General features: G+C 36.9%; 2 long non-coding RNA genes across 6 annotated transcripts; both read right to left on the bottom strand.

The window, feature by feature from the left end:
* Positions 1-27,296: 27,296 nt before the first annotated feature.
* LOC149197550 (uncharacterized) lies at positions 27,297-48,397 on the bottom strand. Of its 5 annotated transcripts, none has more exons than XR_016254771.1 (4): positions 48,176-48,388; positions 48,032-48,080; positions 47,800-47,872; positions 27,297-27,733 (listed from the first exon to the last, which is right to left on the bottom strand). It is a non-coding gene; the product is annotated as an uncharacterized LOC149197550 (long non-coding RNA). The 5 variants fall into 5 exon arrangements; XR_016254775.1 differs by having other exon boundaries at positions 27,298-27,733; positions 47,834-47,872; positions 47,992-48,080; positions 48,176-48,374; XR_016254773.1 differs by having other exon boundaries at positions 27,301-27,733; positions 47,992-48,080; positions 48,176-48,362.
* A 9,587-nt stretch (positions 48,398-57,984) lies between these two features.
* On the bottom strand, positions 57,985-59,286 carry LOC149197549 (uncharacterized). Its single transcript, XR_016254770.1, has 5 exons — positions 59,194-59,286; positions 58,749-58,802; positions 58,549-58,574; positions 58,273-58,395; positions 57,985-58,145 (listed from the first exon to the last, which is right to left on the bottom strand). It is a non-coding gene; the product is annotated as an uncharacterized LOC149197549 (long non-coding RNA).
* Between the last annotated feature and the right edge of the window lie 12,803 nt (positions 59,287-72,089).

Below are 72,089 nucleotides of genomic sequence, written 5' to 3'. Positions count from 1 at the left end.
TAGTCAACCATCAAGGAGAAAGAGCAATGGGATCCTTGGTTAGCCTGGTCAAATCCGATGATTCGAAACTTGCTACAAATAGCAACTGTCTGTTAAGTTCCAGTGGAGGATATCTTTGGTAATATGGGATAGCATGAGCAACATGTATTTGTGTCTCAAGATAGGGAGGATTTTATATCTAGTATACATTTAACCCTATTATCCAGCTCTAGTATAACCTTGCAAAGGTTGAAACAAGTGAGTTTGAACATGTTGACCATAAGGCATTTGAGGAATACCTTGATACAACAGATATTGTTTCCTTGTGGGGTTTTTCATCATCCCAGCATAAGGTGGTTTTGGTTGAGGTTGTGCTTGAGCCATACCATACACATTCTGAGCCATTTGAGTTTGAGGAATGACTTCCTCAAACTATTGTGATTGTAAGTTACCTTGAAGAGGCTAGGGTATACATGGCTTGACATGTGCTAGATACCCATGGAATGGGTTGAGTTAAAGGTACTACCCATAAATTTTGTCTCACATTCATTTAATTTTAAATAGTTTGATATATGGGTTATTGAAAAGAAATCTGAGAAGTAGGTGGAACAGGTTGAGAGACTAGAGATGAAGCCATGAATGATCCAGGTTGGATAGAATAGTAGGTTTCCAAACATACCAGCCATTACTGGATAGGGAGGATTCATTTGAGGCTGAGAAATAACCTGAGGAGATGGAAATGAACCTACAACAGGTTACCCCCTACTAAAAGAGGAGGATAATACGAAGGAAACTTCCACCCAAGAGGAGTGATCCCAATAGGAGATGAATTGGGTTATAGTAGATAACCATGTCCACTAACATAAGGACCAGTCTGCTGCTGAACTATAGGTGTAGATGGAGGAAGAGGATCAGACTGTGTAGCACTCATTAAGGAATTGCTAGATGGAATTCTAGATGTAGATGTCATGGGAGAGGTCAATAGAATAGATGTTGCACCAGAGAAGGTACCGGACAAAGATTGGTAATCACAAATGAAAGACGAGCCAACATACAAATATTCCTGTGGTTTTGTTACAAACATGGAAGAGGCTGAAACTTGGGTTGCCTCAGCCATGGTAGTAGATATAGGTTCGGAAACCATAGCAGACTCGGTCATGATTATCTATCCCAAAGAAGATTGCAAAGGGACACTCAAAGGTGAGTTGAAAGGAAAAGAATCATACAAAGGATGCTGAAATGGAGTATGAGGAGAAGGAAATGGATGGCCATGATAAAAATTAGCCTTTTCTCAAATGACAGAGGAGGGTTGAGGCTCTTCCTATGGAATCTCTTCGATACTCACAAGACTAGGTGGAAGGGGTTCATCTGGTTCTCCTTAGAGAAATTGGAGAATGAAAATATGCTTACTTGTGATCTGTCGCAAGCTCTTCTCTCCTCTTGGATTGTAAGCTCCAACCATAGCTCTGATCGCTAAAATTAGAACCTGCACAAAATATCAACACAAGCCAATGATCTGCGACATCTATGTGGCATTATCCAATCACTCTATTTAATGGATCAACATAACATTGAAATATATGAATGTAAACATAGCATAACACATATAGGAAAATGGTATGCTCTTTCTATTAATATGAAAGGAGAGAGTTTACATCCAAAAGTGGAAGCTAATCTTGTAGAGATCTCCCAAGTTGACTTGTCCTTCCTTGTCACAATGTACACCTCAAGGTCACCCTAGTGCATGGGAATGATAACTCTCTTATAATTAAAGCAACAACATACGGGTATGATTAGTCTCCAAAGGACAAGCTCTAGCTTTTAGATGGCAGAGAGGATGGTATTTTAGGAATTCTTATCCATTTACCAATCTAGGCTTGAGATCCACTCTTGATAAGAGGTTGAGCTCAAGGGATAAGAGGTGAAATCTCCAAGGTAGGATCAGATAGGATTCAAAGTTATTATCCAAGGTAAATGGTTCCAACAATTCCTAGAAGCTTCTAGAAGAGGAATCTTCGAGATTATTTTTATTTTTCCCGAATTTCTAGAATCAATGCTCCCTCAATAAGGGACAACCTTCTTTGATCAGAGTAGGTACATAACTGAGCAATTTTTTGTTGAATGCAAATCCCTAAAGGGCCAGGGTGCGTTGGGCCTTAAAAACACTAAAATGAATCAGTCAAGGTCAGAAACTTAGGGATTTTAGAGAGTTATGCTTAGGGATTTGTGTAGGGATGATGACAAGGTGTCCATGGATGTTGATTGATCTAGTTTGTAGGCCTATTAACTAGATGTGACAAAATGATATATAACAAATGAGTTCATGCTTATCTTGAAGTCTCATCTTAAAGTCTTAGTATTGTGGGTGTTGCATATTGAAATACTAGTCTTGGAGTCTCTTCCAAAGGAATCATTGGCTTCTTTTCTTTCTATAATTTTATTTGAAATTTCTAATACACACACACAAGTAATTTTTTAAGTCATTCATCAAATTGACGGTTTTGAAAAATTAGGTAAATGTCATTAGTGACATGCAAATTTTAAAATGATTAGTAATTGATGATTAAATAAACAAAATACAGATAAACGACTGTCAAATTTAATCCATGATATTTTTATTGTAAAAGATTAAAATTTATTCAATTATATATATAATATATATATATATATATATAACTAACATTTGAAAGAATATATATTCTATGTTTCTTAACTTAAATTTATTTATAGTATAATAAGTTTAAGTATTAGGGAGTTTACGCAGTGCATTATATTAGATATCATTTTTGGGATTCAACTGCGTTAAGTAAGTCATTCACGTATGACCATTTCCATGAGAGGTAGTCGTAACTGACTAATTTCTCATGATTTTTGAATAGTTCACTTAGCACTCATTGCATCGGGTGATGCTCGCAGGGGTAAAGAAGTGGGATTGAAACTAGTGAAATGAATCACATAGCGTCAATCATCACTTCCGGGGCTTGCACCCGGTAACCAGGACTTCCCGGGAGGTCACCCATCCCAGAACGCCTCTGGCTCAAGCGCGCTTAACTGTGGAGTTTTTCCCCACAATCAAGCCCACTTAGCTTGCTACCGCATTTGCAAAACCTTAGCAAGTATTGTGCCTCATGAACCATTCAAGAAGAGATCCCTTCACTCTTTTTGAATTTAAGTATTTCCCTGGAGGTCACCCATCCCAAAACGCCTCTGGCTCTAGTGCGCTTAACTGTGGAGTTTTTCCCCACAATCAAGCCCACTTAGCTTGCTACCCCATTTGCAAAACCTTAGCAAGTATTGTGCCTCATGAAGGATTCAAGAAGAGATCCCTTCACTCTTTTTGAAGGGATCTCTTCTTGAATGGTTCATGAGGCACAATACTTGCTAAGGTTTTGCAAATGGGGTGGCAAGCTAAATGGGCTTGATTGTGGGGAAAAACTCCACAGTTAAGCGCGCTTGAGCTAGAGGCGTTCTGGGATGGGTGACCTCCCGGGAAGTCCTGGTTACCGGGTGCAAGCCCCGGAAGTGATGATTGACGCTATGTGATTCATTTCACTAGTTTCAATCCCACTTCTTCACCCCTGTGAGCATCACCCGATGCAATGAGTGCTAAGTGAACTATTCAAAAATCATGAGAAATTAGTATGTTACTATTAGGTAAACTTGACTCGGGATAGAGTCAAAAGTTGACGAGGGTAAACAGTGATGGTTTTGGGGCACATGGTATTGTGCACCCATGGTATTATGCCCGTGGTATTATATGTAATGGAGCCTATAAAACACTGGAAGGACTTCATTGTAATAAAAAAAGGCCTGGAGGTGAGCGGTGAAGGCTCACTGGCCGGATTGGCCTGGGTTTTGGCCAAGGATAATGAAATTTCATTATGATTGGGTTTTTCCCCGGATTTGGGGTTTTCCCGGATAAACATGTGTGTTTATGTGTTTATGGTTATTGCTAGTTAATTTTATATTTATTCCTCTCAGTATTTATTTATGTTATGCAGTAAATTTCTTAACAGTTACGACTAGCTCTCATGGAAATGGTCATACGTGAATGACTTACTTAACGCAGTTAAATCCCAAAAATGATATCTAGTATAATAATTTATTTTTTACGTAAACATTAAATTAAAAATATTATATATATTTTTGAATAAATTCAAAAATAATATTTTTATAATTGAAATTATATTTTTATAATTGAGTATTTGAAATTTAAAAATGTTAGGTTTTCTAAATTTGTTTTTATTTCAATTCAAAATTAAAAAAAGACAATTGAAAATAGAATGTATCGATTTATACATGTGAATTTCAATAATATGTTTAGAAAGATGAATTATTTTATATATATGCTTTATATTTTTAAAACCAAAATTTGTTAAAATTGTTATAAGTTTACTGGTGTCACAAGGTAAGCATTTTGACATCTCTCTTTTACCTTGTGTGTATAGACTTTTAACTTGGTGTATAGAAACTTTAGTATAATAAATATAAAAAATAAAAGATCATTTAAGAAAATTAATTATGCAATTGGAGTTACGTGTAAGTTCTAGTAATTTTTGGTGAATTGGATATATCATCCACAACATTATCATGATTAAAGGGATTTTTTTAAGTGATCTATGTTATTTATATTTAAGTGTGGTAACAAAAAATGAGAAAGGGAATGCTTGCTCCAATATCATATTGGTGAAATAATACAGAAAATTGATTGTTTCATTCAATATTTTACTTTTTCTTTCCTTGGTAAGGCTAAGGGACTATTACAAATCCAATTATAAATACAAAACAAACAAAGATAATTGTGTGACGTTGAGAAAGACATTCTAGATTGGCTTTGGAAAAATAGATGAGGGGAGTAGACTTTGTATGAAGTTTGGATGCCATAAAAATTTGTTCTACACCTTTGGTGTTATATATTATAATTTCTATTCTAAATAATGTATCTAATTGGAGGTGTTGGAAGTAGTTCTTCCTTGTTTGTCATGCGTGTCATGTGATTTACAGGTCGTGATCATGAGTCTTGAGGTGTCAATATAGAAATAATTGTTTCCAATGTGTATGAGTTGTAGTTCTATCATGTCTAAGTGATAGATCCACTTTCTTAGGATCTAGATTCACCAAAGTTTTTGTTCTATACCCTATATATGTAACTATTGTGATCAATAAAGTAATGAAGTGTGGTTTTGTGTTATATGTGCAGTATTTTTCGACTCTCTCTCTATTTTTTCTAATACGGTATTATAGCTTGTTTCAATTCAATTTTTTGCTTCCATATCATGTATTTTAAGGGAAAAAGTGGGGCACGAATTATTTTCACAACTATTTAAAATTTGATCCAGGGCTCTCTGTTATTTTTTGGTCACATCGCATTTGTTGAAGAGCTAAGTGTATTCTCCTTGTTGTGGTTCTTCTTGCAGGCATCACAAAGCTTGTTTCCTGAGTCATTACAGGCCCAGGCTACCTAAGGTATCACCTTTGGATTCATCATAGAATTGTTGGCAGTCACCGTGTTCTTCAATTGATTATCATCTTCAACGAACAACACATTTACTACAATTTCATGGTCAAAAAGTTTCTGCGAGCAACTGTTGGATGTCTATTGTTCAAATATCTTGTCGAGTACCCTGTTGCACTACTTCAATAATGACTCCACTAACAGTACAAAAAGGGAAACAAGTAGGGCAGAGCCCAATAGTAAACGCAACAACATCCATTGATTTCACAAGGGATTAGAACTCACAACTTTGGCGGACATATCTCAAGTCAATTAATACAGCTACGAAATGCAACGTCCCATTGGGAGTAAGTGAAAATCTAATCTTGCAACAAAAAGATTTCTTGTTCACACAATAATTCAATAGAAATTTGAGTTATAATTGAAGTTCAGTCCTTATATGGTGGAATTATTGGAGAGTTTGTCTAATTATTTGGCAGCAGAGTGGCGCAGAAATTAAAATCTCTAAATTATTCTTTGAGTGGTTGTTATAGATGTAAAATTTATATATTTTAAGAGAAATTTTAATGGATCTATGAAGGAGGCTTTACTCATAAGTTTATAGTTTTGTTTCTAGATTTGTGAAGAATCACGGAATAATCTCGTTGAGCTAGTTTCATCTCAGGTGCTATAAACTTTACTTTTTTAACTATTATTCATTAAAAAATCTTAACTTGAAATTTTTTCTGATTACAAGCCTATCTCACTATATAATATTGTTTATAATATGATCTATAAGTTATTACAAAACAAAAATAAGAGAGTCATCTCAAAACATATTTCCCCTGAACAATATGGCTCATTATCTGATCAAAGAAGTCAGGATGTAGTGGTGGTTCGACTAGAAATAATTCAGTTCATAAAATCTCAAAATACAAATGCATGTCTTATGAAAATAAATGTGATCCAAGCATATGACAGGGTGGAATGGGACTACATTAGATTGATTATATACAAAATATGCTTCCATACTAGACATATGAGTTGGATTATGGCATGTGTATCCTTTGCCAACATGGAAATTCTTATTAATGGACAACCTACAACTTTCTTTAGGATATCAAAATTTCTATGACAAGGGTGTGCTCTCTCTCCACTCCTTTTCATTTTGGCTATTGATGATTTCAGTAGGTACATATGATAGATTTAGGAATATCATAGGCTGCAGAGTCACCCAAAATATCACTAACACCCATCATATGTTTGTTGACAACATCCTTACTATGGGGAGAGCAAATTTTGATGAAAGGAAAAATATCCACTATGCTACCACAAAATTTAGAAATGTCTTTGGGCTTACTATGAATGCTTCCAAATATGAACTCATAGCGACATAGGAAGACAATAAGGAATTCCAACATATCACTACTATGTTTAGTGTCAAGGTCAAAATTTTATCCACTGGATTCAAGTATTTGGGTTTTCACCTAAAACCCAATAAATATGAAATGTGGAACTGGACTTGTATTGTGGATAAACTTGGCAAGAAAATAGTGATGTGAGAGAAGAAATGGTTATCCCTTAGTGGCAAGTTAGTTATAATCAAGTCATTGTTGCAGGGTATAGCTGTGTACTGGATGCACATTTTTCATCTCCCTCTAACCATCATTCGAATAAATAAAGTGATTATTTCAAATTTCTTAGGAACAATGTTAGTTCACAAAAGAAGTATCACTTATGCGATCTTGAATCTATATCCAAACCACTGTCTAAGGGTGGTTGGGGTATTTGAGATACCAAACGTTTCAGCGAAGTGCTCCTTATCCAAAAGCTTGTGGAGGCATTTTGTTGCACTTGGTATGTGGAATAACATCATTTCAGAAAAACATCTTTAGAATATTTCCCTTGAATATTGGATCTCAGTGGGTGCTCTTTTCAATAATAATGCCTCTTTCATTTGGCGAAGCCTCATGAAATTTAAAATATGGTTTTGCAGTGACCTCTCCTAGGAGGTGGGCACTAGGGACGAATTTTGTATTGGATTATATAATATCAAAGGTTTTTCTGGTGGTCATAATCTCCCTGCACCCCTTATCAGTCTCCTCAATAAACTTGGTATTTTCACGCTGGCACATATTGGAGACCTTGCAACTCCATCTTCTCAAGAACTACTTGGCTCCACTCTACAAATCTCATACTACCAAGGGTTTATGAGGAATAGTGGGATACATGCCAATTAAAACTTATTCATGCCATACTCTATCTCTCAAATAAGCCAAACAAATTATCATGGGCAAGGAGTGTTTTTGGTGACAACATCTCAGCAAAACATTCATACTTTTTTATTTGCTCACAGGTTCGAAAAAGCCTTTTATAATTTTTTACCACATATGTGGAAGTGGCATATTCCTTCAAGGATGAAATGTTTTTATTGGCTTCTTGTCCAAAATTGTATTATAACATGGGGCAATCTCTTGAAGAGAGCTTTTTAGGGCCCTAGTCAATGCCCTTTGTGTGGTTCCAAATGTGAGGAGGTGATTCATCTTTTTTTTCATTGTCCATTTGAAAAAGTGGTATGGGATGAGGTCTCTATAATACTTCAACTCAACCCTGAGGTGAAGAGATCCTCCATTGAACTATGTTTTACAAATTGTAGTTCTAGGAAGAAAGAATACAAGGCCATTCCTATTTATATCTTTTGGGGTACCTGGTGTAGTAGGAACAAGTTTATTTTTGAGAAAATCTTTCTAGATGTGAGATCCATCGTCTTGTGTATTATGGAATTTTTTTCGGAGAAATGCATGGGGAGACCATTCACTTACACTTGAAAAGTTACGTGAAGGGAGATATATTTCTCTTGCAATATGGCTCTCTTTCATGACGCTGCCTCCATGGGGCATTGTGGAAGTGGAGTATACTTTATCATCAATCCCTCCCTCGCTTATCATTTCTTCTAGTATGGAGGTCCTAGCATGAACTATAGAGAAGAGGTAGTTGCATTATGGGGGGCAATGAAATGTGAATCATGGTTTTCTCTTTATGCTATTCACATTGTTGGCGACTCTCGCTCTATTATTGAATGGATACAGGGGAGGAATTCATTGGTTGTTCCATCCTTACATCATTAGCTACAACAAATTAGTACATTGAAATGATCCTTTCATCACATTTCCTTTAGCCATATCTACAGAGAACATAATGGCATGGTAAATTCCATATCTAAGAGGGGTATGTATTCATTTCCTGGGGTCATCCAATAAAGTACATCAAACAATGGTTATATCTATTCTAGAGCCTTCTATGTTTAAGCTTGATTGATCTTGACTCTATTAGGTTTGATTCTTGTTTGTACTGATGGATTTCATCACTACTTATTGGACCTCTATGCCCTTTCTTCTTCAGGAATTTATGTTTATATTATGTAACTTTTTGACAATTTTTATATCTCAACTTTCGGATATGTGGTAAAAGTGCTCCATTTTTCTAGTTTACTATGTCTCCTGAGATCCATTTTTTTGGACTAGTTACTCTATTTTGTGATGGGTCATTTACAGTTCTTTGTCTACTACATCTTATTAATTACCATGAAATTTCTTTTATATATAATGAAAGTTGCTCCATTTTTTCTTCGTGAAAAAGAAAAAGAAATGATCTATATAAAGAACCAAAAAGAACAAACCAACTATTGAACAAACTAATGTGACCCATCGTGCTCCAGGAGCATTAGTTATAGTTAGTTCTTAATAAGATCAAGCTAGTGTGACCTATCGTACAATGAGAGCATTAGTCCAGGTTATTATATGTAAGTTCAAGTTGTGGAATTGTCTATTAAAGACATTCTATACCCATAATGTTATCCTAGATAACTAATGAAGGTTGTAGAGGATCATGGATTCAACATATGGTGGCAATTCCATAGGATGGTTTCATATCAATACTGACATGTCGTGCTCCGAGAGGTCAATAAGCATAAATTCTACAAAGTACGTCAACGATGCTATGAATTTGTTGTGTCTTAAATGGATGAAGTGGGAAGATCAAAACTGTAGTGAAGAAAAGAGCAAAAACTATGATATTTCAAAATGGATGTGAGTGTTAGTGATGACCATATGAGACAAATGTGGCGAAGATTAATTTATTGTTGTAATGTGTGTTTTCAATATTTTTTACATGTAAGCATTAAGGGAGGGTGTTGCAAGCAATGCTTTCATGTATGCCATGTGCATCATATGATTTGTAGGTTGTGATCATGAGTCCCGAGGTGTCAATCTAGAAGTTGTTGTTTCCTATGTGTATGAGTTGTAGTTGTGTCATGTCTGAGTCACAGATCCACTTTATTAAGATCTAAATTCATCTAAGCCTGTAATATATATCCTATATATGTAACTAATATGATCAATATAATGAAATGTGGTTTTGTGTTGCCTCCTGTGAAATCTCTATCAACTATTTGAAGCTTTATCAACTCTCTCTGTTTTTTTCTAATAGGAAGCAACCAATGTTTCTAACAAATATCGTTATATTTGTTATTCTTATGTACCTTATTATTTCCTTGAATGAAATTTCTAACCTTATATTTATACTCAATAAAATACTATATTAATATTTTATTTTATTTTTTTTTTTTTTTTTTTTTTTTTTTAATTCTAGGAGATTGTTAAGTTAGCTACAAGAGGATGCGCTGCTGCTGCCGTGAGCCGCTGCCGTGAACCCCGCCTGCTCAAGCTGCGTGCTCCCGCCCAGCCCCCAGGCCTAGCCTGGTCGGGCTCCCTCGCCCTCGCCCTAGCTGAACCCTGCCCGGACCCCCTCGGGTCTCTCCTTCGCCGCTACCCTGAACCCCTGCTCTCCCAGCGGGCCTGCCATGGCAGGATCCGCCTCCCCTTCCCTTGGCCCTGAAAAGCACGAAGAAATTTTTGACTCTTTGCTCTCTGAATCTTTAGATCTGAGACCAAGGCCTTCTCAAACTAAGTTTATCAAAAAGCTGGATGAGATGCCAGAGGTGGACTTGCCCCCTGCTTTGCCAATGAAATCAGCAATAGCTCTCGCAGAAAGAGGTCTGGTTGGCCAGTTTACTGGACTTTGGCCATCACCAAGAACGGTTCAGAAATGGACGGAACGCAACTGGAGCCCAATGATACAGGGCAAGATCGCCATAAGATTTTGTGGCCGTGGCTTCTTCACCTTCCTGTTCGAATCAAAGGAGGACAAGAACCTCATCTTTCGCAATGGGCCCTATTTCATGGATACAAGAGGCTTATACCTGAACAAATGGACCCCGGAATTTGATCCGGAAATGGATATCCCAAACGCTGTTCCTGTCTGGGTTCGCCTCCCCCATCTCCCACTTCACTGCTGGGCGGACGAATCGGTAAGAGCTATAGGCAATGCTCTTGGAAAATACATTGATAGATCGGAACCAAAAGAAAACATGCACGCATGCGCAAGAATCTGTGTTGAAGTTGATCTCGGGAAAGGACTACCAGAAGCCATCAAAATCAAGGTAAACAAGTGGATGCACATTCAGCAGCTGGATTACGAACAACTCCCCTTCAAATGCAAGGTATGTCATGAGTATGGCCATTTTGCAAATAGGTGTAATAAGCTAAAATCAAAAGAAATAGATAGTAACGAGGAACCCCAAGAGGGACCATGGGAGCAAGTCAAAAGGAAGAAACCCTCTCAAAACCATGGCCTCAATTCCTCAGCCCACCCTGCTTCAGGCATTCCACCCCCGCCTCCGCCCCCTCCCATCTCAACCATCCCCTCGACCTCAAACTCCTTCGAATCCCTAACTGCCGAAAATCCCCCTTCGCCTCCTCATTCACCTCGCCCTGTCTCTCCTTGCACAAACCCCCCTCCCTCCCCTCCTCACACAGTGGAAAGAATTCTTACCCGAAACAAAGCCAAAGAAACCAACCAGCAATCAGATCCTCCGAGGAAAGTGGGCAGGAAAACGAACAAGGAGCTAAGGGATGAGACGGCAGCAAAAGAAATGGCCACAGGGACACAACAACCTATGGATTCGTATTTGGGACGGCCAAAAGGCAGCGGCGAGAAAACAAAGGAGAAGACAGGATCCCACCCTTCAGCGGGTAAATAATGAATTTGGTCTCCTGGAACTGTAGGGGGATGGGCACCCCTCTAAAATTAAAAGCCATCAAGGACCTTCTTAATCAGGAGCAGCCAGATATCCTTCTTATTCAGGAGACCAAACTCATTAATCAGGGCTTTCTCCAACAAACACAGCGATTCAAAAACTTCTCAGGACTATCCAATGACTCAGATGGAGCATCAGGAGGGATTGGAACACTATGGAATAAAACAAAGTGGGACATCTACAACTCTCACCAATGTACATGGTGGATCAGAACGGACCTGAAGAACAAAAGCTCACAGGAAGTCTATCACATCTATAACATCTACGCCCCTAACCACTACAGGGATAAAGCATGTTGTTGGAACTCCCTAGAAGAAGACATTTCCTCTATACAAGACAGCAGACTGATCCTTGGAGGAGATCTGAACCTAGTAAGGAATGTGCAGGAAAAATATGGAGGGAAGTATCATTCAGACCCCTCAAGAGACAAATTAGAAAATATAGTACAGCTATACAACCTAATTGACATCCCCCTGTCAAATGGAAAATATACCTGGTCTAACAAAAGGATAGGTGCTCAAAACATTAAGGAACGGCTTGACAGATTTCTAATTCAAGAAAGGGCAACCGAAAACTACTCAATTCGAAGTAAATTAATCCATGGATCAGCATCGGATCATAAACCGGTGGTTCTCTCTATGGACAAAGGCCCAAACCTCGGCCCTCTTCCCTTTAAGTACAACAAAAACTGGGATCTCAAAAAAGATTTCAGTCAACTTATCCAAACTCAATGGGCAAGAGAAGTGATCGGATCACCATATTATGTTTGGGAAACAAAGCTGAAGCAGCTTAGGACAGCGATAAAACAATGGGCCAGGGACCAAGCAATATTAGAAAAGAGGGAAAAAACAGACCTGCTAAACGAAATGGAGCGTTGGCACATTCAAATGGAACAAATTCAATACAAGGCAGAGGACATTGAAAAAGAAAAGAATCTCTACAAAGAGCTCTACAGGCAAAACCGCGCAGAGGAAGAGGAGCTCAGAATAAAATCTCGCTGCCTCTGGCTAAGGGCAGGAGATAAAAATACCTCCTTCTTTCATAATAGCATCAAGCTCAGAAGAGCATGTAACCAAATAGATAAAATCGAAGTAGCGGGGGTTGAGTTGAAAGGTCAAAACGAAATAAAAGGGGCTGCATTCAATCATTTCAAGAACCTTCTAACAGCAGACAATCATTATCATGACAGCGAGACCTTCCTCAACATTCTTGAAAGCAAAATCACAGAGGAGAACAATAAGGAGCTGGAACAAGAACCCTCAGAAGAAGAAATCAGAGAAGTCATCTTCAGCATGCAACAAGACAAAGCCCCGGGGCCGGACGGCTTTACAGTTGCATTCTACAGGCGGCACTGGGAAACTATAAAAAAGGATCTGGTAAGGATGGTAAAGAACGCCTTCAGAAACCAAAAAGTAGGGGAAAACACAAAGTCCACTCATATAGCTTTAATTCCTAAGGAGGCAAACCCCAAAACCTTTGATAGATTTCGTCCCATTTCGCTATGCAATGTCTCTTATAAGCTTATCACCAAAATTATTGCCAATAGAATAAAGAAATTTCTCCCTTTATTAGTTTCTGAGAACCAGGGTGGGTTTGTCCCAAATAGACAGATCATTGACAATGTCATCCTAGTCCAGGAAGCCATTCATAGCAGCCTCAATAGAGGAGAAAGGGGAATGATCATTAAATTAGACATGGCTAACGCTTTTGATCGAGTGGACCACTCTTTCCTTACAGCAGTCCTTCTTAAATTTGGCTTCTCCCCCCTCTTTGTAAACATCATCAAAGGATGTATCAGCAATCCATGGACCTCACCCTTGATCAATGGACGGCCAAGTAATTATTTTAGAAGTTCAAGGGGGCTAAGGCAAGGCTGCCCCCTCTCTCCCTTTCTTTACATCCTAATGGCTGAGACTCTGAGTGCTCATCTAGAGAATCTCCGAAGCAAAAAGGAAATCACGGGAATTCGCATTGAAAGGGGAACAAAAGAGCTCAATCACTCCCTCTTCGCGGACGACACTCTCTTGATTGGAGGTGCATCAAGCCTGATGGCCAGAAGATTTAAAGGAGCTCTGGATGCCTTCCTCCTAGCCTCGGGAGGAAAGCTAAACAACAGAAAATGTAAAATTTATACATGGAATGTCCCTCTTCAGATTCAACAAAGGATTTCACAAATTCTAGATATTCCCCTCCAAAGAAGTTGGAACTCCTTCTCTTACTTGGGCCTCCCTCTAGCTAAGGAGCACATTAAAGCGGAGGTCTGGTCTAAACATATTGAGAAAATGAGAGGCTTATTGCAGAGCTGGGGTGTTTCCTGGTTGAATCTTGCAGGTAGAACCATCCTTATCAAAGCGGTCCTATCCGGCCTTCCTATCTACCAATATGCAATAATAATGGCCCCTGCAAGCATCCATAAGCATATGGAAATCATCATGAGAAGCTTCCTCTGGCAAGGAGGAAAGCAGGACTCAAAGAAGTTCAGTCTTGTCAATTGGGATCAAGTCACCCTTCCGTATGACAAAGGAGGTCTGTCAGTTAAAATTCCGAGCCTATCCAATCAGGCAATGGGACTCAAGCTACTTTGGAAGATCATTTCAGGACAAGGAGCATGGTGGGTCGAAGTTATCAAGAGGAAATACCTTAATGGCCCAAACTCGAACATCCTCCAAGACTCAATCGTGGATAGGCCGTGCACCCCAATGTGGAGGTTGGTTAAAAAAGTTCTCCCTCACTTTAAAGAACAAGTATCTAAGAAACCGGGCAGCGGAAAAAATGTCAAAATATGGCAGGATAGAATCATGGGATCAAGTCCCAGAGAATCTCTGCAAGATCTAAGACCCCTCCAAATTTGGATGGAGAACCAAAACATATCCTCCTTATTTGACATTTCCACCTGGTCCCAAAATGCTTGGTCAGATTGGAAGGTCGTGAACCTGCCCTTGGACCTAAAAGATCAATGGCATAAACTAAAAATCTCTCTAGCAGGAGTTGCGCCAATGAATAAGGAGACGGAGGACAGTTATATATGGGACACCTGTGGGGGCAACTTCACAGTGCGAGAGGGCTACAAATCACTGCAAGATAAGACTCACAGTGCTAGCTGGAACCTCTGCAAGGCAGCCTGGAACAATGAGTGCATACCCAAGGTAAAGCATTTTAATTGGGCCCTTCTAAAAGGGAAAATTCTCACTGCAGAAAACCTGAGAAAAAGAGGAATACAAGGTCCCTCAATTTGCTGCTTTTGTCAAGTTGAGGAGGAATCCATTCCTCACACTTTCCTCCAATGCAATTTCGCACAAAACTGCTGGAAACAGCTCCTTAGTCCTTTAGAATCCAGAAGCAGGAATGGCCATGTAAATAACTTACAGAGAAACTGGAGAAAAGACTACCCTCTGAGCAAGAAAGGGAAAAGAAATCTTCTTCGAATTTGGAATTGTATCCCAGCAACTCTCTGCTGGAATATCTGGTTGGCAAGAAATCACTATATTTTTAACAATGAGCAGATTAAAATTGACAAGATAATTGCAAGGACCATAGCTGGGATTTCTGAGGCAATCAGCGCGAATCACATAACTCTCCCTGATCAGCAGGGATGGACAAAAGAGGAGATGGATTGGTACAAAAGATTCAACCTCAGCCACTCCCAAAATCTTCCCCCCCAAATCAAAATTAAACAGAAGGGGCAAAACTGGAAACTGAGGGGGGACAAAGAAGAAGTAAATAAATGGATCACAGCTCAGAATCGCCCCATTCTCCTCTTCGATGGAGCATCAAAGAGCAATCCCGGGAAAGCAGGCGCTGGAGGAATAATAAAAGATCAGAAGGGGATCACAGTAAGCTACTACGAATGGGGTCTCGGGCAAGCAACCAATAATGAAGCGGAAGCATACAGTTTACTTTTAGGCACGTCAATCCTACACAGGCTCGGTCTACAGGATGCTCTAATCCTTGGAGATTCCGCTATACTAATAGCAGCAATGAACAAAGGTAAAGAATTTGGCAAAGCCTCTCTCAATCGCATCAAGGCAAGGATAATGGACACCCTCAGCCACTTGGGAAATACTACCTTGAAGCACGTACTAAGGGAGCATAATGCTGAGGCGGATAAGCACGCAAATAATGCGGTCAATCTCCAGCAGGGTCAGGTCAGAGATAACATCAGAACTTATGAAAAACCCATCCCATAAGGACGGCAGCTGTCTGTCTGTACACAGGGCAGAGTCCACCAGGAAAAGTCAGAACCATGATCTACTCCCCTGCGAACATCAAATCTTTAACATTATGCCGGCGTTCCCATCCCTCCTCAACCTCAGAATTTCCCCTCATCGTGACAGTCCCACGCTTCTTCTGGGCACTCATCACCTCGATCACAGAGATCGGAGATCCCTAAATCTGCTACCCGATTTCCCCTCTGCAACACTTCGGAAATATCTGGAGCTTCATCACTATGCTAACCCTCCCCCTCGCCCTTATATTCCTCCTCCTAATCCTCCTCTCCACCATTACTCCGAGAAGCATTTAGGGTGCGAAGGCTTCTTTGAGATCAGTGGTTTTCGAGGGAACAAGCAGTGGAGTCCCGCTCCAGCTCATTCAGGCAGCAGACGTCAAGGAAATCAGCAAGGCTCTTCAATCAATCCGACTCTCCAAGAAGACATCAGGTATACCAGAAGTCATTTTCAAGGTTACTCGTTTCTTATTTGTTTTGCAGACATGGCAGAGGGACGTCAACCTGAAGCGCAGGGAAGGGCCAGCCCCCGCGAGAACCCCCTAGAAAGAGTCCTGGGAAATGATGCATGCGCGCTGTGCAAAGATCATTGTTTCCTGATCTCTCGTTTCATGAAGCACCATAATGACCTGCGTGAAGACTTCATTGCGGATAGCCGGTCCAAACGCAAGAAACTAGAGAAGCGCAAGAAGGAAATTGAGAACCTCCAAGACAGATGTGAGCACCTAGAGGAGGCACTTAAGCACATTCAGTCCATCACAGCAAGCATGCAGGCAGAAGCGTCTTCCAAGGAAAGTCAAAAAGAACAGCAAGATCAGCAACAAAAGGACCACATGGAGGAAACCGTCAACCAATTTTGGTGTTAATCTAATGACCTGCAAAGTCTGCCTGTTAGATGGCATTTTTGTAAGACAATACAGCAGGCATCTTTTTCAATTTCTCTTCTTTAAGCTAATCTATAAGGCTTCCAGGGCTGCGTCCCTGTATAGTTTCCTCTCTTCCTCTCTTCTTCCAGCATATATGTATCTTACTCTGCTCTTTGCAGTTTTTTTATAATACAATAGTACTCGATCTCGTTAAAAAAAAATATTTTATTTTTTTTAACTATAAAATTATGCATTAACAACTATTACAATCTTTTAAAACAACAATATAATTATAATTAAATTATTTTTTAAACTCCTATTAAAATTAAAAATACAGGTTTTTAATAAGTATAAAATTATAAAAAATAAATTCTTAATCAATTACTTTAGTCCACACTCAAATATTAATAGTTAAAAATATTATTAATAATTAATAAAAATTACACAAACCATGGTTTAAAAGAAAAATAAAGATTATATGTAAATATGAAACTTAATTAAAATATTATTTATAATTAATAAAAATTACACAAACCATTGTTTAAAACAAAAATAAAGATTATATGTAAATATGAAACTTTATAACCTTTAAAGCAAAAAACTATAAAAGCAAGCTTTTTCAAAAGAGGCAAAATATATATATATATATATATATATATATAGATAAAAAAACATAAGAAAAAAAAAAAAAAAAAAAAATATATATATATATATATATATAGATAAAAAAACACAAGAAAAGTTTTTTTTCTTATTAGAGCTTTTTTATCACAACTTATTATCTCCTTATTCATGTTTCTTTTATTTACAATTTAACTTTTTTTTCTTACTAGAGCCTTTTTATCACAACTTATTATCTCCCTATTCATGTTTTTTTTTATTTACCATTTAAGTTTTTTCAAACACACTAGTGGCATTGTGTTTTTTATATATAGATGGTTTTGTTAATTAGAATATCCAGTCATATTGTTCTTTCCTTTTTTTTCCCAAACACTGAATATCGCTGGGAGACTAGTTCTTTACTTAGCTAGAAATAAGACTAGGCATAGTTTCTGGTTTGCAATTCAAGCTTATTCAAGTAAGTGAAACATATTAATAGTCTTATTTACATATTTGTGATCTATAAATGGATTTTAAGTTTATTAACAAGTCATTTATGTTATTTTGCATATTTAATGATCAAAGAAATTGCATACTAATAAATTGCACAGTAATAGAAATTTGGCTGCTAGAAGGTAAAGTTCATTTTGAACTGACATGAAGATTGCTAGAAGGTAAAGTTTGTTTTGAACTGATATGAAGATTGGTAAGGATGTGAGGAATTTCAAAAAAATAGTGAGGCTATGTAAATTTTGAAATTTTGAGGGATATGAGTAAAGTGAGCAACTATATTTTTGATTTAGAATTTTTTTTTTTCAATTGAAAAAAATCTTATTTGAAGTAGCTCTCAGACATACATACTGGCATTCCAAATCTCCCCTCCCCACCTAACTTTTAGACCACATGTTTGGGATTGAACTAAAATAGACCATTAAATTAAAATAGGATATCATATAGCTAATATTGTTTCCAATGAATTTATGTTTCATGGAATTTGATGATTGTATGAGATATCTCTTTCCTTTTCCTCTGGATGTCTTTACTAACTAGAAATGAGCTCGTGCCTCTACAGGAGTTGAGTTTAAAAGAAGTTGGAACTTTATCAACAATGGAAGACGTTGGTCATGAGCACAAGATGCTCTTATGTTGGATTTCATAGGAAATTTTCCAATGGAAGAGTACAAAGCCAACCTAGAGGAGAAAAAGAGAGTTGTTGACCCATTCAAAAGATATAAACCAGTTTGTCTACTGTGCAAGTTGCGAGATGGGTGCATATTTAGGTTCATAAACAACTCTGAGCACTCAAAGACTCTTCAACCCAGATACCATTGTAACAATTGCAACAAGCACTTCACATTTGGAGGCAGGAAATACTGCGCCACCCTATCTTCTTCAGAGGCGAAGAAAAGTAAAGATGAAGAGAAAGCAAAAGCGCAAGAACTCATTGCAACTAATCCCAGCGCTTCCATTATTTCTTACCGTTTGCACTCTGCAACCAGGAACACTAATCCCGAAGAAAGTTAGATGAGAAAACATAAAGAAAAAGAAGTTCAAGGTTTGTAGGAAGATAAGTCTGGCTTTATACGAATTCTGGTTAATTAGCCACCCATCTCATCCGTAGAAAAGGCAATCTTTGTATCAACAAGGATGTGGAACCCTGGCTAAATTCTAGAAACAAAGCTGTTTGGTACGGAAATGGCTAACTTCGATATCTTTTTTAATAGAGGAAATGGAAAATGCCTACTTAACGCCAGAGGCAGCCAAGGCCAAGGATATATAAGCAAATATGGAAAAAACGCTTTCAGTCCGTGTCTTCCAAAGGCATTTCTTTTTGTCCGTAACGTAACCTCTAAATGATTGGAGATAATTTTCTTATAATTTTGTAAATGTTACTAAGTGAAAATAAAAATGGTTTTAGATAACTTTTTCTACTTTATTTGTTATGTGGGTTTAAATAACTACATTATATTTAATAAAAGTGAAGTCATTCGTGCAAGAAAATGAGTTTTAGTTAAAAGAAAATTGCATTTAAGTTGAGAAAGGTTAAAATTGAGTAAAAATATAATAATCTTAATTTTTTCATAAATATATATATATATATATATTATTTAAATATTTAGTATAATAGTATAATTTTTTGGGGCAAATAATGATTTGTTATTTATTATATTTTTAAAAATGTTTATTTTTTTAAATAATGTGTAGGAGAAAAAAGCTATGATGGGTATGTTCATGAAATTATAAAATTGAAAAATAAAATTTGTTTAAAAAAAATATTTTCATTATATATTTTCTTTTAAAAGACTTTGTATTAAAAAAATCCTTAAATCTTATGAACACTAAATCAAGAATAATGATTTTGAAGTTTAAAAAATAAATATCTAAAATAAAATATCATATTTAAGATAGCATAATAAGTTCCTCAACAACTATATTAGATTTATCATCATGAACAACATTATTAATCTTCCCATCTTCTAACTATAAAGGAAAATTAGAGCTTAGGAGGAAGAAAAAAATTAGTGCTTAAGAGGGGGGTTACCATCATATTTATTTCTACATGGAGGGCGATCACCGTCTTATTTATTTCTACATGCGGTCCAATAAGAACCATAATAAATTGTTATTGTTTGATAACCTCCTATTGTAAATTCTTTTAACATGATTAAAGCTCAATTATCTACGTCGTTCAAAACACACGCACACACACACACAAAAACAATGAAATTAAAGCCCCACATACACACATAAACAAGAACAATGAAACTAAAGCCCCACACACACAAACACAAACAAGAACAATGAAATTAAAGCCATGCTTCCGTGCCACAATGGAGCCTCCATGCATTCAAGTACCAACCTTCACTCACCACCACCTTGCTAATTCTCTTTTCTAGTGCTAACGAAGTTTTGCCTAATTGTTGGTCCTTGATCCTATGCCTAATTTAAATGAATAAAATCGTTTTAAACATATATAACATCCTTCAAATGAAGAGACTTCCCTAGCCAGTTCCATCAAAGAAAACTCAAACCTTTAAATGTACTAATATCAGGTGGATCTTTACTTTTTCCATTTTTTTTCTTTTGCAAGTTGTTGAATATCATCATAAATATGATTTATATTATAAAACATCTCTGATGGAGGGAAAGATTTATCTAGAAATAAAATTGTATTTATAATAATCCATGTTTCTCATGACACCACACATGGAAGAGATCTAACATTTTCTCAAAAAAGGTCTTCCATACACTGCTTGAAGAATTCAAGGAAGGAAGGGCCATCCTATTTTCCACGCATTTTCCTGTATGAAAATCCCTTTACACTTCTTTTGAAAAATGACATTCTCTCAATGAATTTTTAGTACATTCACCATGAACCCTAAACAACATAGGGGACATGTTATTTGTAGCTAACATATAATATACGACAAAAGTTAAGAGACAAAATTAAACTAATAATGTAGAGAGTAACTCTTCATGTTATTTGTAGCTAACCTATAATATACTATAAAAGTTAAAAGACAAAATTAATCTAATAATGTAGAGACATGTATGGAAACACCATAATTAACACAGACATTCATGGTGGACATTAATAATCTTTATCCTAACAATTGAAGAGAATGCAAAGGGGATTAATAATAATGATTGGACATTAATAATCTTTATTCGAAAAATTGAAGAGAATGCAAAAGAGGTTAATAATAATGATTAAGATCTTATTCTTTTTAATACATATTATATTAATAATGAGTAGAACCCTATTGTGAATATAAAACACAATTATATTCTTAATGAAAGTTCCATATTAATAATGACATTTGTGTTTTTTCTAGATATATATTATCACTTGTTTTTGTTATTTTTATTTTATTTTTAGTGCATTTTAAGTGATTTTTTGATATTAATGGTTTAATAATTATTATATAAAAAAAACAATTTTAATAGTTTTTAAGACTTTTAACAAATTGATTGGTATTCAACTATGATATTTTCTTAGTAAATAAATAAATAAAGATTTGATATTCAGCTATAAAATAATTTACATACATAAGGCTTAAAATTATCAATCATTTAATTAATAATTTAGATTTGACCATTTTCCATTCATATTGTATTTGGAGTAGATAACGTCTCAAATAAAACAATATTATTCATATGTTATGTTATTAACCTTGTTCATATGTTATGCTATTAATGTTCATTCCAATTGTTATTGAAAAGATATTTCCCATATGACTTTAAAAAGTCGTTAAATATAGTTGTAAGCAATATCTCATGTAATTGTAGAACTCTAGTCTAAAAAGAGTTTTGCCCATTTATGTAGCAAATGGTGGTTATATCGATTTTATTATCTGGTCGGTGGCAAAACCAAATGTAAAAAGAAATCTTCGTAACAACAAGGATGTGGAATCCTGGCTAAATTCTAAAAACAACGCTCTTGGAAAAATTCTAAAAAGAAAGCTGTTGGCAAATATACATAATAGCCTAAGTTTGTACATCTTTCAAATAATAGCCTAACCAAATCTTTTCACATTTATAAATATGATGAACAGTTTCCTTAATCTCCTCTCAATTACATTATATTAATGTGATCTTACAAACACTTATATTAATGTGAATATAATGTGATCTTACAAACACTTATATTAATGTGAATATAATGTGATCTTACAAACGTGTGAAAGAATGAGAAAAAGAGCAGTAATAATTGAATTCAGGCTTCTGTTATTTATATTTAGTTTCTTAGAAAAAACATTTGTTATAATTAAACTAAGATTTATTTGTAACAGGGTGAAATGCATTTATCCCACTAATTCTAAAACTAATCACTTATCACTTAGTAAAACATGTATGTTTTGTAAAAGGTACATTTTCTAAGATGTGTGTTAAAATGTGTGTTTTTGTCTGAAAGAACAAGAAAAAAAAGTGGTAATAATTGAATTTAAGCTTCTGTTATCCATATCTAATTTCTTAGAAATTTTTGTGCGATAAACACATTAAGATTTATTTGGCAAATTAATTCTGATAAAATATATTTATTTAAAAAATTTAATAATAATCACTTAATAAACATGTATGTTTTGTAAAAAGCAGATTCTATAAAATGTGTGTGTTTTTGCTTATTACAAATTTAATTATTTTATTGTTACTTTTGACTCTGTCTTAAGAATATAATATCTAAATATTTTTTATACAATAATTATTAATAAAATGATTTTTTATTTTAATATTATAATCAAAATTATTTTAAAATAAGTCCAATTAAATTTCTAATTTAATATTTATTAATATTTTATAAATGTTTATATCTTACTAGATAATTGTTTTAAATATATTTATTAAGTATGTTGTTTTAAAATACAAATAAGATACAAAAGGAAAAAGAATTATATGAGAATGACTCTCAAGTATGTTATTTTTGAAGGATATTATTTATTAATTTTATCTTTAAATTAGAATGCACAAAATATTCTCAATAATTGTTTTTGTTGGTTTTTAACTATTTTTTAACTTATTTGGAAAACAACAAGAGATTCCTATTAAAGTCCTTAACTGAAATTCCCTGAACACCAAATGGTTTTTAAATTATAAAATTGATGAATAGTTTCCTCGATCTGCTCTCAATTATATTAATCGCTCTTGAAAGCCTATGTAGTGAGCACTCTTAACTAATTGGGAAAAAGGGGTTCCGAGCGATTTAAAATTGGCTCGGGTTTGTTTGAGGGATTCTGATACTAAACAAATATTCTCATTTAATATATATTAATATTGGATTCTAAGTGTTCATATTTTAAAAGATAGTTGTTTTAAATATATTTGTGGTTATATTTTATAAGATAGTTGTTTTAAATATATTTATTAAATAGGCTGTTTTAAATATATTTGTGGTTAGATTTTACAAGATAGTTGTTTTAAATATATTTATTAAATATGCTGTTTTAAATATATTTATTAAATATGCTGTTGTTTTAAATATATTTGTGATTATATTTTACAAGATAGTTGTTTTAAATATATTTATTAAATATGCTGTTTTAAAATATTAAATATGCTGTTTTAAATATATTTGTGATTATATTTTATAAGATAGTTGTTTTAAATATATTTATTAAATATGCTGTTTTAAAATATAAGAATGAAACAAAAAAGAAATATATGATAATTATTTTGAACATTTGTGGTTATATTTTACAAGATAGTTGTTTTAAATATATTTATTAAATATGCTGTTTTAAAATATAAGGATGAAACAAAAAAGAAATATATGATAATTATTTCCATAAATTATCAAGTATATTATTTTTAGAAAGAAATATATGATAATTATTTTCATAAATTATCATAAATTATCAAGTATATTATTTTTAGAAAGAAATATATGATAATTATTTTCATAAATTATCAAGTATATTATTTTTAGAGGATATTACTTATTAATTTTATTTTTCGAATTATAATGCATAACATATTTTTAATGGTTTTTTATTGGCTTTTTTTAATTAATTTTTAATTTTATTTGAAAAAAAAAACAATAAATTTATTATTAAAATCCTTATTTGGAATGTCTTGAAAAGCAAATGTTTTCAAATTTATAGAATTGATGAACAATTTCTTCAATCTTCTCTCCATTATATTAATCACCCATTATATTAATCACCTTTAAAAACAAGACTAAACAACCTTTAAAAACAAGATTAAACTGGAATTGGGTAAAAGGGGACTAAGCCCTTTAAAATTTTCCAGAGTGAAATGCATGTGTTTGAGGGATTCTAATACTAGTGACTGTTTTGTAGAAGTCCCCATCTCTAGAATGTGTGTGTTTTTACTTGATTATATTTTTCATTATTTTATTGTCATTTTATTTTTTTGAGTATCTATATATATAAAGTTAAATCTCATAATTTCCCCCCATGGGGGTGATGAAACGACAACAGGTCAGGCCTCAGGGCTTTTCCCCCTCCACCATGCGGTGCACATGCGACATTTAACACAAGCTTTCATTACGCTGTACTCCTCTCGGGTGATCATTCTAGATGGGGCAGTGGGTATGTTAACTAGGGTGGTGGAGTTCTTGTTACACTTTGGAATTTGGACGATGTATGTTGGTAAACGGGAAGGTGACAGAGTGGATGATGACAACCATAGTAGCTTGTCGAGGTTTTGGCTATGGAGTTGCGGCACTGTGAAAGTGAGGTCTGCTCTAGTTTGGTAGAAGTGAAGGAGCATCTAGGATCTTGGCTCTCTTCTGAGAGGGAAATTGTGCGTTGGCACTATCTGGGGTTGGAGATTATGTTTCAATTGCACCCCTTAGCTCTGTTGGCTCAAGTTAGTCTCTCTCAACGGTTTTGAATTAGGAATTGTGCTCTTATTTTAAAGAAAACTCATAGGAATAGGAATATCCTGTGCGTCATATGTTGTCTTGGGATCCCTGGGGTGGCTGTGACTCTATCTTGGGATTTGGACTTTGCTACAGTTTCTTGGTAACAGTGGGGTTGCCGAGTTGGGTTTTCCTTTTGGGTCGCTTCAACTCACGCTCGGAAGGTTTTACCACCTAAGTTTTCCTTTTCATTCTCTCTTTCAGTGTTACCTGGTCAAAGGTTGTCAATATTTGATTTTTGGTCAGGTAGTAGTTGCTCCTCACTCTTTCTCACTTTGGTGTCTTCAGGGTCACTTTTCAGGCTGCTGGGGGTGTTTGTGGGATTGGGGATACTTGGACCGAACCTCTCCTTACGATTTATTGGGTAGCCCCTTGTTTTTCCCAGCCCTATTGGGTGTCCTCTTCCCATGACTGGTGTGGTTGATATGTTTATTCTTTTCATTGTAGGTTTACTTCAAGGTGTCTTCAGTCTTGTTTGACCATTATCCTAACTACTAGATCAATTCCTCATCAGCACGGGGGGCCTCATCACAGGGGTGGAAATTTTGGGAATGATGGTCGCCACTCTCCTCACATGTAATATCCCCTACTAGATAATGTTGTTTTAATTTTGTGTTTGTATTAATGGAAGTGGAGCCATAATGATACTTTGAATAATTATTGTAAGTATTTTTTCTTATCAATAAAAGAAAAAGAAAAATATATATTAAGGCGAACTATGCACTCAGAGAAGACACTCGAGAATGAGATTGATAAATCACACATGATTAGAATTCTTGAAGATTCTAGATAAGATTAAGCAAGGGAGAGAAAATCCATTAGTAAAGCTTAGGTGGAGAAAGGATGCTAAACAGGTTGCTTTTAAAGCACTTTCTTTTAAAGCACTACGGGAGAGAAAGGTGGGCTTTAAAAGAAAAATCCTAGGCAAGCAATAAATAAAGCTTACAAAAGCAGGACATCGCTGAAATAGAAACAATATCATGAAGGTGGTGTAGGTTGTAACCCCGTACATAAATTACCTGCATACGAATTCTAAAAACAGAAAATAAACAAAAGTGAGAGCATAACACATAAAACAAATATACACATAGATTTTCCCCTGGATCCCAAAACCGGGACTACCAGATTGATTTTTCATTATGTTCCTTTCAATGTTACAATACATATATATACATGCCGAAGCATCCATTAACCCTGGATTAGAACATAACCCAATAGAATAAAATATAACACAATCCAATAGAAGGGTGATAATTACCCAAAGGGAGAATCAATGAGGTTATTAATTCTCTTCTATGGAAAACAATCTAAGCTCGGGGGGTATTGGAGGCATTTCATGTATGGGTGATCAGTGTCTTGCTCTGGTGCAGGTTATTTAGTGAATGGGAAAACAAGAATTATGGTTATATCTAAGCCCGCTTATGAATGTGGTTAATCTGTTGCTACTATAGAATATGGTTAATCATCTTTTGTTAATGATTATGCTTGTTTGTTTTGCTCGTATCGAATGTAATAATTCATTGATGTTAATGAATATGATTAGTTCTTGAATGTTACTGTAGTAATATAGAGTTATAGTAAATTTAGTCAGGTTACTACGTATTTTAATGTTCTTTGTCAGGAAGTTAAGTAGTATGGTATTATTGTGAATGTATGGGTGAGAACAAAATATTGATCTGAATTTAATACTTTTTAACACTCTATTCCAAATAGATTCACATTTTATGTTAGGAACTTGAATACTAAAGCAACACGAGAATGCAAGAGTATGAAACACCCACATGATAAGGCCTAAATGGTCCCTGGGACCTTTTGAGGTCATAGGTGGGTGATAAAGAGATTTATGTAGCCGCGGTGGAAACTGCAAGCTCAAACACATTAATAATAAGTATACGTAGAGCAGAGAAATAAAATAATTTATTGCTATAGTGATCAGTAATTAGCAATTGTGCACCTGATTTGGAAATAAGTGATGAAGTGTAAATTATAGTCAGTTGTGCGCTTAGGCAGTCGTAAATCAGAAAACCTTTTTTCCTAAAATGAATAGAACATGTAGGAGAAATAAAATCATAGACCTTAAAGGATCATATAGCAAGTGTAGGAATCATTTTTTCCCTGAGGACTGAGCGTGCATCACATTTATTCCAGTGCGAGGCATGAAATAAGTTGATCACCCAAGAGGGTTCATTAGTTCGACTATCTTAGCTGTAACCCCAGAACCCAAATCCAGTGGGTCAAATGGGCATAAATGAACCCAACTTCACGTAGTATATATATACAAATTATAACGTTATACATATTTTGACTTATGCATAATTCAGAATGAGAAATTACAATTACTGGGTTAAAATCTGAGTTCAGGACCATATGCATGTGACTTATTACAATCAAAAAACTAGATATAAGTTGAGCTATAACTGAGCATGATCGAAAAAAAACTAAAAAAAAAATACTACATGCATGTGACTTATTGCAGTCCAAGAACCATAACCTGTAGACTGAACATGATAGAAGTAGTAAAATACCCTGAAAGTGAATAGAGCTCATACACATACATCTCATGTTGCTAGGCTTATTAATAACAATGACAATTAGAAATCAATTACATAGTGAATATCAGATATCACAAACGATTATTTGGATGCTATTATCATTAACAAAAATAAATATTGTCCACAATATATGTGTGTGTGTATCCTTTTCCATTTAAATATAAAACACAACATTTGACAGGAGAAACTTGTCATGTGCAGAGGTGTTGATGAATCAGACTTAATACAATCGAAAACTATAGAAAAAACTGAGGTACTCAAAACTGCAATTTCATGTACATTAATTAACCCTTTGGAAAGTCTGCCCCAACTTCTCTCCAAATTACTATCATTTTTCCGAGACTATGTTAACTCAGAAAGGAAAATAAAGTATCTCCTCTTAACCAGCAGTATAGGGGCAGACTCCAAAACATAGAACAAATGACACTCTACTTAATTGGATAGTCCAACATCAATTTGTGAAACCCCAATAGCTAAGAATTGTAAGAGGTCCGACCATAGAAAGGCTATAACCAAAAGAGTTGGACCACATGAAAAACCTGCAACGCCACAAAAAAACAAACAACATGAGGAGAGGGGGCTGAGACATAGCACCAACTCGACATTGTAGATAATGCCACAAATGCGTGCAAAACAACAGGGAAAAGAACTATCCCAGAGGGATTACCATAAGAACATAAACAAACTACTAGTCAACAGAGAAGGTACTCTCCCTGCATACAACCTCCGAAAACAAGTAAAGAGGACCAATTGTTGTAGATATTCTAGCGAGAAACCACCCTAAACAAATGATTCAGTAACCACCAAAAAACCAGTTACGTAACTAAATAACCTTCATATCCCTGTAAGGAGGAGAGCAGTAACTCTAATCTTCCCAGCCTAAAGACATAGATGGAAAAAAAACAAGGCATAAAGTGGAGACTCGGAATTTGGGTGGTGAAGCCATTGGTAGAGCCAAAGGCATGGTTAAACAAAAAAACCAAAACCCAGAAAGCATGCCACATAGAAGTAAATAAGAGAAATTAGAACCCTTCCTAACACCCTAATGTCAAAGACATCTCGGGTGATAGAGTCGATAGAAGGGAGCGTAGAGGTTGACATTCCAACCTCCAACCCCACTAGTGAACAGAGAAGGTACTCTCCCTGCATACAACCTCCGAAAACAAGTAAAGAGGAGCAATTGTTGTAGGTATTCTAGCGAGAAACCACCCTAAACAAATGATTCAGTAACCACCAAAAAACCAGTTACGTAACTAAATAACCTTCATATCCCTGTAAGGAGGAGAGAATTAACTCTAATCTTCCCAGCCTAAAGACATAGCTGGAAAAAAAAACAAGGCATAAAGTGGAGACTCGGAATTTGGGTGGTGCAGCCATTGGTAGAGCCAAATGGCATGGTTAAACAAAAAAACCAAAACCCAGAAACCATGCCACATAGAAGTAAATAAGAGAAATTAGAACCCTTCCTAACACCCTAATGTCAAAGACATCTTGGGTGATAGAGTCGATAGAAGGGAGCGTAGAGGTTGACATTCCAACCTCCAACCCCATCTTCACCCTGCAAATAAACTGAGGTATACATAGCAGAAAAAAAATGTTCACATAGAAAATTGATCTGAGTACATTCCCAAAGGCGTCATTACTGAATATTGCATTAGGAAAACATTTGAGACTATCTCAGGCAGCATTGAGCCGAGAGCGGCATACGTATGAGACAGAGGAATGGAAATAGAAATTTTATCCATCTTCCCATGGTAATAACCTAATATTTCCCACATTCGTGTGATGAAAACAAGTGAAGGGAACATATTAACAATCACTACAGACATGGAATGTCGATTTTGCACGATAGATGATAAATAATATGATGAGAATAAAACAAAGGAAGAGGTCCTTGACCTGGGGGCTGTGTTAGCTGAAATAGGTGCTATGAACCCACCCTAATCTTGGTTGTTGGGCAGCAGATCCCCCGTGTAACAGTTTTGGGGCTTAAAGCCCACAATTTTGGGTACCGATATTGTAAAAGTTCCGCGAAGTGCATGGAGTGTGAATTGTAATGGGTCAAGTCAAAGGGTTGTTTGCTCGAAGATAATGTAAAACAATAGAAAGCAAGTCGGCCTACCCATGGTCCACGGACCATGGGAATGTATAAATAAAGCAGGGCTTTAGGTTTAGAGGTCAGTTTTTTGGTAATTCATGACAAGATCTAAAGTGTATGGGACCATGGGTTAGTAAAGGCAAGAGTGCTCTGAGTCTATAAGTCTGAGTCGTGGTCGGTAGTAGTTAGAATAGGCTCTACAGCTGTGTGCGCAGAGGCCTGGTAGAGTCTGCAACTGTGTGCGTGAAACCCTACAGCTGAGTGCGCAGGGCGGAATTGGGTTGTACTAAACAGAAGATTAATAAAGATAAGTGATTCTGAATTACTATGCATCTGGTCATATATCTGTATGTTTATGTTTATGTTATGCATATCTTTAAGATTTATGGTAGCGCGCGCTGGTTATAATTATTGAATGCTTGATTAAGACTCTAAGAATTAGATCAGATCCATACTAACTACAATAATAATAAGGAATCTAGGAAGTGTCTCGTCACAGAGCTACGCAAGGACCAAACAGCTGTGCAGCGTAGCACGAGTGCGCAGATCAGTTCGCGACCCTTCCAGTCCTCATCAAGACATCCCTAGGGTGCGGAAACCTGGTTCCAGCACCCTCCCATACTACCTCGGGTGAGACTTCAGTCCACGCTTCGTGGATTGTTGCCGAAAGGGTCGGTAGTGCGGGATTTGTTTGGCTAAAACACTTCCGAACCTGGGTCAGGCCCCAATAAGCCAACAAATGGTTCCATTGTCGGGACCAAGGATCTGCCTAAGGGATGTTTGATGTCGAAACACTGGAACCCTACAAAGAAAGAGATTGAATATTGGTTGGAGCAAAAGATTCACAAGTTCGTGGTACAGGAAAACAAAACCCCGCAAATATCTGAGAAGAGGTGGCTAGATCGCTACGTATATATGGAAATTCATGAAATCTTCTTCGTGTCTTTCTCTTCAGAGCTGTGTGAGTGGATCACAAGGCTAGCAGACAACCAGAGAAGGTGAAAGCTTGAGCAACCCATAGTGTGAACTCCAGAGTTGTTGTGCAAGCTAGGGGCATCTGAAGATAAGATCGCACCGACGGTAGATCACTGGCTGGATCGGATAATAGGAGGGTTTATCACTGAATTTGCGATAGACACAACTGTTGGCTACAATAAAGTAGAAAGACATTTTCTCAAAGGACCGCGAGGTAAGTACATCAAATCATTGAATACGTGGATTAAGATGCTATTGTGTGAAAAACAGGTGATGCGAATCCATTAATGAGTGGAACGACACGAAGCGGAAGGGCATACAAGGGTATCAAAGGGTTAGGAAATAGTCCTTTAATTTCGCCTCCGCGAGAGGGCGAGGAAGAGTGCACTTGGGCTTCTCCAAGGAGTGCAGTCAGTTTGATAAGGCAACACATTCCACAGTTATCATCTCCGCTAACACCACCACTCACGTCACCTCCTTCACCCCCATCTTCGCCCACACCACCTCCACCAAACCAGCAGTTTAGCATGGCAAGCGCGATTAAGTTGCCTGTATTCAGAGGAGTAGGGAGCGAAGATCCCAATCAGTTTTGGTTCGTAGTAAGAGCAGTGTGGGAAGCGCATGGAGTTACAGATGATAACATTAAAAAGGCCACCTTGGTAAGTGCGTTGTAGGATTGCGCACTGACTTGGTATATCAAGCACTCAAATGATCCTCCGAATGCCGGGATAACGGAAATCCAAATTGCATTAAACAAAGAATTTAGTCGGTCGAAATCAGAGATGTAGTTGATCATTGGATTCAAGGAGATCGCGATGCTTCCAGGCGAAACCACCTGGGACCTGGATCAGAGACTGAAGAGCACGATCCACGAGGCTAACATGACGCTGCTGGATGTGCAGCACCGTGAATGGTTTGTGGCATCTTTAACACCACATCTGAGGACAACACTATCATAGCAGAAGATTTCAACCCAGGCAGAAGCATTGGAAATAGAGATGACGTTGCATGAAACTCCGATACAGGACCTGGGTTGGGAGTCTAGCAGATCCACATGCAACTACAAAACCTATGCTTGGAGATGCAGAGTTTGAAACAGGATAGGGCACCCCCCCATAAGCGTGAGAAGAAGTGTGGTGCATAAAATGTAAAAGCTAGGGTCACAATAAGGATCATTGTCCGGTATTCGCGAACTATCTAGCGGGGGGGGGCAATGCCGTTGAGACTAGAGGTGCAGACTAGAGGTGCAGGCAGGGCCAAGTGCAGCACCTGCGCTCTGGTGCGTGATCTGTCAGGTGGGAGGAAAGCACACAATGGACAACTGTCATCTATTGTAGAAGTTTACACAGACCCCTCAGCAACTATTTTGCAATTTTTGTAGATCGATGGGCCATGACAAATGAAACTGTCGGAGTTATGAATTATTAATGGATCAAACACCTATCTACAGGATGAAGACTAAGGCGTGAGGTCAAGATCCAACCGCAGTAATAGTGCGTAGTGGGTTCCAAGGACGAGGACAAGGACGAGGAGGAATGGGACCCGGACGAGGGTGTGGACAATTAATATGCTACAATTGTGGAGGACCTGGGCACTACGCGCATGACTGTACGAACCCGACTAGAACATGTTGTCCGTACTATTATTAGTTTGATCATGAAGCGGTATATTTCCCCACTCTAATTGCACAAATGCGTGAGAAAGGGGTGCTTCAGCCTACTCCAATGCAGAACATCCAAGTGATGAGATCTGAACCACGCGAAGAAGATCCCAATGTCAACATGGTGCTCAGAAGCGGTGCAACCACAGGGGAAGATAAGGGGAAGCAACCTGAGGAGAACGCATGGGTTCGCAAGGCCCCTACAAAGCAACCTGAGTTTGACATGGAACATGCAAAGGAGACATTTATGGAAGCTAATAAGAGCTTCGCCGAGGCCTCTACTTTAGGTAGTAAGGATCAAACTGAGCCAAAAATGGATCCCTCTATGCTAACTACCTTTTTAGAGACATGCATGAAGCTACTACGGGGTAATAAAGCAGTTAAGGGATTACAGGAGCTAATAACTAGGTGTGCAGGGTCGAGTGAATCACACGTGGTCTGAAAACTAGGAAAGCATGCTTGGCGCATCGGGTAGGAAATGCAATTGACAGCGCAGAATGGCGACTTTGAGCTGGATCAGGTCATCATGGACTTGGGTTCAAATGCAAATGTGCTACCTAAACAGACATGGGAACACGTAGGCAGGCCCGCGTTACAATGGTATCCTATTCAATTATGGATGACGAACCAACAAAAGATCTTGCCCATGGGGAGATTGCAAGGAGTCACAGTGGACATCGAAGGCGCGAGCACACAAATGGATTTTGAGGTAATATAAATTGTGGATGACAGTAACCCTTACCCCACATTGTTAGGAATAGACTGGGCCATGGACATGAATGGAGTCATCAACCTAAAGAGACGAAAAATGATATTCGAGAAAAAGTCTCTCCGTGTAATAGTTCCGCAGGATCCAGCCGAAGGAGCACGCTACATCGAACCTATGCCGCGACAAAGACAGTGATGATGAACTGGACTACATTTACCAAATAATGACGCAAGACCAAGATCGGGTAAATCTAGCACCGGACGGGGGAATCTCATGGGAGCGTGACAGTTCCTGCACATCGGATTTAGATGAAGAAATAGAGTGCTGGCAGAATCGATTGCATGAAGTAACAAAGTTGAATTGTAATATGATGATCAGATCACTGCAACGTGTGATGACTGAAGCAAGAGAACTTCCAACAAATGGGGGCGCAACAAATGCAAAGGAATCTGTAGACCGTTGTGAAAAGGTGATACTGGAACGGAAGTGGCATGCTTCGCAAAAAAGGGAACTGCGCATGACAACTGCACAAGGGTGGGGTACACGTCAGAAGACTAGGTGGAACTAGCGCGAATGTAGAAGACGGGTGCATGTATGGTTTGGAAGACAAAGCAGGTTGAGTGTCCGCCTTCAGCGAGGGATGCAGATGTATGTTGTACCGCCTCCCCAACTAAGAATCAAAAATCAAAACCTGCCGCAATAACAAGGAAAGCGATGCATTCCTCCAGCCGTTCGCGACAAAGCAATAAAAAAACATATGGGATCATGGATCGAGTTCGCCAGTTAAAACAAACCAATGGGAATCTGTGTGTACCAAGGGTTCGATGGCCTATAGAACCATAAGCAAAAAGAGGAGTGTGAGGGTTTTCTACCATTGATGAGACAAGATGAAACCAGGAGGACAGAAAACCCCCCCCAGACGCAGCCCCCACAGTTCGGACAGGACACGAGGACCGGGGTAAAGGAATTCGGGAGTTACAGGGAGCCATTCAGCGCGAGAGCTTGAAACTTCACGAACTTGATGAAGAATGGGCACGACTGAGGAGGAAAAGCATGATATTAGACGAAAAAATCAGCAAACTGAACAATGAAGTCACACAAGTGGGCCACGCGAAACTAAGTATAAGGGGACTAGGCCTAGCCAGCCCTACTACTGCATTAGAACAAGCTGCCACCCTACTATCACGGCTGTGATTGTAATATTCCTAACCCAAAATATTCCTCAAACCCCAACAAAAACTCCAACCAGATATGTGCAATGATATAATAACCCAGAAGTGATAAAATAACAGTAGAACAACATATAATAATGTAAACCGGAAATATATGCAGATACACAAGAAATGCTAAGCCATTTTATTATACTAAGCAATAAATGAGTACAAGAGGTGATTAGATAGATGGAACCTCGACTTGCACAAGGAAAGTGAAGAAATACTCTCAGAATGACAAGAATGGCCTCTCTACATGGGATGCTGCTATTGTGCTACTACTGTTGCTGGAAAACAAATGATGATTTGGGGCTGCTCCCCTCCTCAAAAAAAGCTGAAACCCTGGATTCAGTCTCTACTCAAGAAACCCAGAAAGCTTTCCTAGAATGGCCTCACAGTGATCTACGTCCCAGCTGTTGGAAAACTATGGTGTTGTTACTGTTGCTGCTGGAAATCGAATGAGGATTTGGGGCTACTACCCTCCTTAGAAAAGACTGAAACTCTGGAATCGGACTCTACTCAAAAACCCAGAAAAACCTAGAAAGCTTTTTTGAAATGGTCGACCCCCGAAAATCACCCCTTGGGGTTCTACGCAGTTCCTCAAAGACGTTGATGAAATTGTTGTTGAAATGTTGATGAATCTACTGCTGGAATGCCAATGGAAATACCTTTCTCGAGCAGGCACTCAAAGTCCCCCAGGGCTAAGGGTGAGATCTCCGAACGGAGACACTCAATGCACTAAACAGTGTTGCAGACTAGCTAAACAGCCAGCGTGCTCTAAGTCGAAATGACTATCACAAATGCTCATAACCAGAATGATCCAAAATGAGGGGGCTCCTCTCTATTTTATAGCCTCTGCCTCTCACAATCCCTAGGCTCACCTCCTCCTGCATGATTCCCCTCTTGCCATGTGTTCTTCCCTCCTGCGCAGTCCCTCCATGTGTCTGCGTGGGCCCCATTTCTGCGTCCCCCTTTGGCCCCCTTGGCTCCTCCTTAAGTCACAACGTTGTGCTACTAGGAAGTGACTTTTTATTCTTAAAGTGAGTTATGTCCCCCGTCCTCACTTTTTTATTTATAAATAACTATAGAAGGAAAAAATTGGGCAAAATCGAATATTCCAATTAGCCATGGCTAATTAGGAATATTACAGGGACTATAAACAAGTTTGCAAGATGGCTGCATAGAAAGAAGGTTTCGTGCAGGGCTGGTAGGTCATCAAGATCGCGGTCGTGCATAAGAGGCTAAGATGTCGTGTGGCAAGGCTGGGAGCTGACTGTTGACGTCACTATTCATGACAAGAAGTCCGACTTATGACAGAAAGGAGCAGGCAGCAGGCCATTAAGACAAGAATTCAAAGCCAGACACGAAAATATCTGCTACCAAGAAGATATTAATGACTCAAAAGTGGGGGGAATGGTCGAATTCAAATACAAATGCTACTATAAAAACCCTTGGGGTAGCTTCACAACAACACTTGGATATTTGAGAGTTGAGCCAGTACAGAGCAGCAAGCACCAAGCCACCTTGCCACCCATGACTAAGTACCTGAGCTAATCCAGGATAGAAACCATGTCAGCTGCTAGAATCAGAGTGAGATTCGCAGAGGAGCCTTATCTGACTCAGGAGGAGCTTGAAGAAGCGGCCACTGCCCTAGACGTTCCAAAGTCTCCACGCACGCTGCGACCTAGAAGGACAAGCACACTGTGGGACCAATCTGGGTATCACCGCAACTTAGTAAATTGTCCATGGCCGAAAAGGGCAAAGCTATCACCATTGCACCCAAGGAGGAAGAGGGAGATTTACAATCCCTGATTACTCAGATTGAAGCACAGGACGAGGAAGAGGAAAATGTTTCCCAAGTACCTTCGGCGATAACGCTACCACCATACATCTCCCCGTGGAAAGGGACAACCAAGATACTGAAGGACCTAGAGGCCACAAAGAACACACTCTAGACCCCGCTTCTTCTAGATGGAATAAGGTTCGACTGTCTGCCGCTGGGCCAGGTACTGAATATCAAGTTCGAAGACTGGGACCTCACGGATAGTGAGAAGTTCCCCCAATTGGCCGCAGAGAAATTACTGCAGTAGAAGTGGTTATGGGGTGTGGAGAAGGCGAGATTACTCAATCTGAGGTGGATACCCCACTATCATCGCATGGCCATCACAATTTTTGTTATCCGACAGCTACTATGTCTAGTACACGATGGGTATCTCTGGTTGGAAGAACTTATTCCCATTATAGCCGATTTAATACACAGAATTTCAAAGCTGCCTACCAAAGGAAACAATCCTGTAGCCATAGTAGGAACGAGTAGCGACGTGGGTCTTGCAGAAGCCATGAAAGCTAAGTATAAGTTGGAGAAGTGGAAGAAAGGATATGTAATAGCATGTATCAAAGACCGAGGGGTGCGCGTCGCCACCCAGTTACTAGGCTGGCAAGCTCATGAGGAAATGTCGCGCAGACGAGGTGCCAGCATCTGTCATTGCGCTCGCAGAGCAATGTGCAGTGGGGATTTAGCTCAATTGGGCACAATTTCTCTGCGATGAATTTTTTACGAATTGTAGGGAAGCCCAGGAGCAGGGTAAGACTTTCCACTATGCATGGTTGCTCCTATTAATCTCGTTGCTTGCAGGGGAGCTGCCGAAGGGCAGCCAGTTTCCCAACATTAAAAAGAACCTACCTGAAGCCGTGAGGTATAACTCGCTCTAGGCTACAAAAGACGCCACGAGGGTTGTGAGATCAAGGTGTTTTGGATATTTATGGAGGCGAGTATCCGGACATGGATTCACCACAGATCGCGGTTATCCCCAACAGTATACAACAGTTTTCAAAGCGCGACCAAGTTCAAGGCAGATATGCATAATCTATATATCTGAGTGCGAAAGGATCCAACTCGAACATGGGTAAAGCTTCCATTCATTGCAGCAGACGATGCAATTTTTGAGACAATGGCGGCATGGCCTATGGAGTGGCGTGCCCTAGACTTGGCCGAATTAGAAAAGATTGCACCAGAGCGCAGCGAAAGAAGGAAATCAAGCTGCGCATCACAAAGTTGGTGGAAAGAACACGCTAGGAACAGAAAGTGGCCACGCAGCGGGAGGCAACCGAGGTAGCAACAGAAACCACCACTGCGCCCACCGAAGAGATCATGGAGGATCAGGAAATGTCCATGGAGATGGACATACAGGGGGAGTATAGATATAGGAATGCACGGACCTGACCACAACATTAACCCAACTTAAGAGGTCGTGCGTCCAAGAGCAGCCACTTGCACGCAAAAAGACAAAGACGACAAAGACCTTGGAGGGAGATTTTCTTTCCAAAAGCGAACCAGTACGCGATGTCACTAAGGGTGCTCTAGAGGAGTTGATGACGGAGCAAACAACTGTGTTGGGGGCACTCAGAGTGCAATTGCAGGCATTACAGGTGTGACCCCCAGGAGGGATGATGCCAAACCTAGCAGAAGGTACATCCGCAGCTGAGCAGATGGTGCATGCCCACACAATGAGCACTTTAGTGTTACCATCAGGCATCGTCCTAGCAGAAGCCGAAGGTGACATGAGGATTTGGGGGTTGAATTTGGCCACCCTCCCTAGAGAGACCTTATACTAGCTGCAAGATGGGGTAACTACTGAGCTCCGCGCCCGGAAAGGTCATGCCCTCCAAGTTCTAACGGAGCAAAAGGGAAACTTGGAACAGATTAGTATACAGCGCGATGACTTGGTTGCACATAACCAAGGATTATAACAGGCCAAGGAGGAGGTCTGTAGTAGTGTACCCGAGCTAGCTGTGCCAACGGAACTCCTAACAGACGAAAAGATTCATCTCATGGTGGCAAGATTTCGTAGGGCCCAAGAGGAAGCCGCGAATGCTTAGATGGAGTTGAACTTGCAAATTGTGGAGCTAAGGCTGAGAGCGTAGCTCCAAACACCACCGGAAGTCAGAGAGCAACGCCGTCGCGCCATACAAGGAGGGTTGGAAGTGATAGAACGCATTGTACAGGACTGCATGAGATTGTTGGATCAGACCCTTCTTACGCTCACATCACTGCAAGAAGACCCAACACTACAGTAGGTAGAGACAAAAGCATGGGAGTTACAACAAGTGTATGACAATGTTCGGGGAACTGCACAAACGGTTGCCCTCACTCAGTGCTTGGCCAAGTTGAGGGAGGCCCAAGCCCTGAAGGAACAGGTGGATTTCGCATGCTAGAAATAAGTTGGGCTTAAAGCATGCATCCAACCTTGGCTTGAGGAAACGTTTACGATCACGGCTACCATCGAGGGGAAGCTGACTCAGCTGCAGGACACATATGCACTAAGGCAAGAAGGTGCCTCTGACAATGCATCTGAAAACCGCGCACAATTGATATAGCGGACAATGGAAGAATGTGTGGCAAATGTCGGCACAGTGTGGAGGATGCTGAAAGAACTCCGAACGAAGATCAACGCACCAGCCGAGTGACTCAGGACGAGTCATGATGATTGTGTTGGGGGCCTGTTGGGCAATGGATCCCCCGCGTAACAGTTTTGGGGCTTAAAGCCCACAATTTTGGGTACCGATATTGTAAAAGTTCCGCGAAGTGCGTGGAGCGTGAATTGTAATGGGTCAAGTCAAAGGGTTGTCCGCCCAAAGATAATGTAAAAAAATAGAAAGCAAGTCAGCCTGCCCATGGTCCACGGACCATGGGAATGTATAAATAAAGCAAGGCTCTAGGTTTAGAGGTCAGTATTTTGGTAATTTGAATAAGATCTAAAGTGTATGGGTTAGTAAAGGTAAGAGCGCATTGAGTCTATAAGTCCGAGTCGTGGTTGGTAGTAGTTAGAATAGGCTCTGCAGGTGTGTGCACATAGGCCTGGTAGAGTCTGCAGCTATGTGCGCGGACCCATGCAACTAAGTGCACAGGGCGGAATTGGGTTGTACTGAATAGAAGATTAATAAAGATAAGTGATTCTAAATTATTGTGCATCTGGTCACAGATCTGTATGTTTATTTTTGTGTTATGCATATCTTTAAGATTTATGGTAGTGCGCACTGGTTATAATTATTGAATGCTTGATTAAGACTCTAAGAATTAGATTAGATCCATAATAACTGCAATAATAATAAGGAATCTAGGAAGTGTCTCGTCACAGAGCTACGCAAGGACCAGACAGTTGTGCAGCGTAGTGCAAGTGCACAGATCAGTTCGCGACCCTTCCAGTCCTCATCAAGACATCCCTAAGGTGCGGAAACCTGGTTCCAACACCCTCCCATACTACCTCGGGTGAGACTTTAGTCCGCACTTCACGGATTATTGCCGAAAGGGCCAGTAGTGCAGGATTTGTTTGGCTAAAAAACTTCTGAACCTGTGTCAAGCCCCAATAAGCCAACATTGGCGATAATGGGATTGCCTCTCCAATGCCCTCTAGAATACCTGCAAATGGAATCAAATCATGTCAACAAACAAAGTAGAGACATAGCTCGTCAAAATAAATCATTCTAAGACTGGTTCAAAGGGAGTTAAATATACCTAATAGACTTTGTGGAAATTTTCTCCATGATGTATGTAATGGGCCAGGGGCTGAGATAAAATGATATGAAGATATCTCCTCCCGCTAAGTGGAGAAGCCACCTAAGAGAAGAATGAATGTCATCTAGGGTTAGGTCGCGATATAGGAAGAACCACAAAGATATGGACCATTGAGAAGCCTCGACGAATTTCGACCACCCCTTTCCATTAACACTGATTGCCGCCAGGTGAGCCACATGATCCTATATACGTGGAAGGGACTGAGTAGCATGGGGAGACTCCCAAGACAACGTGCTGGTAAGGGGAGAATGACATGAAATTAAGATTAAAACCCAAGGGTGATTAAGTTAATGGTTGCATAAGATTAACTTCCACATTTAAACACTAATGTCTATTAATGAACATTTTACTATACACATGATAATGTTTATTGATTTCATTCAAGATATTATTACGACATATAATGGTAATACTTAGGTTGATAGCAAAGTAAGGGTAAAAAGTGTTAGGTGTGGTGATGCCTGGGTTGTTAGGAAGGAGTTGGTAAAGGTAGGATGATCGAGGAACCAGAGGTGTAAAAGGGAATGTTAATAGTACAAGTAGTCACCCCTTTAGGATGCTAACTGAAAATAAGAAGGTAGGTGGTCAAGGGAAGAAAAATAAAAATAAAAATCTATGAGGTATGTTCCATATGGTATCAGAGCCCAGCAATGCCACTAGTCCCAGGACCTACTATAGGAATTAAAAGAACAATATTAGATTCTTAAAAAAAAAATGAAAATTTATAGGCCATTGCTGAATTTGAATCTATGTAATTTTAACGACATTCAACTTGAATGGCAGAGGATGTTTCGGCCAACACCAGGAGTGGAGATTTGTATATTGAACTGGGAGATGGGGCTACCCTAGAAAACGACCAGTTTCTAGAGGCCATTAGGAATTTACAACAAGAAATGGTGCAATTAAGAAGCAACAATGAGCAGCTTCTAAAGGCCAATGAGGAATAGGAGAAAATGATCAGGGGACTGACAGAAAAATCCAGTCATAAAATAGTGGAACCATAAGTGGAGAAAACTAGGGAAAGAGGTATTGAGTCAAAACCTTCTGAAAGTGGGGGGGATTTCGATAAGACCTATCCCTGAAATTAGAAGAAAAAGAAGCAAACTAAATTGGAAGGAGAATTTCGGAAGATAAAACCCCCTACTTTTGATGGGGAAAAAGAGGAATATGCGGAGTCATGCCTACTGAACATGACCAAATATTTCCAAGTATATGAGTTAGAGAGCAACTAGAAGGCAAAATTGGCCATTTTCCAACTGCAGGGTAAGGTGACTCTCTGGTGGGAGGAGGCTGAAGGAGTACATCTACTTGAGGAGAGGACCGTATCATGGGAAGAGTTTCAAAAGAGGTTTAAGAACTTATATTTAAGTGAACAATATTATAACAACCATGCCAAAAAATTTCATGAACTCGGGTTGGGGTTGCTTTCGGGATGAATTTGTGGTAAAATTCACGAACTTGTTGCCATATGTACCTTACATTAAGGAAGAAAAAGCTAAGCTACAACGTTTCATGAACTACCTAATCATAGTATATAACAAGCAGATTGAGTTTGACAACTTGAAAACAATGGAGAAAGGCTGTTAGAAAAGCCAGAATTTGCTACCAACAATTCAGAAACAAGGGAGAAAACTTGAAAATTTGGCCGAATAAGGACAAGTAAATCTATCATTGGTGCAAAAAAACAGAAACCATCATATCTGGCTTTTTTTTGGGAAAGATCATATGTAGAAAATTTTTAGAAAAGTAAATACAAACCCGTCGGCAGAGTCCTAAGTAGGATCAAGGACCATGAACCTAGATGGAAAGAAGAATTGTGGGGGAAAGGAAGGGGAACCCCTAAAATGATGGGGATGTGGGGGAGCCTCATCTACTAAGAGATTGTTCCCACAATCCAAAATATCTGCACAATCTTCAGACTGTACAAGAATCTACCACGGTGAATGACATTGCCAGGAGTATCCCCAGGACAAGCACTGCATTAGAAGACAGACAAGCAAAACATCAATAAAAAAAAATCGTTAAAATTGAATGTATTATCTTCAACCAACCTATTTTTGTTTAATTGACCATGGGGCTAGTTTAAGCTATATTTGACCTCATGTGGTGGACAAATTCTCTCTTAAAACAAAAAATACAAAACTTCATGGGTGGTACAATTAGCCACTAGTACCAAGAGAGGAGTGACCAATCAAGTTCAACAATGCCCTTTAGAATTAAATGGATATGCGACTACAATAAATATAAATTTCCTTCCTTAGGATCCTACGACATATTAATAAGTATGGATTAGCTTGAGAAGCATGGGGTAGTAATAGATTTTTTGATGAAGACAATGAGTTGCGTAGGACTACACAAATAAAACCATATCATTCAAGGAGTGGTCAAGCCTGTATCAATACGATAAATTTTAGCAATGAAAATGAAAAAAAGTGAGAGGAAAGGTTACTAATTATTTCTGGTAAATGTGGAGGAGGGTAACCAACATGGGTAAGAGCCAATCTTAGATACCTTACCCATCATTAAGGAATTTCGAGATGTGTTTTTGGAAGAGATCCCCAACTTACCGCCGCATGAGGACATAGATTTCACCATTGATTTGGTAACCAGGGCATCGCCCATATCTAGAGCACCCTATCAAATGAGCCTGCCTGAGTTGCTTGAACTGAAAATGTAGTTGCAGGAAATGTTAGATAAGGGCTACAGTAGGCCAAGTGTGTCACCCTGGGGAGCGACTGTATTGTTTGTTAAGAAAAAGGATGGCACATTTAGAATGTGCATTGATTACCGATAGTTGAACAAGTTAACTATAAAAACAAGTACTCATTGCCTCATATTGACAACTTATTTGACCAAGTAAGAGGGGCAACTATGTTTTCAAAGATTGATTTGAGAACAAGCTACCATCAACTGAGAATCAAGCCGAAAGATGTCCATAAAACAACATTTAGAACTAGATATGGACACTATGAGTTTGTTGTATTCCCATTCAGCCTTACTAATGCCCTAACAACTTTTATGTGCCTAATGAACAACATACTAAGCTGGATAGATTCATGCTAGCGTTTATTGATGATATCCTAATATTCCAAGAACGAGGAACAACACAAGGAACACCCAAAACTGGTACTTCTAACGTTAAGGTAAAATCATCTGTATGCCAAATACAACAAATGTGAATTCTATAAACCCAAGATACAATACTTCGGTCACATTATTTCTAAGGATGGGTTGGCAGTTGATCTGGAGAAGCTGAAGGCCATGGTAAACTAGCCTATACCAAAAGATGTATCTAGTGTCCCACCCTTTATGGGCCTAGCAAGATATTACTGCTAGTTCATTGAAGGGTTCTCTAAAATAACTCACCCCATCACTTCATTACAGCGGAAAGGAGCCAAATATGAATGGATCACAGAATGCCTACAAAGTTCTGATAAACTTAAGCAACTACTTACAACAACACCCATCTTGAAACTAGCAAATCCAAATGAGGAGTTCACAGTATGCATTGATGCTAGTATAGAAGGATTAGGGGGAGTGTTGCTACAAGGTAACTCTGTAATTTCTTATGAATCCAGGAAGTTAAAGGGATATGAAATAGATTATGTAGTGTATGATCTGGAGTGAGCTGCAGTTATATACGTCTTAAAAATGTGGAGGCACTATTTGTTAGGGAAGAAATTTGTTCTAACCACATACCATATCAGTATTAAATATATTTTCAGTCAACTAGACTTAAACGCTAGGCAAGCTAGATGTATGACATTTCTTAGCGAGTTCAAATTTGATATAAAGCACATAAAAGGGAAAAAAACAAGATAGTAGATGCCTTGAGAAGACATGCCCATAATCTAATGGAGGTAAATGTTAGTAGCATTAGTACTAATTTCTAGAGAAAATGAGGCATTGCATGCCTACTAATCCAAAGTATCTAGAAATCCAACAAAAAATACATCCCACTGATGTTCCTTCCTACACCTAAAATGCTAAGAAATTTATGATGTATAAAAATAGATTGTATATTCCTGCTGTGGAGGAATTGAAACAACTGATATTTTATGAATATCATAAAAATCCTTATGTTGGACATCCAGGGTATTAGAAGATGGTTACTTCATTAAGACATGAAATTTTCTGGATGGGAATGAAGAAGGAAGCGGTGGAATTTTTGTCAAAATGCTTGGAGTGCCAATAAATGAAGGTTAGAAACCAAAACCCGGCAGGGCTACTGAACCCTACACCCATTCCCAAATGGAAATGGGAAGTCATTTTCTTAGATTTAATTACCAGATTTCCTAGGAAAAAAGGGTAACATGATTCTATCATGGTGGTGGTGGATATGCTAAGTAAATCGGCTCACGCCTTGCCAGTATAGTCTACATTTGGTAGTGCACAAATTGCATAATTTTTTTATTAAGGAACTTTTCTGACTTCACGGGATCCCTAAAATGATAGTGTCTAACCGGGACACTAAGTTTACTTCCAACTTTTGAAAGGCATTGTTTGGCGGCATGTGTAGCAAATTAAATTTCAGTACCACATACCATCCCCAAACAGATGGGAAAATGGAAAGAATCAACCAAATTCTGGAAGATATGCTTAGACTGTATTTTATGGATCGACAAACAAGATGGGAGTATTTCTTACATTTGGCTGAATTTTCCTACAATAACAATTATTAGGCATCCATTAAAATGAGCCCCTTTGAAGCCCTGTATGGGAGAAAAGCCATACACCTCTTAGTTGGAGTCAGCCAGAGGACAAATTGATTCTTGGGCTGGATGCATTACAAGAAATGGAGCAGATAGTGCGAAGGATTCAACATAATATAAAGGCAACCCAAGATAGGAAAAAGAGTTATGCAGACAAAAAGAAGACACATAAAGAGTTTAAAGTTGGGTATCATGTCTATCTCAGAGTAAAATCAAGGAAAAGAACATTGAGAACGGGCTCTTGTCCAAAATTGGTGCCCCGTTACTATAGGCTATTTGAAATTTTAGATAGAATAAGACATGTAGCTTATCAATTAGCCCTCCCCAGTCACATTAAAGTTCATAATTTTTTCATGTTTCCTTGATAAAGAAGTATGTACATTATTTCTCTCATATTGTTGACTGCAAAATGTTATAGGCAGAACTCGAAGGAGACTTTAGGGCATAACCACTCTACATTGTCGATTGGAAAGAGATCTGGCTCCAGAATTGAGTCGTTGCTCAGGTTAAAGTACAACGAAAGCACTATACCCCTGAGGAGGCCACTTGCGAGTGAGAGGATGAAATGTAGAAATAAATTCCATCACTTTTCCAGCAGGAAATGCACATGAAGTAGACACCGAGGACAATGTGAATTTAAGGGGGGTAGGATGTAATATCCCCTCCTAGATAATGTTGTTTTAATTTGGTGTGTGTATTAAATAGAAGTGGAGCCATAATGATACCTTCAATAATTATTCTAAGTAATTTTTTTTCTTATTAATAAAAAAAAGGGAAATATATATTAAGGGAAACTTTGCACTCAAAGAAGACACTCAAGAATGAGATTGATAAATTCTTCATGATTAGAATTCTGGAAGATTCTAGATAATATTAAGGGAGGGAGAGAAAATCCCTTAGTAAATCTTAGTTGAAGAAAGATGCTAATCTAGTTGCTTTTAAAGCACTACGGGAGAGAAAGGCAGGCTTTAAAAGCAAAATCCTAGGCAAGAAAGCAATAAAGCTTACAAAAGCGGGATGTCACTGAAATAGAAATAGTATCATGAAGAAGGGTAATAATTACCCAAAGGGAGAATCAATGAGGTTGTTGATTCCCTAGAAAACAATCTAAGATCGAGGGGAACTGGAGGTAGTTTGTGGTTGGGTGGTCAGTGTCTTTCTCTGGTGTAGGTTATTTAGTGAAAGGGACAACAAGAATTCTTGTTTGATATAATCCTGCTTATGAATGTGGTTAATATCTTGTTGCCATACAATATGGTTAATCATCTATTGTTAATGATTATGATTGTTTCTTTTGTTATTATTGAATGTAGTAGTTCATTATTGTTAATGAATATGATTAGTTCATAAACAATTAGTGCAGTGATATAGAGTTATAGTAAATTTAGTCAGGTCACTGTGTATTCTAATGTTCTTTACCAGGAAGGTAAGTAGTATGGTATTATTGTGAATGTATGGGTGAGAACAAAATATTGTCCTGAATTTAATACTTTTTAACGATGTATTCTGAATAGATTCACAAGTTTTGTTAGGAACTCGAATACTAGTGTAGCATGAGAACGCGAGAGTATGAAACACCCACATGATAAGGCCTAAATGGTCCCTGTGGCATAACCTTTTGAGGTCATAGACGAGTGATAACACGATTTATGTAGGAGAAGCGGAAAATGCAAGCTCAAATGCATTAATAATAAGTATATGAAAAGCAGAGAAATAAAATAAGTTGTTGCTATAGTGACCAGTAATTAGCAACTATGTGCCTAATTTGTAAATAAGTAATGAAGTGTAAATTACAGTCAGTTGAGCACTTAGGAAATAGTAAATCAGACAAGCCTTTTTCTTAAAATAAACAGACAGGAGATATAAAATCGTAGACCTCAAAGGATCATACAACAAGTATAGTAATCATTTTTTTTCCTGAGGACTGAGAATGGATCACATTTATTCCAGTGTGAGGCATGAAATAAGTTGATCACCCAAGAGGGTTCATTAGTTCGGCTATCTTAGCTGCAACCCCAGAAACCAAATCTAGTAGGTCGAATACGCATAAATGAACCCAACTTCACGCAGTATATATATACAAATTATAACTTTATACATATTTCCACTTATGCATAATTCAGAACGAGAGATTACAATTACTAGGTTAAAATCCTAGTTCAGGACCATATGCATGGGACTTATTATAGTCTAAAAACCAGATATATGGTGACTTGTAACTAAGCATGATCAACAAAACAAAATACTACATGAATGTGCCTTATCGTAGTCTAAGAACCATATCTAAAGTGACCTATAAACTGAACAAGATAGAAGCAATAAAATACTCTGAAAGTTAATAAAGCTCATACACATACAACTCATGTTGTTAGGCTTATTAATAAAAATGATATTTAGAAATAAATTACAAAATGAATATCAGATATCACAAAAGATTCTTTGGATGTTATTATCATTAATGAAAGTAAATACTGTCCACAATATAAATATATATATATATATATATATATATATGTGTGTGTGTGTGTATCCTTTTCCATTTAAATATAGAACACAATGTTTGAGAAGAGAAACCTATCATGAGAAAAGGCCCTAATTCCTCAGACTTAATACGGTCGAAAACTATAGAAAAAACTAAGGTACTAAAAACTGGAATTTCGTGTACATTAATTAACACTTTGGAGGAACACAGTCCACCCTATCTTCACTCCAAATTATTGTCATTTTTCCTGGACTATGTTAACTCAGAAAGCAAAATAAAAGATATCTTCTTAACCAGTAGTATAGGGATAGAGCTACAAAACGCAGAACAAATGGAACTCCTCTTAAATGGATAGTCCAACATCAAATTTTCAAACCCCATCAGCTAAGCATTGTAAGAGATCCGCTCGTAGAAAGGCTACAACCAAAAGAGTTGGACCACATGAAAAGACTTGTAAGGCCATCAAAAAAATAGCATGAGGATAAGGGGCCAAGAAATAGCTCCAACACGACACTGTAGATAATTCCACAAATGCATGCAAAACAACGGGGAAAAAAATTATCCCAGAGGAATTACCGTAAAAAAAAAAACCAAACTTCTAGTGAACAAAGTATGTACTCTCCCCGCGTACAACCTCAAGAAGCAAGTAAAGAGCACAAATCGTTGCAGGTGGTATGGCAAGAAACCATCCTAAACAAATGATTAGGTAACCACCAACAAACCAGTTCTGTAACTAAATAACCTTCATATCCCTGTAAGGAGGAGAGAATTAACTCTAATCATCAAAACCTGAAGACACAGGTAGCAAAAAGCCAAGGCATAAAGTGGAGACCTAGAATTTGGGTGTTGAAGGCATTGGCAGAGCCAGAGGCATGACAAAACAAAAAAGTAAATAACCAAAAAAAATGCAACATGGAAGTAAATAAGATAATGTAGAACCCTTCCTAACACCCTAATGTCACAGGCAGGTCAAGTGACAGGGTCGATAGAAGGGAGCACAGAGGTCGACATTCTAACCTCCAACCCCAACTTTGCCCTGCAAATAAACTGAGGTATACATAGGAAAACAAAATTTTCACATAACAAATCACTCTGAGTACATCCCCAAATACGTCGTTACTGAATATTGCATTAGGAAAAATTTGAGACTATCAAGGGCAACATTGCGCCAAGAGAGGCATACTTGTGAGATAGCAGGATGGCCATGGAAATTTTACCCATCTTCCTGCAGTAATAGCCCACTCATCTGCATTTTCCTGTGACGACCAAAAGTGAAGAAAAAAAATTAGTAGTCATTACAGACATGGAATTTCGATTTTGCATGATAGATGACAAATAATATGTTGAGAATAAAATAAAGGAAGAGGTCCTTGACCTGGGGGTTGCAGTAGCTACATTAGGCACCGTGAACCTACCCTAATCTTGGTGGTAGCAGGATTGCCTCTCCAACGCCTTATAGAATACCTGCAAATGGAACCAAATCATGTCAACACATAGAGTAGAGACAGACGTCATCGAAATAATGCATTCTAAGACTGGTTCAAAGGGAGTTAAATAACCTATTAGACGTCGTGGAAATTTTCGCCATGATGTATGTAATGGGCCAGTTGCTGGGATAAAACCATAGGAAGATATTTCCTTCCGCCGAGTTGAGAAACCACTAGAGTGAAGAGCAGAATGAATGCCATCTAGGGCTAGGTCGTAATATAGGTGGAACCACATAGATCTGGATCATTGAGGAGCCTTGATGAATCTCGACCTTCCCTTTCCATTGACATTGACTGCTACCAAGTGAGCCACGTGATCATGTATACGTGGAAGGGACTGGGTGGCATGGGGAGACTCCCAAGACAATGCACCAGCAAGGGGAGAATGACATGCAATTAAGCTTAAAACGGAAGGGAAATTGAGTTAATGGTTGCATAAGAATAACTTCCACATTTAAACACTAAGTTATATGAATGAACACTTTACTATACACATGATACAGTTTATTGATGTCATTCAAGATGTATTACAACATATAATGGTAATTCTTAGGTTGATAGAAAAGTAAGGGTAAAAAGTGTTAGGTGTGGTGATGCATGGGTGGTTAGCAAGGAGTTGGTAAATGTAGGATGATCAATGAACTAGAGGTGTAAAAGGGAAAGGTATGAGTACAAGTAATCACCCCTTTAGGATGCTATCTGAAAAGAAGAAGGTAGGTGGTCAAGGGAAGAAAAAAAATTGATAAGGTATGTTACATCACAATAGTTCATCTTCAACGAATTCAACTAGCATGACAAAAGAGGGAGAGGTGGCACTCTACCAATCTCATTATCTAGGAAGAATTGAGGCTCCTGCAACCATGGAATCCTTAGCTACGCAACTTCGAGACATTCATCTCAATCTCGACATCCTACAAAATTACAAGTATGAAGACTGCAATGAGCTTATTGTTTACTTAAATGACATTCAGTACAGGTAAAAAAGATGCTGGAACAGTTGGATTCTCTTCGCTCGAACCATCACAGAACAAATGACCACCTCCGTAGTATGGAAGCTTAGGTGGAGCATATTTATTTTCACAAGCATGAGCGTAATGGCTATTTTTCAGCCCCCCCTATATTTCTCCCTCACCCCCTCCATCAAATCTCATTGTTGGTCTCTATTGTTTTTTTATTTTTTCAAAATTACTATATGGCTACGATTCCAAGTGGAAATAAAGATTGTAAAGTTCTATATGTTAAGAAATGGAAACAAGAAATTCCAGTTTAATTTGTCTTGGAATTAAAGTTAGAATTAAAATCAAATTCTATTCTTATAGCAACTTGTAAATAGTTAATTAAGTTTAATTGACTCAATTAGGTTACGGATTTCGAGTTGGAAGTGTTTCTGTAGTCATATATATTTTCTCCCTAAATTTTAGGGGTCCTTGATGAGTTCATTTGAGTTGTAATTAGATAACTCAATTTGATTGAGTTATAGATAGTTAAACTAGTTCTAACTATTTCTGGAACTAGTAGAGGATTAGTAGTGAGTTGGTGCACTGGTGCATCCTCACGTGCTACTCCAACTAACTGAATATTCCCTCATGAGAAGCTCGTGCATGTTAGTTCAGAGAAATACCCAATTGAGACTACTGTGTAGGGACAATGTATTATCAGTTGTAGAATGATCTAAATTGTACAGATCATGCATGCAATCAAAATAGGACCTAGATCTGGATTGCACGGTTATGGAGGAAGAATTTTCCAATTAAATATGGGCTAATACTCACAGCAACAACATAAGGAAATAGGGGCTTGGCATGCAGCAAAATTGGCTAAGTGTTGGCTAGAGTGGGCTTGTGAGGTAGAGAGTTGATCATACTTGTGCAGGAATTGTTCTAGTGAGAACAAGCTTTGCATTATCACTCATATTTCTGATTAAAGGAATCGATATTCGATGTTTTGAGCAGTGGCTTTACCTAGAGAAATTATTTTGTTATGTGCCATTGATTATCTTCCTCTTGTTGATTATTGTTTTCATCGATCTATTGGTTTCCATTTTTTAAAGAGTAGAGTAGATTCTTGTCTTGTGTTTTAGTACATTACATGAGTTGTGAATCTACAAAAAAATCTACATGGTATCAAAGATGAATACATTATAGTAGAGGAGATTTAAAGGTTTTGAGTTTGGGGTTGGATGTTGAATTTGAATTTGCAATACATACTTCAAGATCGACAGATGGCTTTCTACGGTTTGCGACTCGAGTATGCCTTGGAAGGAAGCTCGAATTATATAGCCTGGAAGGATAGGATGGAGGTTGTGTTGGAGGATAATGGCTTGAAGGAATTCATTGATAAAGGAATTCCTAAGCCACCAACATAGGATGCAAAAGACCTGGCCGAATGGAAGAAGTGTGTGTCGAAGGTGAGGCAGATAATCCTTGAGGGAGTTCAAGACCACATTGTCTCAAGTCTCCATGGGAAGGAGACTCTGTATGCTATGTGAAATCATAGACAAACATTTTCCAAAACAACAGTGACCATAGGACATTGGTGTCAAGGTCAACATTTTATCCACTGGTTTCAAGTATTTTGGTTTTCACCTAAAACCCAATAAATATGAAATGTGGGACTGGTCTTGCATTGTGGATAAATTTGCCAAGAAAATAATGCAGTGGGAGAACAAATGGTTATACCTTAATGGCAAGTTGATTATGACCAAGTCACTATTGCAGGATATAGCTTTGTACTGGATACACATTTTTCATCTCCCTATGACTATCATTCAAATAATTGAAGCGATTATTTAAAATTTCTCAGGAATGGTGTTAGTTCACAAAAGAAGTATCACTTATGAAATCTTGAATCTATATCCAAACCACTGTCTAAGGGTGGTTGGGGGTATCTGAGATGCCAAACAATTCAACCAGGTGCTCCTTATCAAAATCTTGTGGTGGCGTTTTGTTGCTCTTGGTATGTGGAATAACATCATTTCAGAAAAACATCTTCAGAATATTTCCATTGAAGACAGGATCTTGGTGGGTGCTCTTGTCAAGAGTAATGTCTCTTTCATTTTTGTGAAACCTCATGAAAGTTAAAATATAATTTTGCAGTAACCTCTGCTAGGAGGTGGGCACTAGGGACAAAGTCTGTATTGGATTAGATAATATAAAAGGAATGTTTAGTGGTCATAATATCCCTGCACCCCTTATCAGTCTCCTCAATAAAATTGGTATTATCATTCTAGCACATATTGGAGACCTTCGCAACTCCATCTTCTCAAGAACTACTTGGACCCACTCTAAAAATATCATACTACCAAGGGTTTATGGTCAATATTGTGATACATACCAATTAAAACTTATACATGCCATAATCTCTCTCTCAAATAGGCCATACAAATTATCATGGGAAGTTAGTGTTGTCGGTGACAACATCTCAACAAAACAGGCATACTCTTTTATTTGCTCACAGGTTCGAACAGATCCTTTTGTTGATTGGTTACCACATATGTGGACGTGGGATATTCCTTCAAAACTAAAATGTTTTTGTTGGCTTGTTGTCCAAAATCGTATTCTAACATGTGACAATCTCCTAAAGAGGGGATTTCAAGGCCCTAGTCAATGTCCCCTGTGTGGTGCCGAATGTGAGGAGGTGATTCATCTTTTTTTCATTGTCCATTTGAAAAAGCGATATGGGATGAGGTCTTTATAACACTTCAACTAAACCTTGAGGTGGAGAGATCCTCCATTGAGCTATGTTTTACCAATTGTAGTTCCAGGTAGAAAGAATACATGGTCATCCCTATTTATATCATTTGGAGCATCTGGTGTAGTAGGAAGAAGTTTATTTTTGAGAAAATCTTTGCAGATGTGAGATCCATCCTCTTGCATATTGTGGCATTTTTTTATGGAGAAAGGCATGTGGAGGCCATTCACTCACACTTGCAAAGTTATGTGAAGGGAGATAGATTTCTCTTGAAATGTGGGTTTCTTTGATGGTGTCCTCAATCCCTCCCTTGCTTATCATTTCTTCTGGTATGGAGGTCTGTCATGAACTGTAGAGCGGAGATAGTTGCACTATGGGGGGAAATGAAATGTGAATCATGGTTTGATCTTGATGCTATTCACATTGCTGGTGAGTCTCGATGTATTATTGAATAGAAACAGGGGAGGAACTCATTGTTTGTTCCATCCTTACATCATTGGCTATAACAAATTAGGACATTGAAATCCTCCTTTCATCACATTTCCTTTAGCCATATCTACAGAGAACATAATGGCATGGAAAATTCCCTATCAAAGAGGGGCATATATCCATTTATTGGGGTCATCTAATATAGTACATCAAACAATGACTCTTCCTATTATGGAGCCTTCTATGTTTAAGCTTGATTGATCTTGACTCTATCAGGTTTGATTCTTTTTTGTACTTATGGATTTCATCACCGCTTATTGGACCTTTGTGCCCTATCTTTTTAAGGAATTTATGCTTATATTCTAGAACTTTTTGACAATTTTGATATTTTGACTTTGGGATATTTGGTAGAAATGCTTCATTTTTCTGGTGTACTGTCTCCTAAGATCCATTTTTTGGACTAGTTCCTCTATTTTGTGACGGGTCATTTGCAGTTTCCTTGTCTACTGCATATTATTTATTACCGTGTAACTTATTTTATATATAATGAAAGTTGTTCCATTTTTTCTTCATGAAAAAAAGAAAAAGAATGATCTATATAAAGAACCAAAAATAAAAAACCAACTATTGAATAGACTAATGTGACCCATGGTGCTCCAAGAGCATTAGTTATAGGGAGTTCTTAATAAGATCAAGCTGATGTGACCTCTCATATAACGAGAGCATCAATATAGGTTATTATACATAAGGTCAAGTTGTAGAATTATTTGTTAAAGACATTTTGTACCTAGAATGTTATCCTAGATAACTAGTGAAGACTACAAATGATCGTGGATTCAACATATGGTGGCAATTCTATAGGATGGTTTCTTATCGATACTGACCTACTGTGCTCTGGGAGGTCAATAAGCATCAATTCTACAAAGTACGTCAACGATGGTTTGAAGTTGTTGTGTCTTAAATGGTTGGAGTGGGAAGCTCGAAAGTGTGGTGAAGAAAAGAGTAGAAACTGTGATATTTCAGAGTGGATGTGAGTGTTAGTAATGGCGATATGAGACAAATGTGACAAAGATTCATTTATTGTTGTAATGTGTGTTTTCAATAATTTTTACATGTAAGCATTAAGGGAGGGTGTTGAAAGAAATGCTTTCATGTATGTCATGTGTGTCATATGATTTGTAGATTGTGATCATGAGTCCCGAGGTGTCAATCTAGAATTGTTTCCTATGTGCATGAGTTGCAGTTGTGTGATGTCTGAGTCACAGATCCACTTTATTAAGATCTAGATTCGTTGAATTTTGTGATCTATATCCTATATATGTAACTACTATGATCAATAAAATAATGAAGTGTGATTTTGTGTTGCCTATGGAATCTTTATCAACTCTTTGAATCTCTATTAACTCTCTCTGTTTTTTCTAATAGGAAACAATCAATGTTTCTAACAAATATCTTTATATTTTTTATTCTTATATACCTTGTTTGTTTTGTTACATATAAATAAACATTCTCTCTTGTTTATGTTGAATTTGTCATTTTTATTATTTCCTCGAATGAAATTTCTAACATTATATTTATACTCAATAAAATACTATATTAATATTTTAAAATTTTAGCTATAAAATTATGCATTAACAACTATTACAAACTTGTAAAATGACAATATAATTATAATCAAATTATTTTTGAAAACTCTTATTAAAATTAAAAATATAATTTTTTAATAAACATAAAATTATCACCTATTTAAAAAAAACTAAACTTACAATTCTAAACTTCCTTATTTTATAAAAAATAATAAATATTAAAAAAAACAAATTATAATAAAAATAAATTCTTAACAAGGGAGCCACTGCCGTAGCAGTAGTCCCTGCCGGTCTTGCTTTTAAGAATTCCAGTAATTGAGAAAGACCCCATTAGAATTTTCAGTTATTGTTCAAAGTCTGAACTTCAAAAACTGAACAAAGTGCAAATATATAATGTCAAGGAAAACACAACTAGTTCATAGGCATCTTAAGCTTGCTGTGGCAATCGTAGGGGGGGAATGTAGCATCCCTCTTGTAACCAAAAGTTGGGTTATACATTCTTTTAGTTGCATTTTAGCACTTAATTGCCTCTGATAAAATAGTTGACATATCGATGTAACCAACTAAACATAAAATTATAAGAAACTTTATATTGACTATAATATGTGAAAATCGACAATTGCATGCAACATAAATGGACAAGCCATTGTGGGCAGCATGATGAAACAATCTCATATATGAATGCCCCATTCCAAAATTCATAACCAACTGGTATAGAGCTCCAAGCCTGAGAAATTGCAAACTCAAAATCAACAAATGCCCCATTCCAAAATTCATAACCAACTGGTATAGAGCTCCAAGCCTGAGAAATTGCAAACTCAAAATCAACAATTATCTTGCTAGTGTGGAGTTTCAGCTTAAGTAATTTTAATATTTTTATTCAAATATTAATGTTTGATAATCTTTGTGTTAATTATTTTATGTCAATTCAATTTTCCAGCTCAAGTTTAATGTTTTTTTGAAGCCCCTACCTCACTGTTGAAATTCTGCCAAATTTAGCCGTCTCTTTCTTTATATTTCACATCTTCCCTTCTTCAATCGCTATTCCGCCAAATTTAGTCGTCTCTTTCTTTATATTTCACAACTTCCCTTCTTCAATCGCTTATCTTCTCTCCGTTTTAAGTTTAAAATGTTCATTTCCCTACGGGCAAATCTCAATCATGACAAGAGTGTTTTAGCAGAGGCAAAGGTGAGGTTTCATTCATTTCACACAAAATAGCGAGGCTATTTTTTCTCAAACTGTAGATTATAGTAGCTTTCCTGAATTAGATTTTTTTAAGAATCCACAATCCAAAATAAAAAGCGAATTAGATTTTTTTAAGAATCCACAATCCAAAATAAAAAGCGAAATAGGATTTTCGGTTCACTCTGTTAAGTAAAAGTAACGTAACTTTTTTTACTGTTTCAGTTAAGTTATCCATATCCTAGTGTACCTTAAAACCCACTTTAAGCATCTTAACATAAATATTTTCATGAAAATTTATACGATTAATCTGAAGTAACAGAAGACGTGAAAGAACCATCATAGGTTGTTTCTTTAAGAATTAAGCTTGCTTCTTTGTTATTACCAGGAAATAACTTGAATAAAAGATATTTTCATGAAAATTTATACGATTAATCTGAAGTAACAGAAGACGTGAAAGAACCATCATATGTTGTTTCTTTAAGAATTAAGCTTGCTTCTTTGTTATTAACAGGAAATAACTTGAATAAAAGATCCATTGATCGGATATCTTAAGTGAAAGTGCCAATATGACCTCACACATCCCACACTTTGGGTTAGTGCTTTGCTAATCTCATGGGGTTCTCTCTAAGCGATTCAAAGCTTCAATTATGAACATTGGGGGACATTTAACACTCATGAAGATGGTTTGGATCCATCATTTTTCCTCCACAAATTAGATCATCCAAAACTTTAACTAATATTTAGAAAGCCTAAAACTAATACTGCATATTATCATGCGTAGAAAAATGTCACGACTACACTTAGTCAATTAGAATTCTAATGAAACTGGTGACCAAAAATATCACAACATTTTACTATGACGGGCAATCAAATACATAGTATCAGAGACTGTTATTTTTTTTCGATAGCTACAGGTTCATTGGATATCTAATTAATGTAGCTCCCAACTTCGCTGATGAAATATCACCAAATAATATGATGAACATGTTGTTATTAGATATCCAACATTATTTCATTGGATATAGTCGTTGGATATATGATGCAGGTTTAAAAGCTACGCATTGGTATAAGTTAAAAGATGGCCCAAGTTCCGAGGAAGAAGATGGAAAACAATATATAATAATATTAATATTCAACCATTAATTATGAATTACTCCGCACTACATTGGAATAAACAAACGACAGATCGAGAAACTTTTGCATGCACTCCAAGTGGTTGTGGCTGTTATGAAAGGCTCCCAGTAATTCCAAATGTTCATGTACAAACAACAAAAAGGATGCCATTATTTCAATGGAGCCACCTTCGTCAAAGCCGACAGATCCAGAAACTTTTGCATGCACTCCACGTGGTTCTGGCTCCAGTGATTCCAAATGTTCATGTACAAACAACAAAAAGGATTCCATTATTTCAATGGAGCCACCTTCGTCATGGGCTTTGTCTTGGATGTAATGCTAGATCAAGATTAGATGTTGATATCCTCATGAATCAATCCTCGTAGGTCATGGAGCTGACAGAAGCTAGTCTATTTTCCCTTCCATTTACGCATGGAAAACTAGTACCAAAAAAAAACCCTCTTCTCCTTGTTCTGCAATGAAGACATAAATGCTCTCAGCTGGTTGAGACTCGGCCACTGCTATTCTGCAGCCAAGACAAACGCTCTCAGCGATTGGAGACTCGGCCTCTGTTGTAGAACACGTAGCTGTTGGAGGCCCAACAGAAGACTGCCTCTGCTGTAGAATGTAGATGTTGGAGGCTCAACCTCTGCTGTAGAAAGTGAGTTTATATTTCTAATAAATAAATTAATAATACTTATGGAATTTTCTTATTTCGTATGTATAATAATTTTAATTTAACACGTGTTATTTTTTAATTTACTTTAAATAAAAAGCATTTTTATAATTTTTTATTCAATCCAATTATACTTTTTAAAATCATAAAATTAATAACGTATCTAAATACTAATGACTGATAAAAATACTAATTTTATATTCAAATAGCAATGATGATTAATCCACTTTTTATAATTATAAAACTCCTAAAATATTTAAATCGCAATAAAGACAATCTTTATATAATAAATGGAATAAGAATATTCATAATTAAAATAATTTAACAAATCTTATATCCATATTAAACTCAAATATAATGATTTTCCATTTATCAATTTAGAAGTGATTTTTTCCACTTTTCATAATCATAAAATTAATAATATACTTAAAACAAATTTGAAGAAATCCTATATCTAAATATTTTGATAAACCTTTCTTCTCCTCGTTCTGCAACCAAGACATAAATGCTCTCAACTGTTAGGAGACTCGGCCTCTGCTGTTCTGCAACCAAGACATAAATGCTCTCTACTGTTGGAGACTTGGCCCCTGTTGTTCTGCAACCAAGACATAAATGCTCTCATCTGTAGAACGTAGTTGTTGGAGACTCGGCCTCTGCTGTAAAACATAGTTGTGCAAATAAAACTCCAAATGAGATTTATTCTTTCTGTGGCAATATAAAAATATTGCTCACATAATTTGGGTCGTGGAAATCGATTTTCATCTGCAATACTTGGGTACGATAAATTGAGGTATGAATTCCAATTTTAAGCCGATATGAATTGAAATATTAGAAAAATTGTATTAGAATAAATACCCAATTCCAATTTTAAGCCGGTATGAATTGAAATATCAGAAATTGTATTAATGGCAACGGTGTAAAAAGCCAGGACTTCTAAAGAATAAGAAATAAATAGCTGCAAATACTGTGAAATTTACTTATCAAAGAATATTTATATTGAGATAATATGAAATGTTTCACAGTGCTTGTAAGTACATGAAGAGAGAACGAATAAATATTGAGAGAAATCGCAATAGTAGCGTTGAAGGTTTGGTGTTCATATCTTATTTATTTACAGGATTCCTTTAATTTCATTTCATTTCAATATGGCCTGGCTGCTACGTAGTTCCCTGGTGGATAATAATTGCACGTTATGAAAGTATCACCTGAGTTGCATATAATCTTGGCGCATCCAACTTTGGCCGTGGTCCTCCATACAACCTGAGTGTAGTGAGTGTAATCAGGTCCAGTGCAAATATTCTTGGCATAGTCAAACCACTATAGCGGAAATCCCAAATGCGCTTTCAATTTGCTTGTTCACCACTAATGCACAGACAAATTCAGAAATGTAAACAGAAATATATACAGAAATATTCAGAAATTTAGAACAAAATGTACAGTTGAAAAAATGTATAGTTAATATTAAATAATAAAGCATAAACTTACTCACCTGTTTTTCCCTTCTTGATGTCATGAAATTTGTCTGATGTCGTTCACAGAATTGGAACAACCAGCGCAGAATTGGAACAACGGGTTGATGTAGTTCTCAGAATTGGAACAACAGACTTCAAACCTGAACTTTGTCATGTGCTTGGAATAGCCGGTGTTATACCGTGATTTTTGGGCAAACAGAAATATTCAGAAATTTAGGGACAAAATGTATAGTTGATATAATTTAGGAAGAAAAAATGTATAGTTAGTATTAAATAATAAAGCATAAACTTACCCAGGGATTTTTCCCTTCTTGATGTCCTGAACTTTGTCCAATGTAGTTCACAGAATTGAAACAACCAGCTCACAGAATTAGAACAACCAGCTCAGAATTGGAACAACAGGTTGATATAGTTCGCAGAATTGGAACAACAGGTTGATATAGTTCGCAGAATTGGAACAACCAACGCAAAATTGGAACAACAGGCTTCAAACCTGAACTTTGTCTTGTGCTTGGAATAGCCGGTGTTAAATCTGTAAAAGGGCAAGCTGCCATATGCTCGACAAAAAGACAGTAAATTAACATAAATGATTTGCAGTAATTGTATAAGAAATCAAAACGTCTTGACCAATCCAATGCTATTAAGCGGTTTTCTAAGCAGAGACTCAAATGAGGATATAATTCCATTCTAACTTCTTACATCGAAAGCTTCCCCATAAAAAACAACAATTCGCGGAAATTATAGGGGAAATGGAGAAATTGACCACAAATAATCCAGAAGGAAAAAAAATGGAGAAAACAAGCTGAAACTGGCCAAATGAGGATGTGGCACTGCAGACACAAACTTTAGCCTCACAATATGTGCGAAACACCTCTTAAATATCAACACATAAATTTTATTAAAAGCCTCAACCAGCAGAGACGAGAAGAGTTTCGAACCTGGGCGGACGGATAACGAAATTCACGAGCTGTTCCATCAATTTCCAGCAGCGAGATGGGCACATAAAATTTGTATGTCGCCGCTGACACCAATCCTCCTTTTTCTTGGATATATGTTTAATTTCGAAACTACAAAGGCGGACAAGTGGCTACTGCCATGCAAAAAAGTGGCCAACTGAAGACAAGTGGCTAATGCCATGCAAAATTCGTGTTATTGCCTGACGTGTTGTGGCTTGCCTATATGATCGTGTTATTGCCTGACGTGTTGTGGCTTGCCTATATGATGTGTTGTGGAAGTCGGCAACCAAAGTTTGGATAAAATAATTTGTCGCTTCAACCAGCCTACTTAGGATAAGATCATATTGCAAACTTTGCCTCGAAAGCCTACTTTGGATAAGATGATATTGCGTTAATCTTTTTGCATTGGGCGACGTGAAGGCTGCAATAAGACCTCAATTGTTTTCCGAACCAAAAACTTTGCTTAAAAGTTTGTTGAATGAAAATGGGAGCATTAAACTTAGGTTAAAATGCCAAATCACTAAAAAAAAATCGGTCAAAGTATAAACTAATGCTCGGTCAAGGATCGATCGATCGCTAATAGTCCCAGCCAGGGACTAATAAATTACTTTACTCAACACTCAAGTATTAATAATTAAAAATATTATTTATAGTAAATAAAAATCACACAACACAAACCATTGTTTGAAACAAAAATAAAGCAAAAATAAACCTTATAGGTAAATATGAAACTTTAAAATTTTTAAGGGAAAAAAAAAATTCTTATTAAAATTAAAAATATAAATTTTCAATAAACATAAAATTATCACTTATTTAAAAAAAAACTGAACTTACACCTATAAAATTTCTTATTTTATAAAAAAATAATAAATTTTAAAGAACATATTATAATAAAAAATAAATTCTTAATCAACACTCAAATATTAATAATTAAATATATTATTTATAGTTAATAAAATCCCACAACACAACAAATCATTGTTTGAAACACAAATAAAGCTTATATGTAAATATGAAACTTTAAAACCTTTAAACCAAAAAACTACAAAAGCAAGCTTTATCAAAAGAGGAAATATATATAGAGGTAAAAGCCAAAACTTTTTTCTCATTAGAGTTTTTTATCGCAATTTATTTTCTCCATATTCATGTTTTTTATTTACAATTCAAGTTATTTCAAACATACTAATAATGTTGTGTTGTTTATATACCCACAGTTTTGTTAATTATAATATTGTTCTCCATTTATATTTTTTTTTGGACATGGAATATGGCTGCCAAACTAGTTCTTTACCTAGCTAAAAAGTTAGCAAATATTTTATAATAATTTATAGATAGTCAAATCAGATTGAGCATAGTTTCTAATTTGCAGTTCAAGCTCATTCAAGTAAGTGAAACATATTAGCAGTCTGATTTACATATTTGTGATCTATAAATGGAATTTAAGTTTATTAACAAATTATTTGTTATTTTGCATATTTAAGGATCGAAGAAGTTGCATAGTAACAAAATTTTGGTTGTTAGAAGGTAAAGTTCATTTTGAAGTGATATGAAGATTTGTAGGGATACGAGGAATCTACTTTTTGAGGCCATGTAATTTTTGAAATTTTGAAGGATATGAATAAAGTAAGCAATTATATTTTTGATTTAGATTTTTTTTTTTTCTTCAAAGACTCTTCAACCCAGAACCCAGATACCATTGTAATAATTGCAACAAGCACTTCACATTTGGAGGCAAGAAATACTGCGCCACCCTATCTTTTTTTAGAGGCGAAGAAAAGTAAAGATGAAGAGAAAGCAAAAGAGCAGGAACTCAGTGCAACTAATCCCAGCACTTCCATTATATCTTATCGTTTGCACTTTGCAACCAGGAACACTAATCCCGAAGAAAGTCAGATGAGGAAACATAAAGAAAAAGAAGTTCAAGGTTTGTACGAAGATGAGTCGACATCGCCTCCTGTTGTCGTGTGTGAACTCGGCTCCGCAACATCAAGGAGGCAGAGCAATTCAGAGAGGGTGGGGAAAAGGTATGCAGGCTTGCCCAAGCCATAGACTTAAAGTTGCAGAGGAGTCCCCGATCTATGCACTAGAGTAATGCCGTCTGCAGGTTGACGGTGGCTCGAACGCAGGTGGCCATGTGACTAAGCCACCTGCCGTCTCACTATCTAATCCGCACCCGCATCTGGCGAACTATTACAATCTTTTAAAACAACAATATAATTATAATTAAACTAATTTTTAAAACTCCTATTAAAATTAAAAATACAAGTTTTTAACAAGTATAAAATTATCACTTAAAAATTAATAAACATGAAACTATCACTCATTTAAAAAAAAACTAAACTTACGATTACAAAATTCCTATAAAATAATAAATACTAAAAAAACATATTATAATAAAAAATAAATTCTCAATAAATTACTTTAATCAACACTCAAATATTAGTAATTAAAATTATTATTTATAATTAATAAAAAGTTACACTAACCATTGTTTAAAATAAAAATAAAGATTATATGTAAATATGAAAGTTTAAAACCTTTAAAGCAAAAAACTACAAAAGCTAAAAACATATTATAATAAAAGATAAATTCTTAATAAATTACTTTAATCAACACTCAAATATTAATAATTAAAAATATTGTTTATAATTAATAAAAATTACACTAACCATTGTTTAAAACAAAAATGAAGATTATATGTAAATATGAAAATTTAAAACCTTTAAAGCAAAAAAACTACAAAAGCAAGCTTTTTCAAAAGTGAAAAAAAAACATTAGTAAAAAAACATAAAAAAAAGTTTTTTTTTTTTTTTTTTTTTCACAACTTATTATCTCTTTATTCATGTTTCTTTTATTTACAATTCAAGTTCTTTCAAACACACTAGTGGCGTTCTGTTGCTTATATATTGATGGTTTTGTTAATTAAAATATCCATTCATATTGTTCCTCTCTTTCTTTTCCAAACAGGGAATATGGCTGTGAGACTAGTTCTTTACTTAACTAGAAAGTTAGCAGAGGTTTCATAATAATTTATAGATAGTCAAATAACACTGAGCATAGTTTTTGGTTTGCAATTCAAGCTTGTTCAAGTAAGTGAAACATATTAACAGTCATATTTACATATTTGTGATCTATAAATGGAATTTAAGTTTATTAACACGTCATTTATGTTATTTTGCATATTTAATGATTGAATAAATTGCATAGTAATAGAAATTTGGCTGTTAGAAGGTAAAGTTTATTTTGAACTGATATGAAGATTGGTAGGGATGTGAGGAATCTCAAAAAAAAATGTTGAGGCCATGTAAATTTTGAAATTTTGAGGGATATGAGTAAAGTGAGCAATTATATTTTTGATTTAGAATTTTTTTTCCCAATTGAAAAAATCTTGCCTAAAGCAGCTCTCAGGGATACATACTGGCACTCCAAACCTCCCCTTCCCATCTAGCCGTTGGACCACATGTTTGGGACTGAACTAAAATACACCATTAAATTAAACTCGGATATCATATAGCTAATATTGTTTCAAATGAATTTATGTTTCATGGAAATTGATGACTGTATGAAATATATCTTTCCTTTTCTTCTGGATGTCTTCAGTAACTAGAAATGAGCTCGTGCCTCTGCAGGAGTTGAGTTTAAAAGAAGTTGGAACTTTATCAACAATGGAAGACACTGGTCATGAGCCACATGATGCTCTTATGTTGGATTTCATAAGAAATTTTTCAATGGAAGAGTACAGAGCCAACCAAGAGGAGAAAAAGAGAGTTGTTGACTAATTCAAAAGATATAAACCAGTTTGTCCTCCGTGCAAGTTGCGAGATGGGTGCATATTTAGGTCCATAAACAACTCTGAGCAGTCAAAGACTCTTCAACCTAGATACCATTGTAACAATTGCAACAAGCACTTCACATTTGGGGGCAGGAAATACTGCGCCACCCTATCTTCTTCAGAGGCGAAGAAAAGTAAAGATGAAGAGAAAGCAAAAGAGCAGGAACTCATTGCAACTAATCCCAGGACTTCCACTATATCTTATCGTTTGCGCTCTGCAACCAGGAACACTAATCCCGAAGAAAGTCAGATGAGAAAACATAAAGAAAACTTAAAGATGTTTAGTTCATTTCCTAAACATCTAAATTGAGAACTAAACTTATTAGAATTTCATAGTTGCTAAATCTGAGGAGTAAAGTTCAATAGATATGATACATATACCGACGAAGTAGTAATCTTAGACAATGTTGTACTATAGATGCATAATAGTTTAATTAAAAGTTTCCATGGATGCATAATGTTTTAATTAAAGGTTTCAATGGATTTGTATAGAAGCTAGGGATGTCAGAGGATAGGAATATTGAAATTTCATATTTTTTTATAAATAAACTTATGTATGCATTTATTAATATTGTTTATAATTATGATTAATAATTATATCAAAATTGTATTATTGTAGTTTATAGTTTTTTAAGTTTGGAAGTAAATTCAAAAGATAAAATACTGTAATGTTTAGTCACCATAAATTACTAGTGAATGGAGATGCAACAAATAAATTTAAGATGTAGGGTGAGGTGATTTGCTTTAATGTGTAGGAAGTATGTTTCATGATATTCTCTTTTAAATTCAAATTCATATTGAGATGTTGGCTTATTATGATGAGGTTAGAAAGGTAGATTTTCTTTCGGTGCTCTAAGTCATCTTAACCTTTGTAAGTCATAATATTCCTACTAAGTGTTGGATGGCAAGTTATTGGCACTAATTTAAGGGATATAGTAGCAACAAACTAGATTTGAAAGTAGGCCTCGCCCAAGAAACCCCAATGAGTTATCAATTCCTCTCAATTAAAATGAAAAACAATGAATTTAAGAGGTAGCATTTTACCACCTATTAGCTGAAAAATTGTAATCACGACAACTATCATTGTGTCAAATTTTGTTGTTAATTCAAGTATCAAGCATTCTTCTAGGGTCCTATATGGAAAGTTTCAATGTAGGAAAATTTTTTACCTCAAGCATTGTGGTTCCATGCTTTAGGTAACCTTGCTTGATGTCATACACTCTAAGGATCAAGTTTATATCATAAGAAAATTCATGACACTATTAAAATATTGAATTGTTCTTGAAAATTATATTGATAGGGGACATAGGTCTCTTCAACAACTTTTCCACAATCTAGTGAGAAGATGGAGAGATTAGGATGCACAGATTTGGGACTATAAAAAATCTAAGTTGTAGAAATTATTGTGTAGATCTGAAATAGCTCGTGAAATTTACTAAAACACAAGACTCAAATCTATTCTACTATTATGCGGAATTCAATTCACGATAAAGAACACAAATTAAAACATGCAAGAAGAATTATCAAACATGCACAAAGACTTATCTAGGGGAACTCAACTACTCAAAACCCTTTCCTATCTATATTGCATTAATCAAAGAATAGATATGAAATACATATGCTTGCTCAAGCTTGAGCATAACCTGCAATTGTATAGTCTATCCCTTTGCCTGACTGACTGACCCTGGCACACACTTAGCCAATTTTCAAGCCCTCCAAGCTCTTATTTCCTTGCATTTTTCCTTGAGGAAATTATACCCTATTATTTAGGAAATTCCCTCAATTAAATTGTGCAATTCCTCTAGGATGTTCCTTTGACTACATCCACCACCTATACACTTCAAAATAGTGTACAAATGATAGTACACTTCCTTGGAATCTCCAACTCAAGTAGGTAACTTAAATTCCCTTCATGAATCAATTATTTTGGGTTGGTTGATTAGTTAACTGGTTGATGATTGAGTGTGGTTGAAGTTACACTTCCACAACTTAACCTCCATTAGTTCTTCTAATAGTTAGAACTGGTTTAACTGACCATAACTCAACTTAACTGAAATAGATTGCTACAAATTAGCAATCAATCATACTAGTGAACTCAAGCTTCCCCAACTTGAATTAACGTAGTTAACTAAGTGAGAAGTGCCATGTCATCTCAGTTAAATACCTCCAATATTTCTGTTGAAATGGAAATTCAAATATTCTCTAAGTTAAACAGAGATTTTTTTTTAGCATTTTCAACATTCCCTCCCAACAAAAAAGGGATTATCAACCACCCCTATCATACACCTGTGGAACTCGAACTTCCCTCTTGACAAGGCCTTTGTCAAAATGTAAGCATCTTGTTCCTCTGTCGAAATGTATTGCAACAACATTATCCACCTCTGCACACAATCCCGTAAATGGTGATACCGAATATCTTTATGCTTGGTTCGATCATGATAAACAAGATTTTTAGAGAGCTTGATGCAACTATGATTATCACAATATATCATAGTTGGATCCATCATCTGAGGAAACAATCCAACAAAGTATCTTTATCATCTAGATTGCCTCACATTCTACTTGACTTGCATCCATATATTCTACTTTTTACAAGTTGAGTACCACATATCTACACTTCTTTTTGTTCCAAAAAATCATTGCAAACCCAACACTAAAAATTACACCTGATGTACTCTTTCAGTTTAATGGGATCCCCACTCAATCTACATCTGTGAAGCCACATAACTTCACTCCTTCTGTCCATTTGTACGATAGTCCAAATTGGATATTGCCTATGAGGTACTATAGAACATACTTAGCTTCCCTCCAAAACAGTTTTGTTAGCCTAACCATAGCTTGACTCAACTAGTTGACTGCATATCACATATGTGGTCATGTGTTCACAAGATACATTAGTGAACTTGTTTGATCCTTTGCTTTGAAGGAGTAGAAGTTATGGAGGACATTTTGGATAAATTCATCGGAAGTGGAGCACCGAAAAATCAAAGCAGCAGCAGAATATTTGGTTTGGAACTTGCGTGGTGAAAAGTAAGGGCGTGCACCGAAAATGTTGGAACCAATTTTGATACAATCAATAGGAAACCAAGGTAATGGCTCAAGGTTTTGAAAAATCGTGGATCAAACGAGAGAGGTATCAAAGACAAGATCAAGTGAACATGGGCTATAAAAGAAGATGAAAAGTAGTGAGAAACAAGCTTAGAATGATTTGCAAAATTTTTAGATGGAATTGAAAAGATTAGAACTGGGTTGTGTAAAAGAAAGATTGTTTGTAGCCAGATTTTATTATGTATTATGTATTTTGATAGTTATTTGGAGTTGTAATATATGTGCACAAGTCTATGATTTGTCATAAGTTGTACTGAAGAATTGTTGTTTAATAATAAAAGGAGAATGGGATTTTTGTCACAGGTTTATGCATGTCACACCCCCTTTTAAAAATTTATGTATGTTGATTATTCTCTTTTAAATGCATAATTTAGCTTGTTGTGAATGAATGCATGGATGATTGCGCATAATGCATAATATATAATTCTATATCCCCTTCTATCTATCTTTGGTTCTCGCTCGCCTCACGTGAGACACTCCCTTGATCCAAGGGAGTGAAAATGCTGGCAAAGCGCTAGACTACGCGGAAATCTTTGTTGGCACCCTAGGACAAACACTGGGTCATTATTCATATAAAATTTTCTACCAACAAATGGTTCAATTATTGTGACCCTAAGATTCTTAGGGGATCTAGATCATGTGACAAAGGTATATTGGTCAGGAGATCTAAGAATGGTGGCATTAGAAAGTTGATCACTTTTTTTTTGCAACAAGAAGAATTGAGATAGAAGGATCAACATTGGATCTGAGAGGAGGTTTTGTACGCTAAGTCTACTTGTGATCAATACGAGATATTTTGGTGAAGGTTCCCTAAGGAATTACAGAATTGGTTGACTTGACTTCAACATAAATCGGCTGTTGTGACACGGTTGATGTTGCACAGAACTTGGACTTTAGCTTATCTGGTGTATCTTCATCGGTTGGATCCATATTTAATGCGAGTTGTCAATTTTTGGGTTCACATGACTCTTGAGAGCTACATCATTGAATTTGAGAATCACCAATCCTTCTCTCATGCAAAATCCATATTAAAAGTTGGGCTAATGGGATGAATGCTAAAAGAGATTCCACTTTGGATTAAAGTACTAATGGTTGAAGACAACTTGTTGGTATCTCCACAAGGTCAAATGGAAGCTTAAATTTTTAGTGCTGGGGGAATGGATTAGGGGAGAGGAATGGCGTGCAGATGCAGGAGAATGAAGAAGTTATTATAATGAATCAAGAAGAGTTATGGAAGGTGAGAGATTTTAGAGCATTGCCGAGGGCAAGAGTAGATGACGAGTGGCAAGAAAGGAATTTGTAGGAAGTCAGGGTTAGAAGAAGGGAATTGTAGCACATATAAGACATTGTAATAAGTTTGGTGGTGCATAATAAGTAAATGGAGACTTTGGAGTTGTGGAAAGGAAATGAGGAAGAAGGTTATTTTTCTGGAAAAATAGGAGCTGCTAGTGGGAGTAAAGTGGAAAGTTTAGAAGTGGATACTCAAATAAACATGGACTCAGAAGGATTTTTAACACCTAAGTCAACTGACCAATGGAATATACTACCAGATGAGAACACAACAGTAGATGATGATCTACACTTTTCGATGAGGTGGCTTTTCTTTGAGGATGATTCAGTACCGGAATATAGAACCCCGCAATACAACATCATGACTCCTCCTCTCCCTAACCTTCCCCTGGTGCCATATCAAAGTCACGATCTTCTCTTTTCTAAGGTACATAATATTATTAAATTCCAGCTAGTGCATAATCGATATAAGGGTAAAGGTAGTTTTAGTAGTATTGGCTAGCCAAGTTTAGCTAGCTGTTCTCAACCAAGTTCCCAAGGATTTAAACTTGTTTCCTCAAGACAATCAACTATGCTCAGAGTCACAGTTGACTCACTTACCAGATACCCAGAATTCCCATGAAGGGGAGTTGAAGATGTCGAACAACACTAGTATTTATGCAAATCTATATGGAGAGCTCGAAAGACCCCTTATGCAACTAAGATTATTGAATTTCAAACTACATTGCGGGATAGAGCTCTACAGTGGTTTATCAAATGCCTCAATGCTAACCCCAATGTTGCTATGGATCTAGTCAAACAAGAGTTTATTCATAAATTTAAGTTACCTCGGTCAAATGAGCAAGGTTTGGCAATTGTTGGAAATTCTCTAGCGGGAGGGAGAATCTGCTTGGAAATGTATGCAGCGTTTTAAAGATGCTATCAACAATTTTTCTTGCCCCATTGATATGAATCATCAAAGAGATTGCTTCATTAAGGCCCTGTTAGCAATGGATCACATTCCTTTGTCTCAGCACAAGATTAATACACTTTAAGATGATTTGGAACAAGTGATGCAGATAGAAGCTATGGTCAGTTATCTGCAAGACTATAGAACCAATGGTTCTTAAACAAATCCTGCTATTGTGGGCCATCAGAATCGAATTTCTACCTTGATAAATAGATTAAAATATATTGCACCTTTATGGCCTACGATACCTCATATTTGGTGTACTCACTATTAGGTGGAAGGAAATCTTGTCACAAAATTCTTGTGACTGAGGGGACTAGGACTGTCTAGTGGCCTAATGGTACCTCCTCTACTGCAATCACTCGAAGTTGCACAAATTTCATCTGCTCTTCCTTTTCCAGGCCATACACAATTTCAATCATTTCCAAATCCTCAAGGTTTGTCTAGCAATGATTATTGTGAGATATTTTAAAGTTTTGGCCATTCACCACACCGATGTCCAATTTTGCATAAGTACCCCAATGTTCCTAATAATTTGTTCTGTGAATTTTATGGATCGCTCAACCATCATATGGATCAATATCGGTCCTTGGATTCTTTAGCTGACCAACTTCACCCTTTAGCCTTTTGTATCAATGAGACTCCTCGAGATGAGTAGGGGGAGCTCCCAAGGGAGGAAGGATGGGCAAGAGAATTCCATATGCCATGAATACCTTGGTGTTCATATTGTCGAGTGAATAACCATGCAACTGAATATTTTCCTAAACTTATTGCTCATTGGGAGGAGCACAACCGGGCTAAAGGAGCTAATTTGGTATGTGCAGAGCCTCGGGGTCCTAGTCCTACAACGCAGCCTAATATCAATGTTGCTACAAGAGGAGGAAAGAAGACCATAGTCGATGTTGGAACTCCTAATCAACCAACCATCATAAGACCTGAATCTCCAAAGAAGTCTTATGATCCAAATTACCACAATTAATACTATAGGGACGCAAATAAACTTTTCTGTCAATTGATTTCTTCACAAGGATCTCACAGTGAATAATAGGAGCAAGTAAAGGTCTGTGATGAGGGACATTCTCTAGAACCTTTCCAACCAATAATGGATTGGTTTAAGCTATTTCTACAAATTATGAATGATGAACAACTCATTGCTCAATTGTGGAAAAGGTTAAAAGATATTGTTAAGGATGATGTGTTTTTTAAAGAACCAATTTCCGTGAATTTACTTGAGCAAAATTCTAGACAAGTACAGTGGAGTAAGAAGTGAAATGGAAGGCAGTTCTGGGTAGACACTCAGATATCAAGTTTTCAAATCAAGCACTCCATGTTGGACTTGGGCTTGGTTGTCAATATTATGCCGAGAAAAACCTGGGAATCCCTCAGAAAACCCAAGTTGTTCTTTCCCCTATTCAGTTGCAAATGAAAAATCAATATTGTATTATTCCAATTGGAAGACTAGAGGATGTTGACGTTGATCTTATCGGTGTCAAAACATATGTAGATTTTCAAGTTATTGACATTATTGGGGATAGATATCTATATTGAGCTTTATTGGGCATCGACTGGGCTTTTGAAAAATATGAAGTCATTGAATTGAAGCGGGAAACTATGAATTTTGAAGTAGATGGCATGTGAGTCATACAACCTTTTGATCCTTATCAAGGCTCGAGATTTACTGAACCAGTGGAGGATCTTGAGTCACCTAATTTACTGGACCAATTATATCAACTGACCACTGGGAGGCAAGAAGATTATATTAACCCCACGACAATTGGTGCTACCAGTTGGTGAAGTATTCAAATTATTAAAGTTGGTTGTAATGCTATGATGGAAGATTGATAACAAGGAGCTCATGAAATTCATTCCTGGCATTGTTCCATTATTCGATGTGTACACTAGATTTTACTGAGGTACACAAGTTTCCTATCTTCATTGGTACTAATTCTGTTGTAAATTTATTAAATAAGTTGATTATTGCATAGAATAAATTCAAAAGGTTCCTCTCATGAGTATTGCTTTGCAAGAAACCCCTGCAAGATGGTGGGTAACCCATTGGGATCAAATTCAAGATTGGAGCACAATTAAGGTTGTCTTGCTTTATCAGTTTCTTCCTCTAAGTGAGATTTTAAGTAAAAGCCTCACTTATTATCGTCATACTTGTCCGCAAGAGCATGTTGAGCATTGATGTTTTGTATGGGGGGATGATGGGCCAACAGTCAAAATGTAGCCACATTTATTTATCCATTCCTTGGGAGACATTCCACAAGCTTGGTATTTGGAGGAGGAGTTGAAATGCCAAACAACAAATTGGGATGTGTTATCTACCTAGTTTTGTAGAGACTTTTATTTTTCTAATGTTGATCAAAGGATAGCACAAGCCCTTCGAGCTATTAGAGGAGTATTAATTTTAGGTGTGGACATCTTAGAAGAATGCAACAGGTATGGGTATTTTGCACACCAATATGAATCAGGTTTCCATGATGTTGTTTGTAGTAAGAATAATAAAGATAGAGATGATGACCTGGAGGAGCTAAAACATTTTTCCTTTAAAGAGTCTAAAGAGGAACGGAAAATAAAATAGGATCTTCTACATGATGCCCCACACCTATAACCCATTAAGTTGAAGAAGATGAATATCATGATAGAAGATAAAACGAAGCTTTCTTCTATTGGGAAATATTGGGATGATCAAGACACTTAGGAATTTTTTGATTTTTGATATGCTCAAAGAATATGAGGATTTATTTCCCTGTTCCATTACACAACCCACTATCACAACCACCATTCCACCTGCTACTACCTTTTCCTCCATCATCATCGGCCTTGATGTCAGCCAACCATCCACTAATCTTGTTGTTCCCATTGATGAAGAACAACCACCATCCCCACATACTACTTCCGATGAGTTAGCTCATTTAATAGAAGCAACCTTATCTAACCACCCAAATTCACCCATTATTGCCGATTAGCTGGAAAACATGGAAATCGATACCAGTTTTATTATTTTTTTTAGTTTTCTTGCTGCTACCAATCCCCCACCATCCACCGCTCTTCCTTTTTCACTACCTCTTCTTCCACCACTTCGCTCATCTCTCCTAAGTAAGTTGTTGATTTCATGAAATATCCAAAGTAGCTTCATCAAGTAATCTCCCTTGTAGCCCAACAACATGACCTCATTACATTTATTTCTATCCATATTCTTAATAGAATTTAATAAAATTAGAAGGGTACCCTATATCCAGAATCTTCACACTCAGAGTGCTCGGTTGCTAGTGGCCAACCACTGCAATTGTGACTTCTAACGACATATTCAACTTCAGTGGACACCATTAGTACATGGTATTCATTGCAGTTGTTCCAATTCATTCATGCTTCCATCTCTCAATTAGAGAACCATCTAGTTCAGACCGAGACTCGTTGCACAAATCTCCATGTTTCCTGTGATGAATAACAACGTCAACTAAATGTCATCGTTTTAGTACAGACACAGTTGCACATTGAGAAATATGAGTTAGAGGGTTGGGTAAGTGATGTTCATTCCAAAATGCAGTCCTTGTGGCCTATAATTGCCCCTTTCACTAAAGAACACCCTGAAGATCTAACCACCTGTTCCCCTGTCAAATGTTGTACTTTTGTTGAAGTGATGTGTAAGAAATTGTCGCAAAGAATCTTGTGCTCCATGAGACTATCACTACC

Source organism: Pinus tabuliformis, chromosome 2_2 (assembly GCF_031772625.1).
Source record: "Pinus tabuliformis cultivar Carrire ecotype Pingquan chromosome 2_2, CPIR1, whole genome shotgun sequence".
Classification (NCBI taxonomy): domain Eukaryota; kingdom Viridiplantae; phylum Streptophyta; class Pinopsida; order Pinales; family Pinaceae; genus Pinus; species Pinus tabuliformis.
The sequence above is the reverse complement of the archived record's forward strand: the minus strand, read 5'-3'. Positions and strand labels throughout refer to the sequence as shown.